The sequence below is a fragment of the Pyrgilauda ruficollis genome, unplaced genomic scaffold, assembly GCF_017590135.1.
Source record: "Pyrgilauda ruficollis isolate IOZ18807 unplaced genomic scaffold, ASM1759013v1 scaffold4, whole genome shotgun sequence".
Lineage (NCBI taxonomy): Eukaryota > Metazoa > Chordata > Aves > Passeriformes > Passeridae > Pyrgilauda > Pyrgilauda ruficollis.
In genome coordinates, this window is record NW_024525489.1 from 281,323 (window position 1) to 353,411 (window position 72,089).

The following is a 72,089-nucleotide window of genomic DNA, read 5'->3' on the forward strand; positions in this document are numbered from 1 at the left end:
TTATTCTTGGGTCAAATAGCTCATATAACACTATACAATAACAAACCCAAAAATACTTTTATGATTTTGCATATTTTTCTTAATTTTTGATTATATTTGTGTGACAAATAAGATGAAAAACTGGAGCCAAGGAAGAAATTTCATCAAAGTAATTGTGTTTTGGAAATACATTAGGTGCTCTCCAGAATATCTTTCTGTCTCTGTCTGATAATGATCCACTATTTATATTTCATTGAGCAGAAAAAAACTTTTTAGAGGAAAGGAAAGAAAAATACAAGAGAGAAATGAAAATATGCTTCTAAAACCCTCAGCTTTTAAGGCACCTCAATGACAATCTTGGTACTGAAGCCTGACTGAGCAGCCTTTAAAGTATGGGTGATTTTTCACTTATGGAATTGTTTTTATGAGGTGCTTATACTTGAAGTTCTTGAAACAATATTTGCTGACTTTGCTGAAATGTTCCTGGTTAACTTTCATTACCACAATTTTTTATATGCAGCATAGTAATAAATATAAATTAAGCTTTAAAACCTTATGATGAAGCAGGAAATTATCCAGTGACAACTTTGCTAACTTGTCCATTGAAGACAGTTGGGATAGAGACAAAGAGCATTTTCACAGAGAAAAACAATTTGTATAGAGAAAGAGTGTTTGAATTAATTAACCTCCCATCTTCCTAAAACACTGAGATATTTCCTGAAGGTCCAGGTGAAGCAACTTGACTATTATTTCTGGGGTGATGCTCAGGGAGACTCTCAGCCTTGCAGGACTCCAGAAGGGTGTCTAATGTAGATGAAAGAGGCCTCTATGAGCACTGTGAGGCAGGAGCAGCAGCCTTTTATCAACATCAGGAGCATCCAGCCTCTTGACTCCATCTGCTACTGTATTTGAGGATCATGGAATCTCCTGTATCTGGCTGAATAAGGGTTGCAACACATTCAGGATGTTAACAATCAGCATTTCACCTCTTGTTACAAATTTTCACTTGCTCTTTATAATGCAGCATTTCATCAAGCTGTTCTGTGTTTTAAGAAGCTCAAGCCTTATGAGAAGCTCACATCTGTTGCTGCTTTTACTCATCCAAAAAGTTCAGGGCTTTTTGCTTGAGTGTTGCTGGAATAGTAACACAGAGCCTGTTTTGAGCCAAAAGGATTAGTGTAGAGGCAAAATTTTCAGCATGTATTTTGACACTGAAATCAAACATGAATGATGTATGACCCACAATACTATTTAAATAAACTCAGGTAACATTTTTGTTTTCGTCGCTCAATTTTATTTAGTGACAGAGGAACTATAAGCTGGTTTACACTACAGGTCTAGCTTGTTCTATTTCCTTTTGTTAGCCTTCATTTCACTGGGGGAAGAACTTGTAAGGTAAAGTGAGACAAAATTGTAGAATGTCTGAAAACATTCAGAATTTCTAGTTATTTTTAATGCCAGCTATCTGATAAAAATCTTTCTATTTTGCACATTATCTGCTAATTAGAATTCTACAATATGTTATGCAATTTCCCTAATGAAATAACATTCTATGAGCAATCAGAAGAAGGCACAAAAGTTGTCTTGCACAAGTCCACAGAACACTTTTCTAATCCTTTCATGTAGTGTTGGTGTAGACAGTGGAAGATGTAAAATTTAATTGGTTTCTTCTATTTTTTGTTAGCCATATCAAATTGAGCTGGGCTTGGACATTCTTTATCCTAGCTTTTGAGCAGTATAAAAAAAAATGTTTTATGAAAATGAAAGTTTTAGGGCCATCTAAAATAAAAAGAGAGGAAACTGACAGCCTTTGGGCAAAAGAAGGTTATTTTTACTGACTGTTCTGCTGTCAGTACGCTCAATATGGGGTATTGTTAATGATATTTCAAATTAATTTCATATTTCAAACTCAATCCATATAGTATAGGCTGCTACATGCAGAAGAGAGAAACTCAAGATAACAATGTGAGGAAGATTTTCTTGTAGTAGTTTCTTTCATAGTTTTCAGAACTCATAGAAATATAGGGTTAATGAAAATATACATGAATACATAAATGATATATATGTGTGTATGTATATACTCGATCAACAAATATTCATTTCAAACTGAAGAAGTAGGCATATGAGTTTCTTTTGAACAGGGATGAAAAAGGAAAACTCTTTCTGTAAGGGATTTTAAGCTGCTCTTTCCAGCAATATATCTAGGGACATTCTGAAGATAATTTTTATGTATGATCTTTTGAAAAAGGAAAAATCTGTGTCATTTATCTGTGCAACACAACAAGAAAGGACAACTTTGTGTAATTCCATGCCAAAAAATGATTGGAGGATGCGGTCAGCGCAGTTTTACGGCTTTCAGGCTGTAGTGCTTCTTTCAGTTCATGTTGTTCCAACAACTCAACACAAGGGCTGTCCATGCCCTGAATGGCTTTATTAAATTAAAGTTGCTTCCCAAGGTCTTGGGTCCCTGTGGTGGAATCATACAGCGCAGACATGTGCATCCACTGAACTCAAGCTGTGCTCACTGCCAGCTCAGCAGCTTAAGGTCACTTGAGTACTTTCTAAGAGGAAGAAATCACTCCAAAGAATTATCTGGTGGTCTGGCTCCTCCAGCCAGGAAAACTGCTAACTTTCTCAACCCCCACACTTCTGCCAGTGCTTTTGTACATGTTCCTTTATCTCATGTTTACAAGTTCTTTCCCGCCGGGTGCAAGTTGCAATTTCTATCTGCACTTCTCCAGCAGACCCTAAGATGGCAAAGCTGGTGGTCTGAGTGTCTCAGCTCCTCCAGGGGAGCACCTGGGGAGCAATAAAGCTGTGAAGTGATAAGTTCTTCTCACAATGAAAGGCAACAAACAAAAACACCCTTCCTCCTACTGAACATTTGGTGCCCTGAATAAATGTAGTTCTGGTTTCCTACAGAACACCAAAGCACATGAGCTAAGGTAAAGATTGGGCCAGCTTAAACAAAAGAATGAGGAAGATCTGTTGGCAAAATTGATGTAGTTATCTTCTATTAGAGAAAAAATAATCACACTTTGCTCTAATTTGATTACATCTTGGCCTAAAGCAACTTACTTCAATGTTAAATTAAATCATCCATTCAAGAATTTAACGTAACTTGGAAGCACACCATAACTTGAAACATCACACCACTTGAGAGTTTTTATTCTCCTGAGTGGTTCTATCTAGACAGCAATAGAAAGAGACACTGTAGTATTGAGTGGTTCCTAAATAACAAATTTTGCCACATGAAAATTCAGAGTAGAGCTAGTTAAGAACAATTTCATGGCCTTAGGACTTACTAAAACAATGAAAACCAAAGTGACCTCCTGTCTGGGTGACCAACTGCAAGATGCTCAAGCTCTGAATCTTACAGACTTGGTGATAGAAAAGAGAATTTTCACTGGATCATCAAAAACCATTTTTGACCTAGGGTCAAATTTTAACTCTTTTCCACTTACTGCTGAGATGCTGAGCTGTTCAAAGCTAAAAATGTTGCCAAAAAAAAAAAAAAAAAAAAAAAAGGAGCAAATTTATACTCCTGCTTTTGTGTCAACATTCTCAGAAATGGCTTAACTGTTTGTGGTAAAACTTAGCATAAACTGTTGTCTTAAGCAAAAGCCAGGTGGAAGAAATTGAATTTTAAAAAGCTGAAAAAACTGAGTGACGGGGAAAAAACCAAACAACCAAGCCTTTGAAATGGAAATGCTCAGATAGTGTGACTTCTTACCCTAGACAGACTGCCTAAATACATATTTTTATCTACTGCCCCAGGTAACAACGGTAGTGTTGTCTGCTCTCCCCAGGGAGGGAGAGAGCTGGGACTGTGCAGAGAGCTGAGGAGGCTGGCAGACCCAAGTCTGGATGAAACAAAGATTAAAAGTCAGAGTTCAGCATCACCCAGCAATGGCTAACCCAAATACCAGCCATGAGCAAAGATTTGCCTGCAGATTCGTGTCCAAATTGTTGCATGAACAGGAGAGATCTTTGAGTTCTGGTCAGCTAAAATACGCTGTTTTGCCTCTGTGATGTGGCAGGATGACTCTACTTTTCCAGCCTGTGATGTTTTAGCCTTTCTATTTAAGGTGAAAACCTCAGAAAGTGTATGTTTTCTTTAACATCTCTCAGTGTCTTCAGTCTGAGAGGATGCAGTTATTATTTATACACACAGCCCTTTGTTCTTGTTTAGGCTGCTGTAGCTTGTCTGAAATTACTCACTGGGTTCACATCCCTGAAACTGGAGTAAGCTTTGTGGCATGATCCATGCTACAGCATATCGCAGCTGGAATTCACCCCGGCGGAGTTTCCGAAAACTTGAGGCTTCCTGAGGGAAAGAAGCTGTGTGATAGGAAAGATGCCGTAATTTTGATTATCCCTATTGTGACCCAGATTCCAGATGGCCACCTCAAGGTATTGAAGTCTACTTTTCCCCTGAGATCCACAGGGATGTGACTCAAAGAAATGAGTGATATTTATCTTACACAATGTGAACTCACTTGAATAAAACAAAGTAAAGCTACACAACTTTGTAGCACATGCTGAGCACATGCTGAGCCCTCTAAGAATTAATGCCTTACAAATAAAATTCCATATTTTAAAATGGTGGTGGTGATTAAACTGTAGTTTTCTGTGTGAAATGGAGAAATGATTTCTCCATATCTTTATATTTTTTGGGTCAACATCACTGAATGGGTCTGTTTCTACTACAATTCTGCAGACAATGCAGAAGTGTTGTCACTTCCAAAATTTTAAATGGTTTGGGAAGAAGAGTGAATGTCTAGATAAAAATCTCTGTTGACAATATGGTTGTTGGAGTAACTGTTCCTGAGGCAGTCAGACTGAGAAGTTTAAATGTAAGATTTTTTCAAGTAACATTCATGGAACTCACTACAGATCTGAGCAAAATTCCCTGCCTTGCTTTATACAGAATGCAGACTGAATGACCTAACAGGACTGATTTGCTTTAAAATTGAATTAGTCATATTGCTTGTGTGAGTAAAATAAGCAGCAGTAGACACACCCGTGGGTATCTGCATAATTTACTTTAAATCACTTTAGACAGACGAAGAACATGAGATTCAGTAGCATTTAAGTTTTGGGGGATAATTTTCCTTGGATTGTGAATAGGAAAAAGGACATCCACCTATCATCACTGCAGAGCACCTGGGTGAGCTGTCTAGAAATGCAGTATTCTTAATTATCTTCAGAGTTTACTTGAAACCAGTTGTATTTAAAACCACTACTGCTTAAAACTACTACTAAAATAATAGCATTTTAATGTTTACAATGGGCTTAGTGGTAGCATACAACTTTCTCATTGAGAGTGTGATAGATGACAGAAATGTCTCTTTTTACTTTCTATTGATATTTTGTGAATATTGTATATGAGTGAATATTGTAAGAATGGAAAACCTCACTCCTGACATTTAATTTTGGCATAATTTTAAGGGATGTCCTGCTTTTATAGTCAGCAATAATATGGTGTAAAATATAATGCTGCCAAGTCTTCAGAGTCACAAAATATTAAATCATGATGTCTCTTGAAATGATAGATTTGAGGCAATTGTAGAGCACAGAAATCTTGGAATTTTTTTAAATGCAAAGATAGAGTGTATATTTTAACCAGCATCTAATTACATCCTCTAGGTTGGGATGTCAGCATTAGGATAAAACCTCTTCCAAAAAGGGCAAACCATAGAGAGCAAGGACATCAGGAATATACAACAGCAAACCAAACTAGAAAAAAACCCTAAATGTCAGAAAGTAACTCTTCTTCTGGGGTCTTTACTAGCAGTCTTTCATTCTACTAAAAATGATATATGTAAAGAATCATCTTATGCTCTAAACATAAGATTTTTGTACATTTCCTTGCATGACATCAAGAGTTACTGGTAATGACTCATGAAGTTATTCAGCCCTTCCTTAAAGACCAACCTTTCTTTGACTTCATGACCTCCCTTACAAGCAAATACCACAAGATATTTTCAGTATATGCCCATGAAGTAGTTGTGTCAGAATTTATTGCCTTGTAGTTCAGTAATAAACTCCTTGTTCTTCTAGAGAGCAAAAAAACCACAATAGAGATAAGGAAGGTGGGCCAGTTTTTGCTTTCTTTTATTCAATAGATTTTATTTAAAGCCAAGAGGCAGACCTTTTTTTATGTGGATATAATCTCATGGATAACAAAATGGTTAAAATTCAGCTTCGTTTGCTACCTTAAAATTTTTCCTGCTCTGAATATGAATTTTGTTCAAAAACATGAACCAACAGCTTTCCACACCATCTATTTTTGTCTTTTGATCTTTCTTTTATACCTTCATGAATGGGGTGTGATTTTGCAGAGCCTTTCAGGGTGCAGCAGCACGTACAGGGTTATAAGCAATAGGTTGAAGCATATCAATTGCCTGGCTCCAAGATCAAGCATGAGTTAGAGGGGAGGGCACTCACTTGAAAGGCAGGAGGCAAGGCTCTGTCTTCAGCTCTTCCATGGACTTGTCTAACTGCTGCCAAGTCCTTCCATCTCTGGGTCTTTGTTTCTCCTCTCTCTGTTTTGTATTTTTGGTTAGACTTCCAATTATTTTCAGATGGGGGATTATCTCTCACTGTGTTTGTGGAACGTCTAGCACAAGAGAGCTTCAATGCTGACTGCAAGTTTCCGGGCACACCTTAACCTAAATATGGGGGAGTGAGAGAGTTTCATTCTTTCCAGGATACTCCTTTTGCTCTAGGCAGAGCAAACAGAATGCAAAATCACAGCCTTCGCTTTGTTTATGACCCATCTCTTCCTCAATGCCTTCACGTAGTTACTGCCATGACAGGTTTTTTCTGTGAACTGGTTTTTTGATTCTGTCAGTTTTCCAGATCCTACTGAGAAGATTGGAGTAAGGTGGTCAGGTATTTAAGGCAAAGCTCTGGTATGAGTAGATGTGCAGTGTAGGGCATGTTAAGACTGTGTCATGCATTGTGGTGTTGAGATCTATATGACAAAGTCCTGAGCCATGAGGGGATGGTGAAGTAATAACCTCTACAGCACTAACTCTGCAGTCTTTGCAGATTGTGGTGTACACACACCTTTATTTTTCCTGGAATAATGCTTCTGCTCCAAGGATGCTAAAATCCCTGTACTTTCCTGGTGGAGAAACTGTACCATTTACTTAGTTTTGCCCAGATCTGCTTTATGCCATGTGGCTGCTTTTTAAATCCTGCAGTGTCTACTTAGTTTTGCAAAGTCTTTGCGGTTTTGCTTTCAGTTCTCAACTAAACCAATAGAAAATCTCTGGGGTTTTTCTGTTAATTGTTAGTTATCCTGGCACAAATGAAATTTTGGTTGGCTATTTTATTTTTTCTCAGCTGGAGACAGACTTGGGCCTTCTGCTGTATTAGAAATTAGATTTTGTGATAAAAATGTGGGTAGTACATACTAATTTACAGGTATGAATGTCATTAGGTTGTACTGGAAAACTCCCCTCCATACACAAGAATTAGGTTTTTCTGGTCTGCTCTGCAAGGTGCAATGTTGTATGGAGCAGCCAAAGCAGTTGATACTGCTGTCCCATGGTCATTTCTCCACTGCCATCATTGTGTGTCCCAGTGTTTCACTGCCTTCTGTCTTGCTAGTACTGTGAGACTGATTCTGAGATAATTTTTTTTTATGGCCTTTCACTGGACACAAAAGGTTTGCGGTGTTCACCTTTTTTAGATGAATTACATTTACCATAAACCTATTCTGTTTCTCAGAACCAATATCTTTCTCCAGAATCCAACCAAATAAACAGACTTCGTCAAAAGGACAAAAACCTGGAGGGTCCTGCAGGAAGCAGATCCTGTGGCACAACTCAGTAACAAAACCCAGGGAACAGTCATCCTTTGCCTTTCTTTAGTTTATTTATCCTTTATTTAGTTACCAGAGTTTAACAAGGGAGTGATTTTGGCTGGAATATGAAAGCAGCTAAGCTCCACTGTACTAATTGTTCTGGCTTTGAGGTCGGTGGAAGATTTGGTCCACCCTAAATAGAAGCCTTCCCCAATTTATACTGTCCTGCTTACTCCACAGGAATAAACTGAAGAGTCGTGCTCTGTTTATCCTGTGCTCTTTGAAATGTGAATCACTCCAGGACAGCCTCTCCCAGGCTAGACTGGGAAAGCTTATTATCACTGATTTACAAGCCTTTAGAGATCAAAATGGGCCAAACCAACATTTCATCCCTTCTCCTTTGAAACCACAACAGAGCATCTGTCTAGTTTTGAAAGTAAGAATTCTTTCCATAGTGATTTTATTATTTTTCACTTCTACTGACAAATAATTTACTAATTTCTCCCTATTGTTTCAAAACAATTGGCAGTTAATTTGAGAGTTTTTTAGTTTGGGAAGATTTTTTGTTTTTAAAACACTAATTTCACTCTTTCTTTAGAATATGCTCTTTTATCAGGTTAGGTGTTCATCCATGGAAAATAGTCTGCTATTTCATAGCTTAGTTATTAATAGAAAGTTTGGGAATGTGCACATAAGCAGAGTGCTAGGCTGATAGTATTGCTGGGTTGTAGTACTTGTAGAATAGATTCTATCTCTCAGTTGCTAATGGAAATGTGCTTTGCTGCAGCACTGGCATCTCACTCAAGGGTTTTTAGGGACATGCAGTGTGACAGATGTCAGCACTGGCCAATGGCACAGCAGATGTGGGACCTGGTGTTTGCTACTTGATTGTCACGGTGCAGAACCCTACACCTCTGAACCCGGGATGCCTCAGCAGCTCTTGCTGTTTGTGAAACTCCTTGGCCTAAAGATCCTGCACTCAAAACACAAGCACTACTGATGACACAATCCCAGTGTAAGAAGGGTAAGTCAGCCAAATACTGACTCTCTAAACTCTAGGGGTCACAGTAAAAATATTCTGTAGAAGCATAGAAATCAAGAAGACAAAATGAGGGAGCTCTTTTTTGGATTAGGGAAGGAATCCTTCTCTGTTTTGGTGGCAACCCAGATAAAAATTTTTGTCTCCCGTTTCTTTAGCTTGTTGGAATTGTCAAAAAACTGCCAGATGAGGTATTACACTTTCTTGGACAGCAGTAGCACTCCTTCACTATGCGAAGGAATCAAGTTGGGATTCATGTTACCATTATATGACCAGTGACAGGAGTTGAGGAAATGGCCCCTCTATCAGGGTATGTTTAGGCTGATATTAGAAGAAGGTTCTTCACCCAGAGGGGGGTTGGGCACTGGAACAGGCTCCCCAGGGAAATTTCTGACAGAGGTGAAGATGTGCTTGGCAATACTCTCAGGCACATAGTGTGATTCTTTCAGATGGTGCTGTGCAGGGCCACGAGTTGGACTCAGTGGTCCCTGAGGGTCCTTTCCCACTCAGCATATTCTGTGATTTGGTGGTTACTCTGTCTGTGTTAGGGTAGAAAATAATTTCACACAGTCAGAGCTTCTCTTGGGAGCCAGTTCAGGGAACAGCCCTGATTATTAACTGAGCTAAACGACTGTCTTGGTTTGGAAAGACAGGTGCCTGCTAAGGAAGGCAGGAGCCTCCCCTGAAATGGAGAATGTAAGCCCTCCCACTCTGAATTGCTATAAGTTTTAAATTAAGGGGCTCCCAGGCAAAAAAAAAATGGGAGCAGGAAATAACAGTTCTTTAATAGGGAAGAAAATAAAAGGATAAAATAAACAATGCAGTAAACTAAAACAACACTGACAGAGTCAGAACACAACCTGACACCCTGTTGGTCAGGGTGTTGGTAGCAGTCCAATTGGAATTGTGGCTGCAGTCCCTCTGGAGTGTCAGGTGTGGTTCTGTTGGAGCAGGGATCCTGTAGAAGGGTGTACTCTTCCTCTGATGATCCAGTGGAAGGGGCAGCTGTTCCTCTGGGAAATCCAGTGGAAAAGCCATGCTGGTGTTCCAGAATCTCCAGATTATGTCTTTGGTATCAATGCATAGCTCTTCCCTCTTCGAGGAGAATCTCACAATGGGATGCTATAGCTCTTATCAGTCATGCAGAGACATTCAAAAGCCGATTATCAGGAGACAGCAGATGTTTCCGGGGGGAGGCGGGGGGGGGGGAGGATTGGTTGTGGAAGAGATAAGGAAAACTGCCCACTTAACAGAAGCAACTGCCATATAGATGGCAAATAGAATACAATTGTCTTGACAATCCAGGACAACTACACACTTACTCTCAGTAGTGTATGCAAGGGTTGCAGATAGTATAGCACAAGACACATAGTTTGAATAGACTTGTAAATACAACCAAGGACTCAGGACTGTCAGAAATTGTATGACAATGTGATCAAATGAAAGGGGTCATTCTTTGTAGCCTCGTGTAATGCAACCCTAAAGACAGGCACACATGTACATTTGTGTCCCAAGGGGGAGGCGAAGCACAGAGCCATTGTCAGCTGTGTTGCTTGGTTAGCTAGTAATGATGAGGAGAAGGACCTGCAGGTAACAGAGATCAGTATCTCTATCAGAAGGCTAGCATTTGGGCTTCAGGCTGGGGAGGGTGGTTGAACTTAAGTATTTAGTTTATAATGTAACCTGGATCATAAAAGCACATCCATGGTTCAGTTATTAACCTGTGTATGAGTACTCTGTTCTAAGCCACATATCCACAGTGTGTGTATGGACAAACTACCTTCTGGCTTGTTGTCCAGTTTCTCTGCAGAATCAAAGAGTTCATTTTGGCACCCTCAACCAAATTTTCTCCCTCCTAACCACATCAAGAGCATTCCTAACATTTTTCCTAGGAGGTTACAGTCATTTTACTCATAACTTGAGTAAAAGAATGTTGGCATTTGTTAACACATTTATAAAATCTTCACCTGGAATCTCTTTTTTCTTGCTAATGAAAAACACCTAACTGCAGAAAAGCATTAATTGACGTAAAAGTGCTGAGAATGCAGCATGCAAACATCAGATTTGATCTTGAGAACTGTGCCCATACCATGGCTTCACTACTTTGGCTTTTGTTCATTAAATAGCTGAACAGACAGTGGTCTACATGAGGTTGCCCCTTCTGCTGGAGAGCTGTAAGGAGACAAGGCCTGGAGGTGGGCTGTCAACATCCTCTCTCCCTACATGGGAATAAAGGAGAAGGGGCAGTGAATGAAAATGGAAATGAAAGGGAAAAGAGAAGATGAAGAATGTGTGCAAGTTGCCCCAACATGAAATGGAGGATAATGGTATTTTTTTGGAGAGTGCCACTCCATAACTGCAAAGAGCAGCAAGCTTCTATTGCCCTGTTCCAGGAAATACAAACACATTGAATCAGACATTAATAATGGTGATGTCAGGGTATATAATTTTATTACCCAATTCTGTCATCCTAAAAGCAATGGCTGAAAGTTGTCATAGTGGTTTTTGGAAACAGAGCCACCTTTGGAGAGACATTTGTACATTTCCCATGCTAAATGTCATACATATATATATATTGCCCTACTTCATATCAATGCATCACATCTCAGAGAAATCTGAATTAAGCCCTTTTGCTAATTGTCAGTTGCTAATACATTGGCTGTGACCCCTTTTTTCTAAAGAAACAGAATGGGAATCCTTGTCGCCTTTTTATTGTAGTAACGTTCTGAGGAGATGCTAATGGAGCAGCGCAGAGATGTTTCCTCAACTCAGAGTAACAGCTGCTGCAGAAAGGTTTCATTAACTTTCTTCAACCAAACAGACATTTTCAGGTTGAGAGTGCTAAAGCCAGTAACAAGATTTAGCCCTATCACCTATGCTAACAGCTGGACACCTTCAGATACAGTCACTTTCTAATGCACTGGTGAGATAGAATAAGGCAGGAGGGAACTCAGGAGGCATTATCTGCTGTTACCTAATCCAAATCAACAGGAAAAAAATCCAGGCAGCAGCAGATGTTATTTGGGACAATAGCTGTTTCCTGAGCCATGTGCCGTGCAGAGCCCCTGCCATGGTGACCTGACCTGCTCCTCCTGAACAGTTAAGTACTTGAGAAAGGCTGCAGAAGTGAGGTTGTATTTCAAAAGGATTTGTGGTAACAAGCAAAAGTTCATCTGCCCACTTAATCCCACCCAAAAGGGAACTGCACTTCAGAGGTAGCATGCAGGCTGTGGAAAGTGTCAGTGTCCAATACTCATGGCTGCAGAGGGAAATGTGAAACAGGCTCTGAATACAGCATTGGATCTGTTAGAAAGGTTTGCAATGTCATTGGGCCATGAGCTTTGCAGTGCAGAACATGCCTAGCCCAGCCATTTTCCCTCACCTTCCTTCCTGCATGGCTGCTTTCCCCAGAAAAACCAACCGCAACATCAATCAGTTCACCTGTAGCTGGCATCACATAACCCAAATGTCTGCATGCCAGACACAGCTGGATGTTTACTACAATTTACACAGGGCAGACTGCATAGGGATTGTTTGATCGAGGTGGTTTGGGAGAAGGGAGTGTTGGAGAATAATTTGCAGTAAAATTAAGAAGATGTGTTTCCCCCGGCTTCCTTCATCTTCCTCGTCTCTTCAAAATTCTTCTTACTTTTTAACAATGCTTGCTTTGGGCATGTGTTTGTGTTGAACCTGAGGAATTTTTTGGTAAAAGAAGGGTACGTGTGCCTGCCAGCTAGATTTTCCTCTGCTAACATAAAATCAGATGCATAGTACAGTCTCTCCTGGACAAAGAAGAGTCTTTGGAAGTGTAGTGTGATTGAGAATCACAGGAATATATTCCCCCATGGCTAAGCAAGTTATGCAAACTGACATCTGAGAAAAGCAACAGAACAATGATGGTGTGCAAAGGAGATGAGAGTGTAGATGAAAGAGTAGCTGAATGCAGGAAAAGGCAGAATAGGATGTGAATCAGTGAAATGGGATGTGACTCTCAATGTACTAAAGATATGGATGAAAAGAGTGACAGGCCACAGTTGTGAGGCTTCTGAAAGAATGAAAATGTCAGTCACAGCAAGAGGGATTAGTACATGGAGATGTGTAAAGTAAAAGCTATAATGACATGGCATGAAAAGATTATGCTGAAGAAATGCTTGGACTAAACAACTTTATGCAGCCCCTTCTGACCCAAATGGTTCTGTGAAAGCAATCAACTCTACTAGCAATGGATACATTAGAGGATCATTAGCATCATGTTTGTATTTTTGTAACATTTGCAAACTTCATGACATTGAACACCATCACTGCAGATGCAGCATAAGCAGATAGGATTATGTCCTATGCAGAATATCCACCCATGTAACTCGCCTTACCTTTTGTTTTATACTTCATTTTTTTCTCACTAAATCTTAAGGTCTTTAATATCTTTTCCTGTTTGTCATACTGTCCTAAAGAAAACAGAAAATCACAAAAACAGTAGTAGGTGTTTTCCTAAAGCAGTAAGCAATGTAATCAACTTTCCCTTGACTAAGAAACGCAGCACAGTTTTTCCAAAGTGTAAGAGTGTCCCCATCAGGAAAAAAAAGCTGAAGTTTAGCAAAGTGTCACCCAAGTAAATTAGACAGATATTTAAATGTGCAGCTATCTGGACATTTCATTTAACTAATTAAACAAGAAACCTTGCTTCCTCACAGTTCCTGAGTATTGGCTCATCTGAAAATATAGTCCCTTGAAAAAAAATTAATCAGTGATCAGATCTGGTCAGTACGAAGAACCCCACAACCCCTGAAACAAACCAACTTTTTGGGGGTTCTATTTCTTCTACAATAGAAAAAAGTGCAGTAAAGTCTTAATTTCCCCTTAGTTCAGTCTTACTGAGAGAGTGCTGCTGTTGGACAGGACAAAATCATTGGCATTTATTTTTTACGATCAGACCTGCACACATATTTCTGGCATGTGAAAATCTGGCATGTGAACCTTTTGCTTATGGTAAACCCAGGCTTTTGATCCTGTTTTTCCATCTCATCCCTATAGTTTCCCTACATTGTAGTGGGGTGGCTGCTGAAACAGAGTGAAGAGTCACAGTTCCATTCAGGGCCTTGAACATAAACTGGCTGCTTTCTGTGCATGGATGCTCTTCCTCACAGCTGAACATTAGCAATTAGCTGGACATCAGCTACTGTTTCAGGGGTGACAAAACCCCTCTCCCCAAGTAATTCAGCTCACTGTGGAACTGCACTGTAGCATTATGTCTGCTTTTCTAGTCTGTTTTGAGTGGTGTCTATAACTACTCTTTCCTAGAAACAAAAGTCACTGAGCTACTATGGAGAAATGCTCAGACTTGAAATGCATTTGGGAGCTTTGACATGCTTAAGACTTCAGCATTCCCAAAGATTAACGGCTATTTCTGTGGTTTTCAGCATACTTCCAAAGGAACAGGAATTGAATCATCTAGAAAGTGACCAGCCAAAAAATCTAGAGTATAGTGGAAAGGTCCCTAAAATATCTGCTGTTGAGAATAGTTTAGCTTTTCTGGCAATATTTAAATAAGGTGTTTCTCATTATGGTTTCCCTCTACTCTGATACTAGGTGGCAGTTTTTCACAGGGGCTCTTTGCAAACTCACCTCATTCTGAAACCCAAGATACTTAGTGATTTGTTTAGATCCACCATTGCAGTATTAGAGTATATGATAATCTTGAATTTCATGCAACTTGTTTTAAGGATAGTTTCTAAATTCCATTTGTGTGAAAGAAAAACTTCAGAATATGATGCAGGTATCCCTGAGAGGCTCAGAAACTAAGGGGTAAAGGAAAAGAATCACAGGCTTTTGCCTGTAGACACATAATTTCCAAGATAAACACATAAAGTTCCCCTCTTTGTCTTTCCTCTTGCTCTTGCTTGCTCTCTGCAGAATATTTCAAGTTCAGTTGAAGTGTTATTTATTCACTTTCCAGCACAAATCATTCACAAGTGGCCTGCAGGTTCCCGTTAGAGAAATGAGAACTCCCAAACATGTTATTGCACTTGCTTGTCACCTGACAGGACAACCAAAAATTGTTCTGTGGTCATTTTGATGTTATGCAATGGGGGTTGAATGTGTCTTTGTTCCAGTCACCAAAAGCACCCAAATACTACTTTTTGAGAGCTGGACAAAATACTGCCCTTGGAAATACATATCTGTCTCAGTCTTGAAGTCTTTCTCATTTCATCCAGTTCTGCATGAATATTTTTAGGTATTGAATTTAGCTCTTCAGAATGTCTTGTGGTTTCTTCCAGGATGGGCTCAATAAATTACTCTCTTCACAAACAACCAAAAAGTGGTTCAGTGGTTCGGGTCTCCTGCAGGGTTCAGAAGTTCAGAGCACAAAAGCCTGTCTCAGTGTCCATCTTCCCAGGCAAAATCAGCATCAGTTTGCAGAGATGGGGTCTACACCATGGCTGCTTGTAAGTGTCCATGCTAGTTCTGCTCTCTGCATCAGCTTTAGAGCAGAGGAGCTGATTCTTACATCCCTCCTGTCTGTGACACCTCTGCTAGGATTTGGTCAGAAACCACTTCCAAAGGAAGCATGTGTGCTTCACATGCACACCAACCTGCCCCCCTATGCACACACATCAGGGCATCCAAGTTTGTGAATGTTTTACTCTGCTGCCTTAATTAAATCAATATTTTTTGTTACTTGGGTCTGCGTTCTTTCTTTCAACACCTCTGTTTTTAGGTTAAAATTCCTTTATATCTTCATTGTTTTTAGTAATTGGACAAAGTGTTTCCCAGCTTAACTTTTTAGCAAATGGCAGGAATCCCAGCAGCCATGTCATGGGACCAGGGTTTCAGTATTTCCAGAGACATGCATTTGTCTAGGATATTTATGTCATATTTAGCTTTGGTTACTAAAAGCAAAATTCTAAGGCTGGAAAAAAAGAAAGTCGTGGGGTTTATTTTGGTTTGTTTTTTTTTTAATATATCACCCAACAGGACCCCTGCTGGCAACGGCAGCTTTAAGTTTTTGGTTTTTTTCCCAGTGTAAATTTACTTCTTATAAGTGTGAGATTAAATACCTCAGTAGTGACAGGTTTGACTGCACAGCAAGGGGTTTAGGCCAAGACTCTGGCAGCTGAACCTCAGCTACAGCCAGTGGGTCTGGATGGGGGCTTTCACACAGGGTGGTAGCAGCAAAGTGTGAAATCCCTCTCCTCAAAATCTCTGGTGTAGGAATGAGGCCTCACCAAACCATGAAACAGCTGGAAAAAGCCTCCCAGACCTTTTCTCACACGTGCCCAGGCTGAGCTGAGATCTGTAATCAGAATCTATGTTTCAGCCACCTCTACAGTGTCTGGATAGAAAAAAAGAGATTTACATGGGTCCTCCTTTATTTTTTCACCCAAGGAACAAACAAATCAAACTCAGGTTATAATTTCCAGCTGTATCATTACAGATTTCTAGGGCTTGAAGGGGAGAGGTTCCAGCTGACTGGATGCTGGTGAACACTGTCCCAGTTTTCAAGAAGGGCAAAATGGAGAACCCCAGAAAGTACAGGCCTACCAGACTCACTTCAGTGCCTGGTAAAATCTTGGGAAAGATTATTCTAGGAAGTATTGAAAAACAGTTGGAGGACAATGCAGTCATTGGTCACAGCCAGCATGGCTTCATGAGGGGGAAGTCCTGCTTGTGGAAACTGAACTCCTTCTGTGACAGGGTAACCCACCTGGTTAATCTAGGAAAGCCAATTGATGTAATCCTTTTGAATTTCAGTAAAGCTTTTGATACTGTCTCACACAGGATCTTTCTGGACAAAATATCCATCCCAAAGTTGGATAAACACATCATGCTACGGGTGAGTAACTGGCCCATGGCTCAGGCACAAAGAGTTATAGTGTCTGGGGTGACACCAGACTGGTGACCTGTCACTAGTGGGGTTCCACAGGGCTCCATTCTTGTCTCAGTTCTCTTCAACATTCTCATTAACAGCTTTGATGCAGGACTGGAAAGGATGGTGAAAGAGTTGGTCAGTGTCATTTTGTTGTTGGAGGAGATGCTGACTGCCTTGAGGGCAAAGAGGTCTTGCAGAGAGATATTGGTGAATTAATTAGAGAGATGTGCAATCATCAACTGTATGACATTTAACAGGAGCATATGCTGGATTCTGCACCTGGCTTGGGCAAGCCTGATTGTGCATTTAAAATGGGGAAAAAGAGGCTGCAGAGCAGCACTGTGGAAGGAGACCTGTGTGGCTCCTGGTGGATGGCAGGTTGAATATGAGTCAACAGTGCCTGGGGTGCCTGAGGCACAGCATCAGCAGGTGGGCAAGGGAAGGGATTGTCCTGCTTTGCTCTGCACTGAGACGACCTCACCTTGGAAATTGTGTGTATTTTCAGATACCTGGCATGGACGCTAACACGTGAGTTCTTCAAGTTTCTGACAACCTTTGCTGCTAACTAAAGCTACAGGATTTTCTATCTGCTTCATAGGATCAGGCCCAAAAAGTTTCCAATAGAGCAGCCTCTCTAAGGATATATGCAGTACAGTATGCCCCCAAATCCTTGCTGTCCCTCTGTTGTTTTTTGTCAAAATTAATCCTTTGTACAAAACCAGATGTGTTGTGCTGATGTTTCTTATAAACCACTATAATCCCTGTACAGTTGGATGGTTCTCAGTGGAACTGTGACTGCTATTTTACTTACATAAAATTTTTCATTATTGACTTCTATACCTGTTAGAATCACCTACTATGACAATTAAAAATGCTTCTGCCTTGCCAAGAGGGAGCTCTGGGTGCCTTGACAGTGAACATGTGGAACACAGTCTGAATGAAATGGGATTTTTGTATGTGGAGTTCTTGTAGGATCCGCCTTTAGGTGGATGTCCAACTTTGCATATACAGTATTCTCTACAGTAAATGTACTTGCAAATTTCCTCATACTCTTCTTATCAAGAATAAATATTGCTGAAGGGGACATGTTCCTGATATCAAAATAATTATTTACTTGCAAGAAGATGAAGGTTTCACTCATAAAATAAAATCACAAAGGGGAAAAGAATGTTCAAATTAAGACCAAGGCGTAATCTGGAGAACTGATGGACTTGAGAGGGCTTTGTTACTTCAAGGCTGGGTGTGTAGCCAGGTGCCACACTGGCTTTGTGTTGCAATAAAGCAGTGTTGAGGAGTTGGGGTAACCTCTGGTCAGAGACCCAGGCTGAAAAATTTGGGACCAAGGACTATGCACTATTTGTTCTTTGGAGGAAAAGTGTATGGAAAGGGCCACACAGAGTTCAGTCCCTGCTCAATCTAATTATGAAGTATGAGACTTGACAACATCTGGATGGCTGAATCCTCCTGACACTTAGATATGGTGCTATCTGACTTTTGGGATTTCCATTTCTTCTAGCAGCTTGAGGCACTTCTCTGCTTGAGTTCACCGTTTCTCCAGACTCAAGAGGATGGTGCAGCTTTACACCATGTTTATATCTGCCCCTGAACTCCTTAGAATAGACACTTCACCGCTCTGGGAAGATTATGTTGCTCACAAAGTGCTAATGGAAACTACCACTTTTAATGCAACAACAGGGAAACTGTCTTCGCATGCTTTCATGTTTGCTTTCTTATTTCATTTTTTTCCATGTTGTGATGGGGTAACACTCATGCAAAAAGTTCAGTTTTAGTTCTTTCAGTCTTCCCCAGCACACTGCTTGTGAGGGTATCTTACTGAACAAGCCAAGATGGACACTATTCCTTCATCTTGTCCTGAAGCTGTGTAAATATGACAAAATTTCACTAGACTGGTCTGACAGCACAGTTCTGTGACTTGAGGCGATCAGAAAGAAGGCTGGAGCCATGAATTTTTGTCAAACAAGTGCTTTACATGAAACAAGTATTAGATAAAAAGCTGAAATCATCCAGGGGGACTGATGACTCATTCTAGGTAGCTGTTAAATCAGTGTGTTAACACTGAACAGATCACTACCTGAAGCACTTTAGTTTCTGATCCCATTTTGCTTAGCTTGCTCTGTGTTGAAAGCTGCTAGGTATGGCCTATACCTTGGAAATTTTGTTGTGGAGGCCATAAACCCTTGAATCTTCTAGGTTTGAAATACTCACCTATGAGATGGGAAAGAAAAGGGAAGCAGACAAGGTGGATCTGGGTCTATCCTATCTAATGAGATTATCATCCTGGCTATAAAATGTAAGTCTTGGTCCAAATATAGCAAAAGGACAATTCCAGACTTGATTCTGGCATGTTTCTTCCATCTTTGTCTGGAGTGTGTTGATCTTTACCATGGTCAGAGAGAAACACTACATTAGACAAATCAAGTGTCATACTGGAAAGTATGAACAGATGTATAGACTACCAGACAAGTGAAATAATGTTTTCTCACTACTCAATACTGGTAACCCTATGCCCCACTTCAGGACAGACTAACCAGAAAAAAAATGGAAAGAAAGTCAAGTGGAATACTAGAGGTCTGTGAACTATGGATTAAGAGGAAACTTTGGAAGAGTGGTGTTGGATAGCCTTTGTTCAGCACATCTGCTTCCCAGACAGTCCCCAGCCTGTAGCATTTCAAGAGGCTTCTCTTTCTATGGTGTTGGATTCTGCATACGTCCCCTTTCAATATAGTAAAGTTCCTGCTGGCCCATTTCTCCAGCCCATTTCTGCCCTTTAAATTGGCAGTCTTGTCCCGAAGCCTGTCAGCTGTTCCCCCCAGTTTTGTGTCATCTGCAGACATGATGAAGGTGCGCTCCATCACTCACTCCAGGTCTTTGGCAAAGATGTAAAACAGAATAAATCTTCCAAAAAATATATTTTCCCATTAGGACCACCTTGCCATCAGTGCATTTATTTCCAGCAATAGGTGCCAGTTAAAAAGTGTCTATTGTACTCCAGACAGGTGGCAGCTATGAAAAAATAAGAATCTTTTACTACTTAACCCATTATATTAAAGTCTATGGAAAAAAGGCTGACCAAAGTAATCATCCTCTGTGGTGGCCTAGTAAACAGAACACACACAGTCTGAATTGCTTCTACACTATAAATTATACTTTCTTATCATATTACTTACTTACCATTGCCGATTAGGAGCCAGTTTTTTTATATTACATCACTAAAGAGTGCACTGCTTGGTCAGCTATCCCTGGGTGAACTGAAATACAATAGCTGACAGCCCGCATTTTTATGTTGTGATATTTATTTAATTTTGTGTGCATGAGTCTGTAGGCACATTGTGGTGGAAAGCCTTTAATGAGAAGAGTTTTTTGATCTTCTGAATTCTGCATGTACTTGCTTGCTTTTATTAAGCAGGCACTCTGGTCTTTGGAAACAATCGAAACTACCTGCATTTCCTTTGAACCAGAGCCTTGCTTTCAACTGAGCATCCTCGTGTTGTAATACCTCATCATACGCACAGTAGGAAAAAGTACTTACACATTTCACTCCCTCTGTGTGTATCCAGTGAAAATTTGCCAGGCTCGTAGTCATGCATGTGTCATTACAAGATAGCAAACTCATTTAGACAGTCTTTATTTATTTTTAAACAAGGTGCTCCAAATGCGAGGCAGGGCCTGGACAAGGGGCAAAGAGCAGTGGACATGGGAGTGACCCATGGAGTTCGGTGCTTGCTGGTGAGAGAATTCTCCTTGACATGGGCCAGCCCTGGTCAGAAATATACGGAAATCTGGAAGCCAGACAGCCACACTGAGCCAGTGCAGGACTCTTGCTGATAAAGGTCTAATCCCACCACCTGATAAAGGTCTAACCCCTGCACTTGATAAAGGTCTAATCCCACCACCATGTGTCACAGTGCCCTGAGAAGTCTGAGTTTCCAGTAACTAGTGTGAAGCCTCAAGGGGTTTCCAGGATCCTCGGAAACTCATTGGAAAACAAGCAATTGCCTATGGGAGCTCTAAGGTACCAGGAAAGAAAAGCATAGCATTTCAGCTGTGGACTCTGCCAGCTGAGTGGATCCTAAGGTCTTGGTGTCTTCCTTCTCCCTGCCCTAAAAGAAATGCATTGAAAAGCACATTTTCAATCTTGTTTCAAGGGCACAAAGAAAGCCTTTTAATTCTGGTCAGAATGTGTAATGTATGGGGACTAGACACAATAAATATTTGTATCCTTAGGAGTTATGAGCCATACTTAGTGGCACTGATGAGTTTTACAAGGCAATCTAAGTAAGTAACGGCAAAAGCAGAAGTGGATCAGAGAGTGTATAAAAAATTTGGGCCTGATTCTGATCTTACTGTCAGTTTACTCCAGCTTGTCATGACAGCCTGAAATAAAAGACCTCAATGTTTTATGGTGTTGTGGGATGCTCTTGCCCTTATTACTCATACAATCAATTGTGGATGTTCAAGGCAGCTGAAATACCATTTTATTTTTCTGCATATTCTGCTGATTTTTTTCAAAATCAATTTTCACCCTTTAACTGTCAGGCATCGACAGGATTCTGTATTGTGTTGCTTTCCTGCAACAAGGGAATAACTTAGTTTCCTGGAAAGATCTGTCTGTAGAGTTGGTCAGATAAGATTTTAAAAAATTAGATTCTTAAATACAATCCAAAACCAGTTCTGAACTATTGTGTACTTGATTGCATCTCAACTATTTAAATAATATATTTACATACAGTTTCTGGCAAAAATGATAATGACAGCAGATTTGGAGTCTCTGGTGGGTCTCAGCTGCTTGGTGCTGATACTTTTGTGTCCATGAAAGAACAGCTTCACCACTGTGCTGTACCTGTGCTTCACATGGCATAAAGGACTAGATGTGCTAGAAATTTCCACCTGTTCAAGCTTTTGGAGATTTCTGTTACGGCTGTGAGTTGTTGTCCCTTTCAACAAGTGTGACTACATGGTCCAGAGACAACATTCCCACAAGCAGGAATTTTGGTTTGGTCCAGTTCACTGGTGTAGTTGAGGGTGAAAAGAAGTAATGTGCTTTGTGTACTTTTAATTTGAGTAATATGGAGTTTTTCAGTTTTCCATTTCTCAGCCTCACTGCAGGGACAATTTATCAATTTCTTTATGGCTGGATTGACCTCTACTTAATCTTTGGCCCATGATCCCTAAAGTCTCTAATCTTTTTTGTCCTCAGTGCTTAGCTCTGTTATCATGAGGTCTTTTGAAATCCTGCCTCTGAATTCATCTGGGTTGCACTTGCAGCTCTGGGTGATGATGGTGGTAGTGGTGTCATTGATTAGCTGCAGGCTTCTCTATCTGAACTCAGCTAATAAGAATTTCTCAATTTCAGCAGATGTCTCTGCTCCATTGCCAAATGGGGAGTTTTTGGACTCGTGATGTGAAAGTCTAGAAACTTGCCATTTAGTTCACCACCTGGGGGGCTTCTCTGATGGTGTTAGAGCAGTTCAAGAGAATGTGAAATTTTTATGAAATGCTGCATGTTCTCTTTTTGCTCTATCAGTCTGAAAAATGTTTTTAAAGCCCAAATTAAAAAAAAAAAGGATAAACATACAAACATGGGCATTAAAAATATATTTTTATGTATGCTTATCTGCATATCTGCATCCCCACTAATGTAGAAGAAGTTCCATTACTATGGAGTGTCTAGATGAAGTACTGAGCCCTGTGCAGTCCAGATTCCTGATTCCCAGGTGCAGAATCTGTCATCTTCCCTTGTTGGACTTCCTATGGTTGGTGATTGCCCAAGCACGCTAATTTGTTGAGGTCTTTCTGCAAGGCTTCCTTATCTTCGAGGGAGTAACAGTTCCTCCAGTTTCATATTGCCTGGGAACTTGCTTAGTACCTCTTCCAGTCCTGTATCCAGGTCATTTATGGAGATGTTGAAGAGAACTGGGATGAGGATGGAGCCCTGTGGAACCCCACTAGTGACAGGTCACCAGTCTGGTGTCACCCCATTCACTATAATCCTTTGCACTTGACACATGAGCCAGTTGCTCACCTGTGGCATGATGTGTTTATCCAGCTGTGGAATGCATCTTTTGTCCAGAAGGATCCTGTGAGAGAGAGTATCGAAAGCTTTACTGAAATTCGAAAGGATTACATCAATTGGCTTGCCTTGGTCAGCTAGGTGGGTTACATTGTCATAAAAGGAAATCAGGTTTTACCAGCAGGACTTTCCTCTCATGAAACCATACTGGCTGTGACCAGTGGCTGTGTTGTACTTGAGGTGTTTTTAACACCGCTCACAATAATCTTCTCCATAACTTTACCAGGAAATGAAGTGAGACTAATAAGCCTGTAATTTACAAGGTCCTCCTTTTGTCCTTGAAAATTGGGACAATCCCATCTTGCAATCAGCTGGGACCTCTCTGGAATCCCAGTGTCAAATGCAGAGAATAAAAGAGATGCTACCATTGCCATGAGGCAAATAAAGCTGCAGGAGAATCGTGGTACTGCCACAAATACAGAGATCAGGCACAGAGGGGAGGTCGGGATTTAGGTATTGCTGAGCATTTTCTGTGGTTGAGATAGCTTAACCTTTATGCTCCCAGATCTCCAGCTGAATTCTTTGAGCCCTGTCTTGTCTTCTTTTTCAGAAAGAGAAATCCAGCCTAGAGGTTTCCTATGTGCTGTATCAAATTTAGTTCAAAGGATGAGACAAAATGAATGCAAAACTTTGAGGGCCACAGGGAAAATTAAAATATGCACCATGCAGAAATCTTAAGTCAAGGGACATTTATCCTGCCTTGTGATTCAAGATATGATTTTGCTTTCTGAAATGGTTTTAAGATTGGGCATAGGGATTCCTAGATCAACACAACCAAATAGGAAAAGGGCATGTGGTACAAACATCAAGGTGCAATACAGGGGACATTTACTTCAGTTTTAAATACTCTTCTAGGCAATAGCAGCCAATGTGCTAAAAATATGGCCTGACATAAGGATCCTTTCATTTTATAAGCCCACTTAAAGTTTCCATCTTTATAGTGTACTTTAAAAGAAGCAGTAAGTTTAATCCCTCAATCTTGACCTCAAATTACATTTTAGTGTTTTCTCCATAGTGAAAGAGATGTGAGGCAGATGGCATTACCTCATGTAAATCCTTATGGCACATTAGGTTCCATTGCTACATGCACACTAACTCTGGAAAATGCACAATACCTCTTTTAGTGAAAATCTCTCTTCTTGAAAAAAAATTTGAAATCTGAGATAGGAAACCAGATAGGCCAAGAACCCCTATATTTTATGGAAATCTCACAGTGGGTATGCATTGGGCCAGATCTTTAGACAATGTAAGACTGGTGAAACTGAGATATAGCCTTCTTTTCTTTTGTGGTTAGCAGTGCTGGATTATTACACAGGAAATGAAGGCTGAACTGGGAATTCTGCAGCAAGCATGATGCAGCTGTGGGCAGTCCAGGACTGCCTTGGCTTCTGTGTACAAAATGTAGCCAGCTTACTTCCCTGGCTTACCTTACACACCTGGGTGTGCTGCTGCGGCAGTAGGATCAGTATGGCTGTTCACAAAGATCACACACATATCTAGTTAAGGGTTAGTATTTTTATTTTCTGACGTATTTAAGACCAGCTTTGTAGGTTTCACTTTGGTTTAGGAGTGCCTTAGTACAAAATCCTATGAACTCCTGGTTATCTGGAGGGAAACAAACCTGTTGAAAATTAACCTTTTTTTTTTTTTTTTTTTTGAGGTAGAGAGTGCTAATGATGGAAAACACCAAGCCTTGGTCAAATAAGAAAAATAACCCCTTTGAGGCAAGCCTCTTTCCCATAAATTGAAACCTCTGAATGAAGTGCCTGCCAAAGAATGCTCTCTTCCTGGAACACAGGGAGCAGAAAGCCAGCAACATGCTTTGAATCTGTTGAACCAAATTTTAACAGTTATATCTAATTCTAGGCTGATCCTGAGCCTGGCTTTTTTCTTTTCCTCACAAATACTACTACTGCTTCTTCCAATTCATTGGTATATTCCTTAAGGATTGCACATAAACTTGCAGATTTCTGGAAGAAAATATCTTGAATATCAAGCTGATCATAAAGCTACCAAAACCCTAATAATACTCCCTGCCCATTCTTGTGGTATAAAAATATAACTAATGTTAGTCCAGTGAACAGCAAGTGAGACCCTGGAGGGCTCTCTGGAAGTCTGTTTTGGCTATAGTATTACTTTTCCCTGTTTAACTTTGTAAACCTGTAATTGGCAATAAAGAAGACCACACTTTTGATTTTTTAAATAATATTTATTTAAACCTTACCATAAAAGGTGCACATAGTGGTTTCTTTTGTTTCTAGCAGCATAAAATTCATAAGCAGAGACCAATTTATCATTCAAAAAATTATTTTGTATTTTTAACCTAAAATATCCAGCTTCACAATGTGTTTTTAAGAGACTTAGCCAGCTTCACAACGTGTTTTTAAGGGACCTGGCCAGCTTTTTTTCACAGCCTTTCAGTGCTCTCTTGTATATGGGGGCTACTGTGTGGGATCTCATACTGGAAATAAAGACCCCTTTGGACAGAGATTTGTTCTCAAGACTTATATCTGTGATGGAGTCAGCCAGGCAAACCTGCCTGGTCTTGTTTGTGCTTCTATGAATCTGAAGTTACTTAATATGATTATTTTAACAAATATAGACTGAGCAGAGCATAGTGTTTGGAGCAATGTTTCCATATATCCTGATCATGCATGATTTCACAGTGGCTGTTTTCTCTTTGTGGCTAACAGGGAATTTGCCTTTTTTTTTAGAGAAGCAGCAAGAAGATAGCTCTTCTAGGGTAAAATAAATAGGAAAAGAGACACAGAACTAAAAAGACAAAGGATAAACATTTTTTGTAGAGATACACACAACATTGGTAGTGAAGGAGTAATATTTACAGTGAAAGTGAAAGCTTTTAACATTTCAAGTAATCTGTTTTTTGTTAGAGAACAATCTTGTCTTCTGGTTCCAGTTTTAATTTTGATAAATCATATTTTTTGGTAAAATGTTCATATACATGGAATTTAGGTTTGCATGTGTTTCAATGTTTGTGGTAAATAATTTTCACTTAATCCACTCATCCAAGATGCATATTCTTTTAATTATACTGAATCTTGCCCAGCATGCAGTGATAATGCTCTACAAAAAGGACAATCATTTTAAGTTGAAAACACACCAGAATCCAGGAGGATAAAGTAGGCAAAGAACCCTGGTGTACTTGCCATGTTTTATACACTTTCTAAAAAACCCTAAACTATACTCTTTTGAAGTTGGGACATTAGACTAGATGCATCTTTAACTTGACCTTGTTACAAGAGTTCTTATGTTTCATGTTACAAAGAGAAGAACATCTGGAAATAAAAGCTTTGTCTGAGGCTGGGCTGAGATTCTTGGTTGCCTTTTAAGAAAGATATCATGTTGATTGCTTTCATCATATAAATATGAACAACAGGAAAAATCTGTCAGCATTTGGTGAGATGTTGTGCCGTAGCAGATAAAGTTTTTCTCAGCTCTGATTTCGGACTTTAATAGTGAAACCATCTGTTGAGGAGCTCGTTTGTTTTGGTTTATTTGTCACAGCGGATTATCTCTTCAAATAATATTTCACAAGATCCAAGGGAAAAGCAGTGATAGATTTGGCTGCCTAATTCATCAGCTAAAACTAAGAACATGCTCCTTTGCTGTCTTACAAGTGTCATTTAGGAGACTTGGATCATCGTTGTAGCAGAAACCCAAGGGAGCATAATGAGTGCCTCCTTAGCTGGCACTAGTGCTCAGAGACACGACTAAAGACTTCCAGAGGCAAAATATGAGGTTAGGCTGTGATAAAGGGCCAAAGCGGCCTGGCTGAGCAGTCTCTCACGAGCCATGGGTAGCACACAGTAGAAGCCATTGCATTACATAATGGGAAGTGCTCTGGTTTACACACAGAATATTGCTGCACTCTGTAATCATCCCCTTCTTGTCTGAGTTCAGTGGCAGCTTTGAACTTGCTGATTTCTTTGGCAGGAGTAAACAGGAGAGAAAAGAAGGGATTACAGAGCAACTCCACCAGTATGGTGGTAAGCATCTTTCCCAGTTGTGGGAGGCTGACATTCCCCTAACATCTGGAGATCATCCCTCACATCTGGTGACTGCTGACTCTTCTCCACTGTAGCAGTATTTGCTCAGCTCCTTGGCACAGCAGGTGCTCCCAGCAGGAGTCTGCCTCTCTCCTAGCTGTATCCCACTGTCTGTCTGGCTGCTGACCCCAGTGCAGCACAGCAGGGACAGGGTAGACAGAAGGGGTCTGCTGACACAAATTCTGTGGCTGTGAGGCCTGGGGCAGGGACCATGCAAGGGTTGATGGTGCTCAGATCATGTTGTCTCAAAGGTCTGTCCCCCAAGATGCCAGTGCATCCTCCCTGCCACCAAGAGACAGCATGGGAGTGATCCCTTGGGTCTGTGGAGTGTACTCAGGAGGCAATTTTCTGTCACCCTTGAAGTAGAAAAATTTATTTAGCGTCTATTTGGTAGCTCATGATGCAAGCAAAGTGATACAGGCAGGCTGGAGTCATGTAAGAAACTCTTACTCAATTACAGGTGTCATTAACAAAATATTTGCATGAACTAGAGCAACAAGGTGAGGACCTACATGCCTAGAAATGCTGACATGGGCAGGACTCCCCAGTAATGACAGGCAAGGGTGTCCCACTGCTCTCCTGGAGAAGGAGCAGATGCAAGTCCCGAAGTAACCCAGAAAGAGAACATCTCCCACTATCTTAGCCACTGCAGTCCTTGCCCTTGCCCAAGTGGATGAAGTCTTAGTGGGCAACAGCAGCAGGTTGGCAAGTTCTTCTGTCAGGCAAAAAAAAAGGATTGGGAGACTCCAGAGAGGCACAACCTTTTGCCTCCTGGAAGCAGGTGATTTTAGAGGACCTCCTGCCCTGGAAGGCTCTCTCTGCTGAAATTTTCACCAATTTAATGAAGTGCAGGACCAGGTTTCCAAGAGGTAGCTGCCTGCTGAAACACATTTTTGTGTTCCCCAGCATTTTTGTGTCTCAGCTATGATTCTCTCAATCTTCTGATTTAAATGTTCAAGTGTAGCTTCTCTTTCTCTTGGGCTTGCCCAACATGAAATTTTTAATTGACATCTGCCTCTTGACATAGTCTTTGTTCCAAGTGCTTAAGTGATATCTTAGGGAATTTCAATGTTTCAGACAAAAACATTTTCATACTGTTTATCTGCATTTTCTATTTTTTTTTCATTGCGTGCCATTCTCTTCTATTTATTTTAGCTATCATCAGGCACCACAATTTTGGTATAACTGATATTCAGTAGTGTTCTGATCCAAGGCTTTAAGTAATATATTACTCCATGGGATTAGCCCTGCATGAAACCGCATAGTCCTGGATTAGACATTAAGAATATGTATCATGTTTTAAAAATTCATTTATGCAACTATTGGGTAAAATTAGACTCAGACAAGCTGTTCTTGTCACAAACCCATGAAAGTTCTCAAGACCTTCCCCCCTTAACCAAAGTTATTTGCCTGCAGGCATGAAGTTTCCACAACAGTACAATGGGAAAAACTCTTTTGTGATCAGTTAGTAAGGTGTAGTTTTGTGGGCAGATTATGAGGTTGGTTTTCACCACTTTATATTATTAGCAGTGTTTCAGAAATACTCAAGTAAGTTGAAGTAACTTTTATTGGTGTCATACTTCTGCATTGACAATAAATTTCTGGGCTTGAGTGTCAGGTGTCTCCTGTCCCATGAGGACCCCAGACAGTAAGTCCCAGACATTTGGACAGCATCCTTGTGGAAGAGATAGTCTCTACGCGTGTGTAATGGAGCATGTGTAGGGCACGAAATGGGTTCCAGATTAAAGGATGAGAAATGCATGTCCCTGGGGAATGATACCACAGGGCTCAAGTGCAGAGACAGCAGTTAGAAAGAGACCATAATTTTACAGTCTGTGCTGTCAATTATAATTCACAGTGTGTTCTACAATGTCACACACATAAAGAGACTCAGAGGCTCCTGAGAGATTTCAGTTTCTTTCTGCTCAAAAGAATGCTTTCCTTCTCCTTATTCCTGGAATTATTTGCCTTTGGAAAGGCTATAAACATGCTAATATTTGCAGGTTTAAAAAATGCAGGGTTCTCTACCTGAATGAGTACAATTTCTTGCTATATTGTAATATATCTTGGAATTTAGGTCCAGATCCACAGATATATTTAAATCTCTAAACAGACATAACTCCTTCTGCAGCTCCATTGCAGAAATACTTACTGTGATGAGAGTTTCCTCAGACTAATGCATCAACAAGCAGTAGAGTGGCAGTGAAAAAGATTCAGCTACAAGAGAAATTGTGCAGTCAAATTGTCTAAGCTCAGATATGTGTCTGAAGTCCCTCTCCTAATGGCTTCTTCAGTCACAATTTATTGTGCACCAGGATCCTTAGCCCTGTCAGCTGCACAGGCTCTGCAATTGCTTCTTTCTTAGTGGGCTGCTCTAGAAAGGGCCTATTCAAGATTTAAAAAATAAAATTAAATCAAATGTACATGTTGAATTCAGTGGCTGTAAAACGTGTCTAAATCACAGTTCTGAAGACCAAAATCCTCTGCCTTTCCACAGTAGCGCTCCAGTTCCCCTACGCTGCCCTACAGAGGTGTAGTAGTCCAAACCAGAAAGGAAAAACATTGGAGGAGTTGAAGGATGCAGTGTGTATGTCTGTTTAATTATCATTTGCATCCCAAGTGAGACTGTCAGCGAAGCAGCACATAAATACCACAGTTGCTATCTTTGCTTATTGAATTTATGCAGCTATTCACTGTACAGGAAACAAGACCACTGAACTTATAGTTCAGTCATCAAAGGCCATTCAGTGATAGCCATTATCAGGACCATTTCAACACCTGATCTTGCAATATGACAAGAAGCAGTTATGGAAGGAAACACTGACTTTGTTTCTTCTAAAGTGCAATCTGTCCACATGGCTGCTGCTTTAACTGGGTGCCTCCTAAGGGTCTCCCCCTTCTAAACTGGTAGAGAAAATAAATTTCAAATTGTTTAGATTTTTAAGGCATTATTTAGAGGAAGAGGTCAAGGATACATGGATCTGATTTTCCTCTTGCACTGTAAAAATCAGTCTCAAACTCCCACCTTTTCTGCTCAGCTTTTGGTGTTCTGTGTCAGTACTGCTAGATAGAGAACTGCTGTGAAAAAAGACTGCTTCTGCTGAAGGAAAGAGAATGTTCAGCTGCAAAGCACTACTGTAGCTATCCTATTCTGCATCTTACGTTTTCTCATTTCATGATGGTGAATCACAATTCTTTACTCATAATGACAGTAATTTCTTGTTGTGGAAAGTAAAAGAATGGCTTCAATTCAGCATGCTATCTTAATTTTAAAGGAAAAAAAAGCTGCAAAGTACAAAGAAATAAGTAATACTTGTTAATAGGATAATGAGAAAATTCTGTAAGAAGAGCAGTGAGGAACAGTGAGGAAAGAGTGATGGAATTTAGCATTCACTCAGCAAAGTTTATTTCAGATAAAATTCTCTCATTAAGAGATTCAGCTTCAAAACAGGCAGTTTTTCTGCAATGCTATTATATTATAAAAAAATCTGTGTTTAACTGCTTACAATTTAATAACAAGTGTTGACATACTAATTAGTATTTTATAAATATTTGACTATTAGCTGTACATAACAACAATTTGTGGAATATGGCCTTGTAAGATAAATATTAAAATCTACAGACCTTCCCCTTTTCTTATTTGTATCACTGTAAGTAGTTTTTTTTCTGATTTTTATCACTGTCAGAGAAATGTAAAGCTATTATGAAACAAGCCTATCTCCATAGAAATCAAAGGGAATCTTCCCATGGATTTCAATGGAAACTGTACTGGTCTTGCAGTGACAAGGGAACAGATGCATTTCATTGTGTTAGAAAGAGGTTTTAATGATATTTTGCTGGCAGAATAATCTTAGCATCATAGCATAGTTTGGGTTGGAAGAGATCCTTTAAAGTCCTATCATTGGATCAGTGAATCAAAGGCAGGTATTCAGTGGGAGACTTTGAATGAAAGAAGGGTAGAAGCTTAGATAGTATTTGTTGTATTTTATTGTACGTAGCCACTTGGAAGTCTCTTTAAACTCAGTATAGATAAACAATGCTAAAATCCATATATTTTACTAAGATTTCTGTGGACTTGTTTGATTTGGTACATACATACGTTAGAAATTTATTTTCCTCAATGTAGTTGAAAAACATCCAGAGGAATTAAACTTAGCAGCAGTGTCTGTTCCTGCTCCATATGTTCATAGGAATAAAAAATGACTGTTTATGTCTATACCAATGAACTATAATTGGGGGTTTATGACTTACCTTTTTTTTTTTTTCCCTCTCCTAAAATTTCTTTCCCAAACCTTTTTATCACAGGCCACAGTCAAATTTTGCAAATTTCAACCTGTTTTTCTCTTCACTGAATCCTTTTAGGTTGAAATAAAAACCTTAGATTTTTCAACTTCTCCAGATGTTTCACTACCCCAGTCAGGGCAGATGCTCTATCCTCTGTGCAAGACCACAATCCTTTCTTCTATTGAGTTCAGTTCCTTGTATCACCACCATTCACTCCTTGCCATACCAAGATGACTGGGCAATCTCAGCTGAAATTATTTGAAATAGACAAAATATCTCCTTAGTAAACAGTTTTTAATTTAATTCACTCCAACTTGTAAAAACCTAAATTACAATCACATAAATGGAGACAAAAAATTAAATTTTACTTGTTCATATAAAACTTTACATTTACATCTGTTTGGTATTTTTGAACAGCACATGAATAAGTTTGAACACTTGGAGATGCTGATTTCTGAAAGGGATCAGAAGCTATAACCACGTATGGTCTCCCTTTGTTCGTGTCAAAAGATCAGAAGTCTGACAACACCTCAGACTCCATATGAAAGCAATGGAAGTTCCAGAAGAATACAGGAGTTGAGAGCTTGCCAGGGAAGGGAACAGGTTTGGGTTTTCATTTGCTTTTATATTTAGTAACATTCATAACTTGGTTAAAAAAAAAAAAAACCCAAAAAAAAAAAAACAACCCACCAAAAAAAAACCAAACCAGCAATCAGCAATTTAAGGGGAATTTGAAGTTCCGCAAGAGTGCCTTGCTAGTCACCAGGACTTTGCATCAATGAATGCAGAAGGCTTCTGTAGACCACACTGCTCCAAGGGCTGCTGAGGGTCTGGGAGCAGTCTCTGTCTAGATGAACTGGAGAACACAGTGGGAACAAAAAGACCAATCCAACCTTTCAATACTTTAGTTCCTCAGAGCAGTTCATAAACAGTGTATGCAACTCATGCTTCTGTGAATATATACAGATGAATGAAAAATTCAATGACCTGCCCCATTTCTCAGCTTTTTGCATACTGGAGGGAGGAGTTTCTTCCTTTCCTGGCTCCTGGGATGGATTTGCCATTATACACTTGAAAGTGAGTTTGTAACTTTGCAGCATTGACATCACTGTTCCCTTTTTCCCCTTCACTACTGGGTAAATTATTTTTGTGCCACTCTCATTAGAATAGGAACTGTGTTTGTACGTCAGAATAAATGTTACAAGTGATATAAACAGTGTCATTCTTGTACCAAAGTGTATGTTTAAGATTAAGCTTTTTAATTACATCGGTGAATGGCTTTTCAGTTATGAGGCAGTGCTACAGGAAGCAGTTTTATAAACCTCATTTTACCATTCTTGCATTTTTCTACTTTAAGACTATGTAAACAGATGAGTGTACAAAGTGTCTACAGAAACTTCATATAGAAATTTGTATCACCTTGTGTCTACTGCAATGAAACATTTACAGATAGACTGGCTAGTGGAGAGACAAACGCATATGAGTGTACGTGAACTGTCTTGAATCCCAAGAATTCACCAGCAGATGATTTGGAGATTGCTATCTTAAACTTAGTGTTGCCTGTTGGAGAACTCTGTGCTGGCATGGAGAGTGTTTTAGGAGCTGTCTTGCCTGCCCTTGGCTGCTTTATCCATTACTGTTTATTAATACCCCAGGAGAGGCAGAGCTAGGAGGGAGCAATTTTCTCCAGGCACACGTTGGCATGTGATCTGTGAGGTGAGAAGGGAGCCAGGCAGATTAGTCCTCATCACCTTGCCTTGTTAGCAGAGATGAAGCACCCTGTTGGCCTGTGTGAAGGTGTTTGGTGCTTTGTGCCCATCCCACACTGCGGATTTCTGCAGCTCCCTAACAGCATCTAGCAGTAGGGGGAGGTCTAAGCCAAGCAGCCCTGGTTGGGAGCCTGGCAAAGAAGCTGAGACAAGCGGCCACACAATGTGAGAGAAACGTGGCCGGAAAAACTTAAGCAAGTTTCTTGAAAAAAAAAAAAAAAAAAAAAAAAAAAAAGGAAAGTAAGTAGATGCAAGGATACAGGGTGGGTAGCCAAAAACCAAAAGCAGCCAGAAAGCTAAATACATGCAGCTGATGAAGAACTTAAAAAATTCTGGAGAAAGACATGAGAGGTGGCCAGAGCAGCATTAACAAAACAGACTCTCCCTTTTCCTTCCCTGATCATCTTTCATTCCACTACATCCTTCTCTTCAGCTCTTGGCTCCTCATCCTTTCCTCCTCTCTCCTCCTAAACATTGTGGGGAATAGCAGTTTCAAAAAACTATCATCTCAGCTTTGCACAGCAATAAGAGAAGACCAGACTGATGAGTGAATTTAGGAAAACCGTTAATACAATAACCCAAGAATTAAGATATTTCTAAAAAAATTGAGGAATTTTGCCATTCAATACATAGATATTTTTATCCTAAGAAAAGGGCAATTACAAGTGGTTGTGACACTGTTTTGATTATCTTGGCTTGTGAATGAGGTGTTGTGTGTCCTGCTCTCGAGCAGTGCCTAGGACAACCTTTCTGAACAAAGTCAGTTGAAATGTAGTGCCTTGTAATCAGGCAGTGAGGAATGTGCCCTGATAGTCTCTCTGGTTGTGTGATGGCAAAAAAGGCAAAGAAAGCATATTTGTTCATCTCCAACATTTAGAATTTAGTTTGTTTAGTTTTTTTTTTCTTTTTTGTTTGTTCTCACACGTCCAGTTCAAAAGAGCAAGAGTTTTGGTGTTGTAGCAAATAGATGAACACCAAAATGACATTTTCACAGTGAATTCCATTCTAAAGAAATCCTTTCCAAATTCAGTAGAACAGCTTCTGGCAGGTAAGAGGAATTTCTGGCAGTGGATAGATGTTTCTGGAGGCATTTCTAGTGAAGACATTGGCATGCTTGAAAATACATAATCTTAGTCCTTTGTTTCTTTCACAGTAGCGTGGAACAGGCTCTGTTGTGCCCTGCACTTTACAGGCGCAGGGGATGCTTATTTTGTTCCTGGAGATCACAGTCCAGATGGAGGATTTTTATAAAAAGTGGGGAAAGTACTACAGGGTAGTAAATGCAGAAATTTTACTCCTTGACTTCAGAATGAATGTGGGATTGGGTTGCCCAAACACTGAATACTAGTGGCAGTGTTGAGAAATGAGTGCAGACCTCCAATATGAGGAGCCAGGTTTCTTGTATTAACCAAAAGTTTTATTCTTGCTGGGTTTTTCTTAGGTAATAGAGACTGAAATTGTCAAGAGCTTTCTAGGAATATAATAGAGATTAAACCCTGTGGATGTGACAGAGAGCGAGAAAACCAGATAATTTTTGTCCAGAATCAGCTTGTGAGATTTTAAGAAGTTGAAGATAAACAATGACAGCTTGTGATTATAAATAACCTGCAGGTGTTGTTTTCCAACTCTCTGTTTTCCTGTTTTTCACAAAGATTGTTTATAAGAAAGGAGTTTTGTTAATTAGCCAATCAGGTGAAATGTATTGATTAATTGACCAATCTGGTCTATCTGTATCGGAACAGTGTATAAAAGAGAGAATTTCGAAGTAAAGTGAGATGCTGTGCAAACAAGCCTTCTGGTGAGTCTGTATTGTTTCTTACTCAATAGTGAAAAAACCCAAATATTGCATTTTGTTTTATTCTTAAGATCCTCAGGAAGCTGAGAAACTCTCTGTGCTGGTGAACAGGTGTGTGTGCGGCACTTGGCAGCATCAGAGCTTTGAATGTTTTGGGACTATGCAGGTCCAATATCTGCATTTTGGGTATGTGCAAGTCTGACTTGTGTCCTTTTTTCTGGAGTGATTAGGACTCAAGTTTATATCTATATTTTAGAGCCACTAGGAGTGTCAGTCTGGATTGCCTGATTTCCAGGGGAACTTTGCTCACCACAGTCCAGCTCTGCTGGCATGGGTTCATTGAAGTTCTTTTGGGGATCCTAATGAATGAGGCTGCAGGTTCACCTCTTCTGAACAGGCTCAGGCGCTTCCCAGCATTCCTAGATTTTGTCATATGCTTTGTGTCATCTGGGAAGTCTTCCACACTTTCTTCTTTGTTTTAATTTGGAAACAACATATCTTGCATGTATCAAATTCAGAAGCAGTAGCTTCGAAGATAATTGTTATACACAGTTTTGTGTCTATCCCCTCAAAGCTAAACTAATTTGAAGTGCTCAAAATTTGCCATTCCAAGAAAATATGGATGTTGTTCTGTCTTCCTTTCATAGATGTTCATTACTCCCAGACGTAGAGCAGAGTATGGGTTAATTCACCTTCATTTTTTCTCCACAGTTCTGCAAGGCTTGCTTTTCTGACTCAGCTCTGTATGAAGAGGACTATTGCCACCATGTAAAAGCTGATATCAGATCTTCTCTCCTCTCTCATTCCATATAAAATCCTTCTATAAGAGTCCATGCATCGTCTTGTGACTGGTTGGACTTTCTGAAGATATCAGGGGTGGCAAGTGATGGGACTGGTGGGTAAGACTGCAGATAAGCAAAGCAACAACACAGCCTTGGAGTTAGAAGAAACAGCCAGAACAGGAAAGTGTGTTACTACAGTTCTTGTGGCAGAGCAACGCTGTGCAAGGTAAACGCCTCTACTGGGATGCAGATGCTATTGTCTCCTGAATGAGACGTAAAACCAGATACACCCCATTTGTGGTTGTAGGGGTCACATGGGACCTTTTGCAAGAGCAAGGATTAAGATCTCAGAATGCCAGCCAAGTCCACCTCTGGTAGTTGAATTTTGCCTATCTAAATTTTACAACAGTTTAATTTGGAAGACTTTGCTTCCCCTTCTGCAAATACAGCTGTGTAGAGTTGCTAATGCAAAATGTGTGTTGTTTTCCACCTGAGAGTGTGTTTCAGCACTGGCTGTGCTGAAACATACAGCCAGTGAGCATACAGTCAGTGAAGCACTTGAGTGTACTCATGGTGACACTTGCTATAAATGCATTATGGGCATTGTGTTTGCATATGTATACACAGGTATGTGCACAGACATAGTCTTCTACATATACTTCTTTTGGCTCATCTATACATGTTATTAATGCATGGCCACATGGAAGATATCTTAATTGGGCCAAAATATGTTTTTAGCCAGAAAAGTTTATTTATTTTTTTTAAGTATGTAAAAGTATTTACCTTAAGAATTCATTGCATAGTAACACAAAACTAGCAGTGAGTGCTCCAGCTATGTTTTTAATCCTTTCTCACTTTCATCTAATAGCTGGTATTGCCAGGAATAGCAGGGTATTAGTCAGTGTTAAATCATGATAATAGGCAATATCACCACAGGTATTGAGCATTAAATGCATGAGGTACTAACCAGTCCCCAAGCACTGCAGAGTGAACTGAGAACAGGATTATAAATTGTAAGTCAATTGGTTAGTTTTTTGCAGTGTTAACTGTGATCTGGACAGAACACACTGGAAGCGGCTCACATATGTTAATGATAATTAACTTCAGTGTAGCAGTTTTCATTGCAAAGGCTCCCACAGTGCTTTACTTCTCACAGTGCAGCATTGCTGACACAAATCCATCCCCACAGCAGATGACAGAAAATGAACAGCTTAAAACCCAGAAAGGGATGAATGGGAAACTTTGGCCCATGACACTGGAGCAGTCTTGTGGGCTCATGGAAAGCAACCAGGAAGTTTTAATTTTCACATGAGTTCTGGGTTCTAAGGGCAGATTTTAAAGCCCCCTGTTCAATAAACTGCCTACTAGTAAAACAGAGCTACCACAGAAGGATGAAGAACTTGCTCTGCTCTGCCAATATTTAAACCTTATGGTTCCAGGATGTCCCTTCAGACATCAGGTTTAGATCACTAAAATTATTCTCTCTGGCAACAACTGCACCATACTGTAACAGGCAGCTCAAGGGCTGAATAAAGCAGTGACATCATGACCTTACTTTGTATCATCCTAGAAAAATCTCAGCTCAAGTACAACTTAGTTTTTGCAGCAAGCATTTTTGTTCCAGTGGCTCATCATACTACAAGAAATGGGTATAAGAGAGAGACACTCTAGAAAATCAGAGCTCAAAGAACTTTTGGGAATGAATTAAGCTTCATTTTGACAGTGCACCCCTAGGTGAAATTAATTCATTCCTATATCCACCCAAAAATATTTAAAGATGGCTCCTTAAGATAAGGTTGATTTATTGTTTTTTAAAGTACTGTATAGGACAAACCTATATTTTTTTTAAATTATATATAAAATCAAGCAACAACTCCTTGAATTCCAGTTATTGCTTAACATGTGTTTGTTTCATGCAGATAATGCTCTTTCTTATGCTTTTTATATTGTGCCTTTTTCTTTTTCCTCAGTCATTCAATATTCTACCATAACATGTATTTTTCAGCTCCTCTTATAACTCTCCCTTTCAACTTTCTACCTACTGATACCTGGTTTTATGACATACTCTTTTAGAATACATTTTAAAGAAGATACTTTAAGTTTTGCTGATGGCAGCAACCTTCCCTCATCCATGTGCCTTCAAAATTACTTTACTTACTTGAGGGAAACATTCTAAAATAATTTTCAGTGGTTATGCTGAAAAGTGCCTGAAATGACTTTATCTGACTTTATTATAAAAGGCTGTGCAGCTTTTATCTGCATTTGTGGTATCATGTAAAATACATTCATAATGACAATCAGAAAATATTAACAATAACAAATAGAAATGTGATAATATATGAGGATCAAGAGCTTAGGGAGGAATAAATCACATCTTAACAGCTATTTAATAGCAGGTGAATTTGTTAGTTTCTGTCTCAGATATTATACTGAAGTTTAGCACAACAAATGCTATATTGCAAATATATATATTCTGTGATAAAGCATAGAAATTTTCATATTTTTGTTTGTATGACAGTATTTCATAATCTATGCTTTCAGGAAGTCCTTTCTTCTTTTACTTTGGAAGTGAATACCTCCATCTGCTACTAATATCATGGTACTTCTTAAAAGGAACACAGAAAAATACAGTAAATGCACCTCTCCCTGAATTAAGTTTTGTTTTGTACTCTTCCTGGGAACTGACTTCCTATTTTGTATGAACTTCCCCATATACTGTTAGCATGTTGCCTAAACCAATATGGGACTTCCCTCTATGGGGTAGAGTGACTTTTACCTCTTACAGTTTAAAAAGGTGTTTTAGAAGCCATGATGGCATTACTTTCTGCTACTATAGAAATTCATCCTTTTCAGATGCACTTCTAAGTTCTTACCTGGATTGCATAACATTTTTAGGCCCTTATACATTTTTGGTTTTTATGTCTTGAAACAGCTTGAAGAAATTAGTCAATGCATAAATTATTCTCATTTGATTAGCTTCTTGGTGTCTGTTAGTGATGGGAAGGTCCACAATATTTTTTTCTGCAAATACTTCAAAGCTTACTATACATTCATGAAAACCCCTATTTGAAATTTTGCAGCATTTTGGAATTTTGATGAACTTTGAACAGAGGAGTCTTTAACATGCCATTTGCTATACCACAAGGTAAAAAGTCATCCAGTCAATAATACTTCAGGACATGTGACACAGCACACATCACATGTACAGTTCGGAATCTGCTTCAAAATGTGTTTGAAAAATTATAAAGCATAAATCCACTTGCAAAAAACTGGGACAGTTTGGCTTTCAACTCTTCCCAAAATGACCAAAATACATAAGGTTTTCAGTTTCACAGAGACAATTTGAACACTTGTACTTGGTTGTGAAGCTGATGTCTATTTTCAGCTCCCCAGTAGACAATAAATGTACAGTGCTGCTTTTTTGCAGTGCTTTATTCTCTAATAAATGCTAATGACCAAAGATTCATGCTTGGCATGAGCAAAAGGAAATCTATGTGTATTTAATTGTCAGAACTGGCTGAGAAAAGAGCTGGTGATGACATTGGCTCAGAAGGCAAATTCTCAGAGCCTGAGCCCTTTGGCCAAATGAGTGGGGACTTTTTTGTTGTTGCAAACACTGACAAGACCAGCAGATATGCATGGCTATGAATCAAAATCACAACACCCATATTGCTCTATTTCCAAGTATCTGGACATCACTCTGAAATTCCCGCATAATCTTTAAGCATTAAAAATGGCTTTGCCCTGACACTTGATGGCTCTTAATGAATGACAGTGCACACCTGGCACCTGCTAAGTGCAAATGCATTTCATGTAAAATTGTCTAGACTTCCTACCCCAATGTCTGCTGCTTTTTATCTCTTTCACGTTGTTTGTTCTGATTTTTTGTTCCTTGCCTAAGACTTTGCCTATCATTGCCTCCAAGTCCACATTCTAAAAGCACTGGTGACTTCATCTCTCCTCATATCTACTTTCCCTCATTTACAGTCTCTTTTGCAATCTACATTTTTTCATAGCCAATCCCATTTATCCCATTGCAGCCCTCTCTGGGACTGAACCTGTGCAGTGGTTTTTATTGTTCTCTGCCCTCAGAACCATAGAAATCTGAGATGGAAAAGGCTGATGAGGTCATCTTGTCCATTCCCCTTGCCAATGCTGAATTGTTTCCTACAGTCTAATTTTAAAATTACTCATTCAGCTGGGGTTCCACCTCTTCTCTTAGAAGATAATTCCACAGTATTAGGCTGTGTATCACACCATAAGGAAGTTTGTCCTGATGGTTATATTCAATTTTCCTTCCTGTGCTTTCGTTCCATAGTCCATAGCTGTGTCCCATTGGGCCACTCCAAATGTTTCACTCTTTTAGAACAGGCAACCTTCAAAGCCCACCTATCAATCCATTAAAAAAGATTCTATTAAATACGATCAGATACTATCTATTACTATCTTCCCCACCCATAACACTGTATAGTGATGTATCTGATTGTCTCTTTTTGCTTTTGCTCTGCAAGGAAAGGAAGAGAAGGATCAGAAAGCTGGAAAGCTGTTCTAGCTCATACCATGACAGGTGCCACGTGAGGACAAGAAGACCACATGTGAACAAGACTTTCTATTCTAGCCCTCCTTCATTAAAATTCATGCTGCCTTTAAAATTTTGACAATGTCAATTAATTCTACCTCCACCATTCACACATCCAGGTGAAATGCTGATGTCCTCCACTAAAATTAACTTAAGAGAAAATCCTGAATACAGGCATACATACTGCTATGAATCACAGACACTTTGAATTATGTTAGTGATCACCTCTGAACATGTGTTGGAAAGATTTGAGCCTCTTTCACCTTTTCATACCCAATTGTTAAGTGTTTGAAACAAGAACATTTTAGCAGTGATTTTTCACAAGGACCTTGCATCTCTTCGGATATTTAAATGACTGACTGGCCACATAGTCAAATTACCTCAGTTGCTTAGGTTGGTGTAGCCTAAAAGTACAGCCCATTATTTAGAGACCTAGAAAATGTTTAGAATATCTGGCTTCTGCAGTGGAAACAGAGTTATTGGAAATTTGGTCTTGGGCAACTTTGACAATTTGTTCCCCTACTGTGTGTGCTGAATACTTCTGGACATGAATTAACCGGTTCATGACTTCTAAAGACATCTGGAGTTCATCTTTGGGTCTGCTTATCATCTTTTGTCAGCCTGATATGGACTGGCATAAGCATGGCCTCAGAGAGGCTAACATGCCTGGTGCCTACAGCTGTGTAGAAAGCTGTCATAAGAATCCAGGCTGCATATTGGAAAAAACAATCACCTGCTTTTCACAGGAATTTGAGAATCTCTGGGATCCTTTTAACCAAATATGCTTGTGAAGAGCTTTTCACAACCAGTTCTAAATCTGACAATTATCTTGGTAGGTTTGGCTCCACAAAGTCCTGTGAAGCATCAACAATCTGGTCAGGATAGAAATAGACTGGGCATGAATACTTTCTGTAGGAGGTAAATGAGAGGGGTGATTTAGATGAGCTCACCACTTAAGAAACATATGGGCAGGCTGGGAACTACATATGCTGCATGGGCATGGTTCACTGGGATGCCTGTACAGCAGGATATAAGATGTGGCAAGTGGAAGTATAGTTATACCAGAACTAAGAGGTGCTGGGGTCTTTCCCCCTCCACAAAAAGCTCTGCAGTTTGAAGTCCACACTCAGTGCCCTGTTCAGGACTAGAGCCCTGACTGTTTTCCCAATCACTTCTGCAGCTTAGGGAGGGTTATTTTTGGCAGTCACTCTCTTGCCTTTTTCCCTGCACTCTTGTTCTCACTGCAGCTGTAATTGTTCCTGCTCTACCAAAGTACCTGGGGAGAGTATGGAGGAACCAGCCCTCTGAACTATGCACCCAGGTTGCTTGCAATTGCTCTTTTTTCAAGTGCAATTACCCAGGTTCTGGTTTTTCACTTCACTTTGCTCTCTGGGCAGTCAGGAATCATGTCTTTATCCTATTGGGAGCAAGGTGCCCCTCTGAGGCTCAGATGGAAGGCTTTCCTCCTTCCACCTCTAGCTGCAGAATTGCTGTTGTCTGTCTTCATGTTGTCTCTAATTTATACCAAGCTGCTGTACTGGGGAAACTCACCCTTTAAAAGGACTGTTGTACTGTATGCTGCTCACTGCTATCTGTCCATGGATTTCATTATTAGAGAACAATGAAACATTCCCTGTGGGTGTAGAGGGACCATTTTTAGCTAGAATGCTACTTATGCAAAAATGAAATATGTTTCAGATCCAAGTGTCTTCAGCTAACTTGTACCATAAAAAATTAATGAAGGATCATCTCTTAGAAACATAGTATTTTTGTCTTTCCCTAAAGAAAAGAAATAACTTTCAAACAAGGCTGATGAGAGCATTCTTTCTCAAAAAAAATTCAATTATTTTTTTTTCCTTCCTGCACAGTATTTTTGGACACTTCCCTTAGATGGCTTAATGTGGAGTGATAAGCATTGTAGGAGATTCTACAAATATTTACAAAATTCACTCATGCTGTTGGTTGGTGGCACTCGTTTTGGTTCCCATACTGTCTCAGCTGGCTCTTTTCAGCAAAACCACCTTTTCTGCTAATTATAGCATCTCCTCTGTAGATACAGCAATTATATTTAGTTAGTGTTTCTTAAATCTGTAGTTTCTTTATTTTTATTTATTCTTCCTTTTTGCCTTGACCACATCCAGAATAAAACTGTCCTACCTTTGTTTTCCCCCATCCCATTTCAGAATTACTGTCCCACACTATCAAGAATGTGTTCCTGATAGAAGAGGAGAAATGCATTTAAAAATATGCTCTCTCTCTCTCTCTCATATTTTTATGCACTTTTTTCCCTAGCTTGACTGAAGTAACTTTTGGCTCATGAAAAGGTATCTTAGAAAGTGAAGTAAATTAATGGAAAAAAGGTAAGGGGTGAGGACACACTTCAGATGTTAAGGCTGGTCCTACTCAGGCACTTTCCTTCCCATCCAGAGTATTCCACAAGTGACCAGTCCCTGCCAGTCTTTGTGATTTTTGCATGACTGAGGAGAAACACCTGAAAAGGGCTGGGTTTTTGGAAAGGGCTGAACATCTGCACTCAGGCTCAACAACTGTCCAGTCTGTGAAGGTGGATAAAATGCATAAAATCCTTTCAATTCCTGAGGAAAAGCCATGCTGATGGGGTTGGGTTGATGCTGCATGGCTGCATGTTCTTCAGAAGCAAAACTAGGGGAGGGTGTATCCCATTTGATCTGGGCATTCCAGCAGCATCTTCTAAATGTCCCTGGCCAGGACACCCAGATTCATCATCTCGTCCATATCTTGATGCTCCCAGGAGTCTCACTGCATGCTTCAGACACAGAGCACAGGGGTTCTTCAGCTCTGGTTATTGCTTCTGCAGACACAAGCACTTTTCTGTTTGAAATATTTATTTATTGATTTATTGCCTGATGCCCACCTACTGAATTCCCAGGCTTTGCTTTCCAGGTTTCCTCCCTCTGTCAGGGAATCCATTAGTAATTTACACAGCAGGCCCATGGGCTGGATCACAAGCTGGGCTGTCTGTGCCAATGCAGTTGCAACATTTTTTTCAGAGTTAAATATTTAACAGGTCCGAATGTAGATGTGAACCCTTGTGGAGTGCTACTCTGGAATGCATTTCCTATATTTTCATTCACATTAGTAGTTTCTCATGTTTCTTTTGCATGTCTAACATTATAGGGTGATTAATGGAAGACACTAAGATTAATGGAAGATACTAGAATGAAGATTAAATGCCAGTTTTAAAGACACATGAGCAATCTGGCTTGGGGCCAGTCACAAAGATAATGAAGTTACAACTTCTGAGAAAGCCAGTGGTTTAGGAAGGAACTGAGGACATGAGAGCACATGTGTAGAGTGTGAATTTTAGGAATATGGTGGGAACTATAGGGAGTGTGGGAATTTGAGTGGTTGTTTTTGGGGCCTGCAAGGGCAGCCATAGAGGATATGAGACTGGAGCTAAGGTTATCACAGCAGGGGATACAAGACAAAAACCCACAGGAAACAAGGTTTCATTAGTTCTGTTCCTTGCAGAACAACTTGTTTTAATTAATCTTCCCTTCCATTTCTAAAGGGAAAATTCAGGAAGAATAAAAAAAGGAAAGGGAAAACCCTGAAAAAATAAAATAAAAACCATGAAACAACATTTTAAAATGTTTTGAGTTCTTTTCTCATTCTTTTTGTGGTTGGGGTTTTTTTTTTGGTCAACTACTGCACCACTCCCTTTCACCCTAAGAACATCGTTAATTACAAATATATTCTTTTTCTACTAAAGCATTTTCAAAAAGTCATCTCTGTGACCTGCTTGTTGCTCCCTCTTTTCATAGCAAGGCATTTTTTATATGAAGGTGTTTGCAGTAGAAACTCATGGTCATGTTTGATAAGGAAGATGTGCAAAGGTAAAACCTTTTGCCTTTTGAACTCTGAAGATTTTCCTGTCTACCTCTGAGGTCAGGATTTCAGTCTACAATTGTAATAACTTAGCTCTTTTCGGGCATCTTTCTTAAAAAAAAAAAAGTCTCATTCCTTGCTGATGGAACTCTTCCACTCTGCATTATTATTTTGTCTTTGGATGTGAGAGATTGTGCTTCTGAGAGGTGGACAAGTATTCAGTCCTGTCTGGGTCAGTGAAATGAATGAAGATCTGGTTTGCAGTGAAATGCTGTGTTTAAACCACTGGTAGTGTCTGCCGATGTCAGGGGTAGTCATCTGAAAGTGGCAGTGACAGCACCTGGCCAGTCTACACCCAAGCTGGCCAGGCCTCTTGGAAGTCAGGAGGTGACAACCACCAGCCCAGGGACACAATACCTTGGATCTGCTGAACTTCTACCCTGCCTTGCAGGGTTTGATTGCATTGCAATAGCATTGACATACAAAGAAAAGGATTTTTTTGGCTTGTAGGACTTCAGCTGCTCTGCTGGTACTTGCCTTGTCCCAAGGCATCATAAAATGTTTTATTGGCCCTACAGCTGGGCTGAGATGGATGGAGCTCTGACACTGCAAGAGCTTTAGGAAAGGCAGTAATTTCCCTGGTTTTTAAAGACAAGGTTAATATAGTCATACCTGTACATGACTGGAAGCCACTTGGTTCAGGAGCATAGCTAAGAGAAAAGTGAACAACAGAAAGTTATGAAGTCTTTTCTTGTTTATCAAGTAACATTTGCCTGGTTCAAGATAAGCAGAAGTAGAAGCAAGAAAAAAACCAAGAAAACACAAATAAGAAAAAGCAGGGAAAGAAAAAAGTAAGCAAAGAAGTAAGGAAGAAAGAAAGAAGGCAAGAGAAAGAAGGGGGAAAAAAAAAAGGTTTGGTACAATAAGAAGCAACAAAACCATAAAATATATAGTAAACTCCCATGGAAAAAGAATATAGTTGATTTCCTGCATCTCTCTGAGTTATGTTTCAGTAAATGTATAGCACACGTACTGTGTTTAAAGCAGATTTGACAACATATAAAACATTAAAAATATTATGACATTAGCCAATATTTATGATGTATATTTCCACACATAAAATACATTGTGTCATGTCATGGATTTTAAAAAACATGGAAGTTGGCCATGTCATAATATTTTAGAGCTTTTTAATACATTGTCAGATCTATTTTAAATATACGTGCTCAGCATTTTATGAAACTTCCAGCACATGGACATACGGAAAATATCTACTGAGTTCACAGGAGACCAGCATTTCAAATGTAAATTTTAGCTATTATACACTTTCTAGCACAAAACCCCCTTTTTTGGAGTATATTTCTTGAACTTCAACATATTCTTGTCACAATTTGTATGGATTTATTCTAGTGTTGCTCAGCGTTTAGCAAATGAGAACTGCATTTGGCCTGGTGATTTGGGTTTAAGTACATGAAGTTCCCACTGAAGTTTTGCAAAATGGGACCATCAGGCAACTCACAGCTACAGAATGCATCACAACAATATCAATGTTCAGCTGACAAAGCCCCTTCAGTTTTACAAATTATTTGCACTTCCAACTAGAATATTTCAGTGCTAGCCCTCAAAGAACACTACTAGCATGGCTCAGGGACATTCAGAAATCCCTTCTGGAAGAGATTGAGGATAGTCAGGGTTAAAATGAATTAGGTATTTTATCTGTGTGAAAGCTGGAATGTTAAGAGAGCTGGAAGGTTAAAGCACTTTATGAGGATCAGAGGGAAATTTAGGCATTTTCTGGAAGCAGGCTTGTTTCCCAGTCCTGTGATTTAGCAGCAAGACCACCCTTGATTTTTGAAATATCTTGGGAGATGATGGCAATGGTTCTGACAGTAGATATTAGGAGCAAATTCTTCCCTGTGAGGGTGGTGAGGCACTGGCAAAGGTTTCCCAGAGAAGCTGTGGATGCCCCCATTTGTGGAAGTGTTCAAGGACAGGTTTGAGGAACCTGGTCTAGTGGAAAGTGTCCCTGCCCATGCCAGGGGGCTGAAAATAGATGACCTTGAAGGTTCCTTCCAACCCAGATAATTCTATGAGTTTCTGATTTATTCACACATATGTTGTTCAAATCTGTATTTTTAAATAATACTGGATATGAATAAAAGTACTTAAAAAAAATCTTTTAAATTCTTCCTTTTATTTTTCCCCTGACTGCAAACTCTTTTGCTGTAGCCTTTGCATGATATGCCATACAAATTCCACATGGCATCATGGAGTATTAACTTGTTTTAAAGAGCACGTTTGGTTTTCTTGCACTTGCCAGCATCTGTGTAGGGTTATCACACACATGGTACTGGGGATACATATATATATATATATATATATATATATATATATATATATTTTAATTTCTTACTTTATATATCACCAGAAAGTGACTGGACCCAAGTAAATGCTGCCAAGGACACTACATAACTTAGTTCAAGGTCTTTAGAGGAAACTGAGAGGCAGTAGATATGCCACTTGAAGGGCTAATTCACCAAACACTGTAGGATAATTATTATTACAGGGGTCACTGTGAATAAGAGTAGGTGGAGCTGGGGCAGAAGCCTGTGCTTGCTTCAGCAACAATACAGACCTGCTTATGATGCTGTGGGGCTGTGTGACACTGCTCTAATTAGATACTTAAATGTTCTAGTTTTGGCTCCTGAGTGTTGGTATGGCAATTCCTCCAGCTAAATTTGTGCCAGATTGAAGAACAACAGTGCATTAAAAACAAATATTAGTTTGGAGAGTATTTAAAAAATCCCAGCTATGTTGTGTAAATAAAGTTGCCACACTGCCCCAACTGGATTTGATGGGTTTTGATGGGTTCTTGGTTTTTTTTGTTTTTTTTTTTTTTTTTTTTTTTTTTTTGTTTTTGTTTTTAATCTTTTGCTGGCTGGTAGGAAATGTTGTTTCAGCACTTCCAGGAGCACTGGGCTTTTCTGGGCATTGTCCAACTGGTTTAATTTAGATTTACATTATTTGTTTGACTGATTTATCTGATTTAAAGGGTAGCATAAAGACATCGATTCACCAGAGCAAGTTATTGCTTTCACATATGCTTCATGTTGATCTCTGGGGTTTAGCAGGGGATTTGCTGTTGAGGGGGCTGGAGAAGGTGAGGGAAAGTTTGGGCAGCATATGCACCATGGTCTTTTCTTGCTGGGTTTGTTTGTCATTTACTCAGTGTCTTTTCTAAGGGATTACCCTTGAAATACAGTATCATTATATAGGAAAAGAGCAGCTTCTGCACAGTCCTGGGTATTCAAGACAAACACAGGAACAAAAATAATTCATTTCTTAGGAGCTAAGAGGACCATATTTGCCCAGTGCTGAGAAAAGTAGAAGCAAGAAAATGACCTAAACATTGAAACTTATTGCCAAGTAAGGGAAACAATTTGAAAGCATGGTATGCAATTGCAATTAAAAACAAAGACTCCAATTTTTTCCTTCTGTGGACAAATCTTGGTTAGAGACAGAAATGAAGATCAAGTTTTTCCTTATTTCTTGGGAAAACAGGCCAAACATAGTGACTAAAGAAAAGTGGAAGTTTTATATGTCTTGATGTCCAGAAGATGTCAGTCTCATGCCCCATTTGTTATAGTAGTAACATTAAGAGTAAATTTTAAACAAAGGTCACTACAGTCAAAGTTAAAGCAAGAAAGAAAAAAGTTGTATTATCAGGGAACATTAAGCACATTGTAGAGAGAGAGGTTATTAAGTGAACTGTGTCCAGCTGTTTAGGGGAAGCAACAAGACCATCAAAACATGTTTTGAAATGAATATAGCGAGAACATGTTTGCTATGGGTCCAGGAATTGTCCTGTTCAACTCCTCCATGGGAGAGAACTGCATTTACCTTTACCCTGCAGACTGACTGTGATGTGCTTTCCCCACATTAAACAGAACCCAAGAGAGATTATGGTAGGGGAACAACAGAGACCTGAGGATCTCAAATACAAAATGAAATCTAAGAGTTACTCTGGCTGCAGTCAGGTGGTCTGTCAGCAGGTCAATGCCCAGTTTGTTGCTTTATAAAGCATTTTTTTTTCCTTAGACCTTCAAAGATTATGCTGAGCCTAAGATCTGAATACCTCCATGGAAACTTTGGTAGTGTTCCTCACTGTCCATATGACCCCCTGTAAGAAAGAAAAAGGCTGCTGAGGATGTGTGTGTTGCGCAGCAGGATCTCACCTTCCATTCCTCCTCAACTAGAATTTTAGTTCTTCAGCAGTGAGCAGAGGGGAGAGCCCGTTCTGCACAGATCCTGTGTTGCAGCACCCCTGCTCAGCCCACATCACTAACACCTTCTTGAATGCTATTTCTTACCTGGAAGAATCAGCAAGTTTAGGTCTGAGAGGATCTGGCCATTACCAGGAATGTTCAGCAACACCGTGAAAGGACATGAAACACCTGGCATGGTCCCAGATACACACAGCCTGGAACATTAAATGGCACTCAAGGGATCAAACAATCAAATGGTAAACCTCTCTTCCCCCACCCTCCTTCTTTTTTTATTTTTCATAAACGCATTTTTGAACATGCAGTGCATAGATGCTTTCTTTCTACCTTCTTTTGTCTCTGTGTTTCTTACTTGTTTCTTGACTCCTTGGGGGCCAATGAAAAAAAAAAAAATGTTCTGCACCATTTAGTAAGGTTTTTGGCAGGATTTTTCTAGGAAAGAGTGAGGAATGTGCTGTTTCTACATCAACTCACCCACAGGTCACTCCTTGTGCACTGCACACACTTCAGAGATTAAAAATGCCAGGATTCCCCATTTGTTTGCTCTGAGAAGACTATATGCACATTTTATGTCTCTGTGTCACTTGTTTATACACACACATGACCATGCATACATACCCAAACTCCTTAGTGAGAATGTCTGGTGTCATGCCTGCAATGACAATGCACTATCAATGACATCATGCTAAGTTTAGATTGGTAGTAAACAAGTTCCTGATGTCAAAGGCAAACAGGGATTTTGCTATTTCTGCAAGAACAAGGGAGAAGCCCAGCTGGTAAAATAACCTGAAGAAACTACAGGGTACGAATGTTAACGACTGAATAACTGTTTACATATTTCATATATATATAACCAGTTTTTGTCCCCATGTCTGTCTGGGCCTGGTTAACATTATAAAATATGTAAGTTGTTAGCAAGGTAATGAAGAAGAATAGCAAAACATGAAGGCTGTTGTTGCTTATTGTAAATATGTCAGGACTCACCTGTATTTCTGTCTGATGGTGCTAAGAAATTGTTTCTGATGGAGCAGAATGTAGGAATTAATGTGATTTAGTTAATCTAACAGTTTATGTGCTTGCCGTTTTTTGGGTTAACTTTAAAATATGCCATAAAATATATATTTTATAGTGGTAGTCCCAGTAACACTTCTGTATATTGTCCTTTGCATTTTTGTTGGCTTGCTGACATCAGCGTTTTAATACTTAATATCCTGTGAACATTTCTGGGTTTTATAGTTCTGTATGTACTGGAATAAAGAGGGAGGAGAGGACAGAGGCTCTCTAATAAGGAAACAAGCCTTATTCTTTACTGATATGTTTTTGTTCCCTGCTAATAATTTTTTTCCTTTTCACATAACCCTGAGGAAGAGCTGCTGTCAGAGAAGGGCAGATGGTAACGTGTATGTGAAGTGTGGTTGTAATTATAATATTACCTAGGCTTTGAATATATCTTGTTTATGTGAAAGGAGGAGATTAATTCCTTTGGGTTAGTAGTGAATAGTCCCAGGCCTGTAACTGATTTCTCTGGAGAGCTACTGAATTCTTCAGCTCTATCCCTTTGTCAGGCTGTGCCTTCTATATGCTATCTCTAAATAAAATAAAATAAAATTAAAAAGTCCTGCAAAGAAGTTCTATGTCAAAGATGAGGACCCATTTCCCTGTTAAATTTTGACAAGAGTAAAGGGGATGTTTGAGTGGGAGGTCTAAAACTGAGGAACCCAGGAACCCAGGAGATCTAGAACCCAGGCTGCTTGAAGGCAGCCTGGCAGAGCAGCATTGCTCTCCAACAAACCCCACAGTGGCTGAGCAACTCCTTCCCAGCAGCCTGTGGCCTTTGTGTGCAATTACTCACTCTGGGAATGTGGTTTAATCTGTTTTGGAGGTGGTGGAGGCAGTAAGAAAAGGACTGGTGTATCTTCTTCTAAGAATTCTGGTTACCATCAGCCCACCTTAAAAAGAACAAAGAAAACCTGAAAAACAGGGAATAGCTGTAACTTATTTGTAACATGGCATTAAACATTGTCTTTGAAACATTCAAAGTTGAAAGCATAGAATTATATGCATGAAATGGGGAACGAACTTCTTGAAAGATTCAGTAAGTTTTGAAAGACAGCAGTCCTCTTGTTTTAATTTCAGCTGTAACAGAGTAGGTTATAAAGGTGTGACCTTTCAAACTTAAAGATTCAGAGCAATATACTCCATGCTTTTCTTCAGGTTGAGATGGTTCAGGGAAGAAATGGAGGAAACAACTGACAGACATGTTTTAAACCTTATCTGTGACTCAGGATGGCCGGCAAGTCTGATACTGCAAAAATGGGATCACAGACAGTCAATCCCAAGGGACAGACCCAATTTCTCCCAAGTCACTGCCTGCTGGAGCATCTTCCCTGACTTACGTCTATTCAGATGGCTTGATCAGAGCTTACTGCACTTGCTGGAAAAGCTACTGGAAGGCTCCAGCGGGCTCTGGATCACTTGCATGGGAGACAGTCACAAGGAAACAGAGGTATGTCCACCAACGTGGCCCTCTGTGTCAGGGTCCTCCCAGTCCACATGAAGCTGAAGCAGCGCTGAGCCTTCACCCTGACACTTGCATAGGAAATCCAGGAAAGAAATCCCCTTTAAGAACAAAACAAAACAAAACACAGCCCTTGCTAGGCACTGTTTATAATGTGAACAATTTGGAAAGAGCTTGTTCCACATTTACAGTGTTTTTAGAAATACATCATATATGGCTTAAATATGATACTGTTCCCCACTTCAGGGAAAGCAAAACCTTTCCTCTGGGGTATAAAATATTTCCAAAATGGATGACTGTTAAAATTCAGAAAAAAACCCAAAAAACCCAAACAGTTTATAAAAAGCATGCTGACATTGTAAAAAATTAATAGTATGCTTGGAACCCTTTGAGTTTCAAAATGGTCAGTTCAATAGAAAATAGGGCACTTTCTTATTATAAATTTGAGTTGCCTGTCTTGGGTTTTCCTAATGAAAGAATTTTTGAAGTAAATAAAGCTCACATTGAGTGTTCACAGCCCATCTCCCCCTCAGTGTATAATTTAACCACCCAACCCTGTGGCCTGGAACACTTTCGATTACAACTTTAATAGTTATTTTGGAAAAAGTTGGTAGCCAAATATTCAACCTTAAGAATAGTATGTATGAGAGTTTTCTTCTTTTACATGTCATAGGAAATTATGATGACCACGTGTGTGTGAGCGTGTGTGTGTCTAAGCAAAATAAATGTACTATTTCATGCTACTGGATTCCATTACTTGAAACTTTAACAACTGTAGCTTTGGGAGGGGCAAGAAAGTTGAGCCAAATTCTCAGTCACTCTAAAGTGGGTCATATTAATGCTGCTTCAAAGATCATCTCTATGAATAGCCCAGAAAACCAGGTGTTGGGTAGCACTGGGCTTACCCTGGCCTGGGTTCCATTACTCCAAGTAAAGGAGACATATTTATGTACTGAGGTTGCTTTTAAGGATCTGTTAAAAACCCCCAAAAAACCAGCTAGTGGTATTATACAGAAGTAATTTAATTCTCGTATGCTCACCCTTAGGCTGAACAGAAATCACTGGTAAAATAAGAGCTCTGTATTATTAGCTTCCAAGAGCTGAGCTTGCTTACCACTCTTTGATGTTCCATTATTTTATTGAATCAGGAACAAATATTTTTCAGCTGTAAAACACATGACATTCCTGATTAATTGGTCCTCAAATGAAGTGAGCTGGAGTTCACCATCAGATAAAGAGGTGATGGGTTTGAAAAAAAGTTTAGTACTTATTTCCTCTTTCTTTAAAGAAAAAGTTGGGACCTCTTAATAGTGGCTTTTTATTTCCACAGCTTGTGTATCTATCCTTGCCATATTTAAATGTGCCTATCTTCCCCCAATTCCTAGGTAAAATGAAATTTTCATTTTAATGTTTTAAGTGCATTTTGATGGTAGTAAAAGAAATCAGATAATAATCATCAGACGCAAATGTCTTCTGTAAGCAATTGATTGGAACTTGGGCAAGCATCTTGCTGGGTTTAACTGCTAATAAATGGAAAATAAAATAATGTTTTGTGATAATGTAGGTATTTTATGTTGCTGTCTCTTAGGCTGGATTATGTTCCACAGATCTTGTCATTTAGAGTACTGTAGGAGAACTGAAGCATTAATTAATGACAGCTGTACTAGGCTGTGAAATGTCATAGCTCAGGAGCAAAATCCCTGAAGAATAGAGGTAAAACATATGTTTGTTGAAATTTGAAAAGAGGAAATGCCTTCCTAATTTTTCGGGTTTGAGTCTAAACTGCCCAAAAAGAAAAAAAAAAATCTTATAAAATCTTCTATCTCCTCTCTTTCTTTTAATTACCTGTGCAGTTCAGTGAAATGTGAACATCCCAGCTCTACAGACAAGTCTATTTTGATGAATATGGTATAAATGGTGGAAAAACAAAGGTAATCAATCAAAGTTGTCCAATTATCTTTATTTGGAAGTTCTTCAGCTTCTCCTGCTCCCATTACCCTATTTGTAATGTGAAGTTCCTGGGTGTCCCCACTGCAAAGAACACTTTGCTGTGTAGATGAACTGCAGAATGTAACTACTGGGTGTAGTTCCTATTACTATTGGACATTCATATTTTGGAGCATCCAGTGTTATGAATAGAAAAGTTGTACATTTTTTTTAAGTTGCAGAGTTAACAAGTTAAACCAATTGCTGCTAAGTTGGAGTTTTAACTATTTGTTGTTAACAACTTCATGTTGTAATCACCTATTGTTAATAGTTTTTCTTTAATTACCTGTTATATGTTGCTAATCCCTCTCCCTTCGGGTGTCCCCCTGCTCCTTCCTGGAGGATGACACCTGAGACTGCAGAAGGGGAGGTAACGTCAGAGCTGGTATGCAGATGAGGAAGCACCTCACCAAATGTAGCAATAAAAAACCCTAAAATAACGCGCCACCATGGAATTAAGAGATATGAGTGATGTCTAAAGGTGAGGAACTGAACCCAGTATCTGCTAAGATCCTTTTTACCTTTCACCCTAACCTAAGGATGTCGGCTAGAAAGAGGACCTCGAATGTCAAACTGAAAAATTGGAATTTTCTGGTGCTCTTGTGAGGACAGGAGCCCTAGCTCTGCCTGCATACCAGCGGACACAGCTGCACTCATTCTCCTCCTCCCTGCCACTCCTGGAGAGCAGTGACAGCATGTGTGTGACCTGTCAGTTCTCCCCACCTGAGCTGATTTTTAATAAAGGCATTAAAAAAGGAGAAAAATCTCGTGCCCTATTTATTTCATCCAGTATGTCACCAAAGATCAATATTTATAGTTATGGGCTACAATATCATAGCCAAATATTTGCAGCTATAAAATGTCCTTGAAAGGTCCAGCTAGAATAAGCAAGTTAACCAGTTTCTCTCCTCCTCATTTCTGAAGAGAAAGTCTCAGCATGCTGGAGGATAATAAATTCCACTAGGTCCCTGCAGAAGGAATAATATGCATTAAAGAATAAGATTTTTGAAGGCAATTCATGTTCATTTTCTGAACTAGCCAGCACACTATCTTTCCTACAAGACCATGGGCAATACTGCTTCTTGCTGCTAACAAATCCATCTTTCATTGTAGATTTTATATAGCACTGAATTTTACATAAAGAAAGAAAGAAGAAAAAGAAGTTCTATCTGGCTCTAGCAGCCTAACCAAAGCCCCCAGCCTTTTTCCCAATGCTTAATTATTTTAGCCTATCCCTCATTTGTGTGGAAAACCAGCTGGTGTTTGCCTGACCCTGTGTTATGGATGCATTTAAATTAAATAGAAGGAAGACAAGTAATGTAGCCCTGTGTGCATATATTACAGAAACTACTGTCCCAAATATCACTCTCATACTCCACTTATTTTCTGTTTTTGTTTCTGGAACTGATCTTCTTATAGCACTCTAAGTGAAAATTTTTTACAAGGTAGTAAGGGGCCTTCTGTACTCAGTAGGTTTATCAAATAGTTTATCAAGTCTTGTTCATTTTCTGTGTTGATCTAACTTTCCAAAAGAGTGTGTTAATACCATCTCTAGGCAGAATGGCAACTTGTATAACCTCTTCCAGGTGATCCTAAATAGCTTCTTTTTCTAGCTGGGCAAACCTTATAATACCAGAATGCTAGCAGAATATCACATTTCCTCATTTTTATCATAATTGCTAACAGAGTCTCCTTCCAAGATTTTAATAGAATTTCAAGTTATTTGCTATGATTAGTAAGGTGTTGCCTATAAGCTTTAAATTTTTGTCATTCTTTTTGTTTGCCTCTGATGTTGCCCCTATAAAGAGGTGATATGATATTGTATTGTCCCAGGGTCACTGTTCAGCAAATGACTGATGTGGTTATAGAATATGCAGAGGGTACATGTAGCCTCTACTTCCACCTTTTCCAGGGTCTTTGTGAAACAATGTTTGCAGCACATGAGTCTTATTTCATGGGAAAATAATCTTTGCTATTTAGAAGCAGAGATTTATTTTAAGAAGAGATATTAAATCTTGGAAATTTTCCTTTTTTGTCTTTGTAGGATCAGATCATACCAGAAAACCAATGTTGGAGCAAGCTCAGTTGGAATGAAGAGGCCCCTTTTACAAACCTCTGAAGTTTTTTGAGGTTTTACTGATCATTACAATTTATATACCCATATTATCATCAAGTACAAATAGTAGGATTTTAGCTCACTTATTATGAAAAAATATAGATAATATAATTTTACATGAGTCAATACTATTACTCAAGCAAAATGAGTTTTCTACAGTATTTATGAACATTTTTGTACTGCAGCAGATCTGAAAGCTGATATTTAGTAACTTTCTGGTGAAGAATATGATTATCATTATTTAGAGTTTTAGTGAGAAAATAAAAAAGAATTGTAAACATAATACAGGCCTACATGAAAAAAGATTCCTAACAGACCTAATTATTGTTAACAGTTAGCATTGATAGTAGAGGATTCAAAAGAAATACTATGAGAGATTTAGTATATTTATAACAACTTTCAGTAATTCTTGAAACACATTATATCTTCCTCTACTTTTTGAGTGAAAAAGTTTAAAATCTCTATTGTTAATATCTCTGACCCTGAAAAAGAAACAGTAAGAACTGGTGTGAACTGCTTGCTTAGGAATGTATAGGGCTCTTTCAGGAAAGGAGGAGACTTGAAAATACAAGTTATGAGCAACATTTCTGGACTTTCACCATCCAGACCCCTAAAGGAAAGTGACCTTTGTGTATCAATAATAGAGGTCCTGGGCCAATGGGACCCACAGGAAGTAAAAGAAACTCTCTCAAGAACCTGTCAGGTTGCAGAACTGGAGAGGATTAACAAATAGCAGAGACATTTTTTGGAGGTCTAATTTGGTTTCAAATATGCAGATTCTTCTTCTGGTTGTCTTGACTAAGTCAGATCAGCTCTGTTCAGAAATGAAAGTAGCTACTAACAGCCCTCAAAGCCAATGTGCTCTCATCTTACATTTTATGGACATGACTAACAGAAGAATTAAATGTGCAGACTCATATAGAGAAAAGGCCAAAAACCAAACCTGTCATCTAACTTATTTTACAATGAGAGAGACGAAAATCAAGGATATAATGAGTCCATGACTTATTTTTTTAGATAAGTTTTCCGTAGCTTTATTCCCATTTAAAAAGTACATTCAACTCAACACAAATGTTTTTGACTTCTCTTTTTGAAAGTTTAATGCCACGATGTCCAAGTTTACTGACTTTCAGAGGAGAACACAAATATTGCTGGGACAAAAATGCTGACAGCTAGAGTTCAAAAATAGTTTTGGATGAACTCAGATTAGGAGTAGTTCATACGCACTTTCCAAAAATGGACATAACAGCTGGAGAATTTTTCCCCCCATCCAAGAGGTTACTGTGGTCTGTGGGTTTCTTTGTTTGGGGAGCTTGCATCTTCATACAGAGAAATATAAGAAAACAACCTGCAATAAGACACAAAAATAAACCAAAATGTAATATAAAAGTCTCTGAGGTCTTGGGAATTCTGGGTAAAGTTAGTCAATAACATTATGGAAAATGAAGCTATGAAGTGTTCCTGAGGAGGTTTTAGGCTCCAGAGAAGCAACCAATTAGAAGATGAGATATGCCAAACATACCAGAAACAGACCTTTACAGTGAGCTTAGCAAAGGTGAACTGTTCTTTGAGGAGTGAGGCTGAAATGCAAATCAGAGATTTTAAAGAAATCCTGCAGTTTAAAATGTACAGGGTGGCAGATTAAACAAACACAAGGAACAGTTTTTTGTTATAAAATATGAAGCCATGAACCTTTATTTCTTTTCTGTCCTCTCTTCAGCAATCACAGGAGATGCATCTTTGTTTATTTGATGTAAACTCCCGGGAGATGCTCCAGCAGTGTTGGCATCAGCAGGAGGATTTCTATTGCCCTTGGTGTACATCAGCTCAGGTGCTGACTCTTAGCAAAAGCCATCAGGGCAGGTACATGCAGCTTCCATGGAAAATACTGCTTCTAGGGACATAATGTGTGTACCAGCTGGGTCTGATACAACACAAGCTCACCTTTCCCAGTTGCACCTTCCACTCACCCAAAGGCAGGTGCTGCATCCTAAAAAGCTGCAGCAGTTCTAGCTGTCAGTAATTCTACTCCTCTGCCACTCCAGGGGTTCATTTTCTTCCAGTTTTGCTTTGGTGTAACAGACCTGATCCCCAGCTCTTACTTCATTCTTAGCAATGGGCAAATCATCCCATCAGCATATAGATTGCATTTCAGATGACCGAACATGCCAACGCCATAGTCAGTTTTTCAGTGGTGCACGTCACCTGAGAACACCAGAGGTGAAATTGAAGCTTGGTTCTACACATTCTCTCTGTGCAAGACATGGAAGACCAAGATGAGCCCCTTCCAAGTCCATCTTGAACTGATTAAGAATGGTGATCACTGTGTGCTAACTTGCACTTTTAGTCTCAAAACTGCAGTAGAAATTTATCATCCTGTCAACTCCGGTTCCCTGAAGTACTTTTCAGATAGAAATTCAAAAGGGGCCAAAATATCTTTTCCATTGGCAACTACTCTCCAGCATATTAACATTTTACTGTAGGTATCATTTTCGTCCAGTGCAATGCAACACCCCCCTGAAAATCATGGGAAATGATGGAGGAGCAGGAATGTTCCCTCTGCAGGTATCAAAGCACAAATATGCCTTTCCCCATTATTTCCGCCCCCCACCCAGTATTTTCTGCTGTAAGAATTTTCTTTAAAAAGGAAAACCAAAAGCCATAGTGATATTGACCATTCATTTTACAGGTAGCAAGACAAATGAGGGACACATATTTCCTGCTTTAGCACTTCACCTTTTACCCACTCTGAGAAGAGAGGAAGCATATGCAGCTGCTGCTGTTGGATTTTGGCTAGGAGCAGGAGATGCAGTAGCAATCCCAGAGCTGACCCAGAGCTGCAGGATGATGCTCTGTGCTGAAAATCACTCTGATTGGTGAGAACTGTTTGGCCCCAGCACTTTGGCTCTGGTTGTTCAGTCCGTTGTCCAGAATGCTCCATATCATCTTTCCCCACAATTACTTTGGGAAGTTTCTGGGAGAGACCTTGCATGCTGAATGACAAGCAAGAGGTCTGCAATTTCAGCACATAAATCCAAAAATAGGGAGGTGCAGGCAGAATCTCTGTGTTCTGGAGAGAAGCAGTGTGCAGGCACACATGAATCTGCCAGCATGAGCTAACAGGAGATAATGTTTTCTCTTTATAAAGCACATCTATGGGATGCTTGCTCAAATGACTATAGAGAGGCCTATGGAAAGATATAGCAGATTCTTTCGTTATCTTCACCAAAGTGACTGATGAAAGTATGCAAAAATTGAAAATAATGTACTATTTAGCTATTTCTTAACAAATAGAATAAGTATATTGTTGTATACATACAGATTGTATCCACACACTCTTGTGACTGATGAAGCAGATTATTTTTTAATTTATCTCGATTTAATGAGATCTACTTTTTCCAGACATCTAAAAAAACCTAACTGGTGTTTACATGGAGATAGGCGTTAAAAGGGTAGGTTGGTTTTGAAAATATGTTTTCTAGAGAATCCTTCTGTGTCTTCAGTTTTCATCTTTCACTGAATTATTTGACCTGATGACCACCAGCAGGCAGGATGTGTCAGACATGTAGGAAGGACATAATCTGTTTTTTCCCATTTTCAGAGCTACCATCCTCCCTGACTTTTATTTTTTATTCTTCCTTTTTGCTGGAAAAGCAGAAACCCTCCCCTTCTTTGAGTTTTCCTGCTTTTTTACCACCAAGAAACATACCAGAAATATTGGATCTGTGTTTTTCCACTTGACTGTTACACAAGTCAACACTCATGTGCTTCTCACATGTTGTCAAAATTAATCCTATTGTGGTCAGCAGTGAGAGGAAGTCAAATGGGAACATGGTCAACTATTCCTTGAGCTGCGCTGCCATGTATCTGGCCTTACAGCAGAGCTCACAAGCAGGACAAACAAACTGAGTTGCAAATTGTCTAAAACCATTCCCAAGAAGGCAGGATGCAAAGGGATGGTACTTGCACCCTAACCAGCTTCTGACCTATTCTCCTGCCTCTGGATGCAGGTAGGATCTTCCATCACTTAGTATTTACACCCTTGGTTCTTCTCAGGAATCAGTGACCAAGTAATTTGAATTCTTTAAATTGATTGTGATTTCAGCTGGTTGTTTTCTTCTTTTCTTTTTCTAAATCAGTTTGTTCCAATTTTCCCCAGTTCTTTACAGCCATAAAGCATCCAATGGGAGTTGACAGAGATGAGCTAATCCCACTGATGCCTGATGTGCATCAGTGCTCTCAAGATAGATAAAACAAATGTCAGGGGAGCCACTTCATTTTCTGGAGCAACAGGAACACTGATAGCTCTTGGTAGCTTTAGCAGAGTTTGCACCTTCTTGTTCAGGCTTTGTAATCAAAGCAGATTTCAGAACAATCCTCAGGGACTTCCCTCAAAAGCAAATATCCTTCTAATGACTCCAGAAGGGATGCCCAAGACAAAGGGATAATTTTCTGGCTTCTCTTAAAAAGTAGGGAATAAAATTTGCTCCAGGAAAAATCTGATTGCTCTTCATCCAGTACAGAAACAAGCGTAGAGGGGAAAGAAAGAACATGATTTTTCTCTGCTGTCCTCTTTTCATCAGAACAACATGAAAGGAATATTCTAAACCTCAGACCTTTCTCTGCTGGTTTCTCTCCTCCTTGCTCACAGTGATTATTTCAGAGGCATAAAGGTATTTCTTTTTCTGTTGGGTATGTATCAGAGCACGGTGCTTCTCAGTCTAACACTATGAGGCAACTGGAGATGCATGCCTGAGCTGCACATATGTCATGAGCACTAAAGAGCATTACGGCATTAGGAAGAGAGAAAAATCTGGTTTTGATTACTGATAATTATAGATAAGCTGTAGCTGACAGTCATTTTCTGACCGCAAACTCAAATCAATCAGTTAAAGACTGCATGCAGCAACACCCCTGTTTAATAATTTCCAGGCTCTTTAATATGATCCATTACTTTGATTGATAGCATGTCAGAGCTGCTGTGTACTGTTTGCTGCTGCTGCTATGGGTCAAGTACACAGCTGGTTTCAGGCTAATTTTCAGGACAAAATTCACTATTTAAAAAAAAATAAAAATCTATTTATAGATTAGCCATAACTATTAAATCACCCTCTTGGGTTAATTAAGTAAATATTGCAGCTGATGATATCTTTTTGATATCTGGACACATGGATAAGTGTAATTTTTAATAGAATGTATCACTGTTTCATTATGGTGGAAAAGATGATGAAATAATGTAAGTTCAACTGTATTCCTCCCTAGTTCCTATTCTTAAAGGTTTTTCACATGGAATTTCAAATGCAGGAGAGAAGTTTGCAATGGTACCTGGACAAAGAGTTACTGCCAGACTGTGAGATTCTTCACTGGAACCACTTTAAACAACTGAGTTGTCTTTTGCTGAAATATGTTGTGTTTCCAAGCTTTGAAAAGAGAAGAAATGTTCTGATGGTTTAGTAATGATCAGCTAGCATTTTCAGAATGTTATATTTCCTTTAGTTGCTTTGGGATATTTTTAAAATCAGATGTTTTAAAATATTGAGATATTTAATGTCACATTCACAAAAAAAAAGCTAAGTCAATCAAGTTATGATTTTATAAAATGAAATATTGTGAACGACATAAGATTCTTTTTCATAGGATTTTCCTTCAGGGAGAAATTTTCAAATTTTTAAATATATAATTTGTTTTTCTGTAAAAAAGCTGATTTAAATAAATTAATATTTGTAGTGTAAATAATTACATCATTAATTTTTCAGTCAAATTCCAAATAAAGGTGGATAATAGCTTATACTTTCCAGGCAGTGTCAGCCAGCATGGCACTAATTAGTGACTAGATTTATCAGAAAGGCTCAGACTCATCCATGGAGCAATAATGGTGATTTTCAAGTATATGCTCCAGTTACACACAGAAATTAAAATAAATTAAATCTCTGAGAAAAGAGCTCAGCATAATGCTGAGATGTAGGACTTTGGGTTTCTATCATCAGCTTTGTCATTCTGTGTTTCTGAAACTATATTCAGTTAACATATTTTTAATGTCTGGTAGAATCTGAGCTGCTTCATTTCATTTAAAAAATTAATTTCTAAGATAAATTGACTGAAACCAGATTAACCCACTTTGTAAAAAAGTGTAATTTTACTAAGCAAGGATATTTGTACCAGGATTCAACACATTTTAATAAATACATTTTAAAATAAGTATGGACTGTTCCTGATTTTCTTTGTATTCCAGTATTTCCAGACTAAAATGGATCTCCATGCCACTGTCTACATTACTCAAAAAAAAAATTACATGAGAAGGAAAAATTGAGCATCTCCAGCATTATAAAGTCAAAGCTGGTTTCTGTCAAACACTGCGAGTCTCAGCTTGGTTACCTTTTGACATTTCCAGCACAGTCCCCTTAATACAGATCCTAAAGGCACTGGAGACAAGTAGGGCCTTCCAGGACACAGCTCATCTCATCCCCAAGCACGAGACCCTCAAAGTGCTAAGATGTCACCACAGCCACCAAGAGGAGCAGAAGGTGGCCAGCTTGGCTGTAGACATGTGCATGTAGCCACATAAAGCTCCTGTGCAGAATCACAGCTCCCCAAAGAACTGGGATATCTGACTTGTTTTCTTCCTTCTCCAGAGGGGTCTAGGTAGGCTGGTATTAGGAATTCACTGCCATAATGGCAAGCAAATCCCACCCATGGTAGTTTGGAATGATTTTGTGCAGGGGTTGATGGGTGTGACTCTCCCCCTGTCTCAGGAGCAGAAAATGTCTTCTGTGCACAGGCTGTTCCATCACTGAAGCACCTTGTCCTGCTGGCATGTACAAGCATCTGGGTAGGCACACTTACCAGAGTCCCCCTTCCACTCCACAAAGAAAAAAAAAAGATATTTTAAATCAGTAGAGATGCTTTTAAAAGAGTCTTTCTTTTTGTTTGTTTGTGTGAACTTCCTGTTGATCTCCTTGAGTGTTTTGCCTGTCTAAGGAGTTCCAGTAGGACCCAATGCCAGGGTGCACAGCAGAAACTCTTTGTGCCTTCACTGGAATTTGATCAGTTGATCTGAATACACTCTTTTGAGATTGTTTATTTACAATATTCCTCTTGGAGCATTTACACTCCACTGATGACTTGAAATTTAAGCAGTTATTTATAATCATGTTAAATAGGACCACATTTTTATTCCACTCACAAGTGAAGTTAGTTATCAGATTACGTCTGTTTCATTCCTTTTATCTCTGATACAATGCCCTGCTCTCAACAATGGCATCAAATGAATTTACATGTCTGACTATAAATCATGCACATGTCGAAACAATAATGCTGAAAGGATTATCATCACCCTCTGTAATTATAATAATGGAAAACAGATACTGAAAGGACATTTTTCTAATCCTTGAAAATCCCTGAGAAGGTCAATTTACTTTTCCTTGGGGAATATTTAACACAAGTGAAATTATTGGTTTATACGTCTGTTGAAAGAACTGAGCTTTAATAAGTACAATGTCACAATATAAATTTAAAGTATATTTTATTGTACCATAGTGGTGGGGGTCTCCAGATGGTCCTGATATACATAGTTTTCTAGGGAAGTGCTTTTTTGACTGAGAACACTGATCACAGTCTGATGAAATCCTGTGTCATAGCTGAGATGCACTACTGTTTGTGGGAACCTGTTGCAACTAGCAGGAGAAAATATAATCTCCCAAGACATAACAGGCATTTTGTCTGGGAGCTGGGTTGTAATGGAGCTGGGTGTGGTGGTTTGCTAGAGATTTTGGAAGAGAAGAATTTCTTTATCTCTTTGACCAACTCCATTTAAGAATGGATCTATGTGGTATAATAAAAGAAAATAAGCACTAAAAAAAAAAAGAAACTGCTACATACCATCTTTTTTTTTTTTATTTTATTGTAACAAGAGTGCATCCACCTCTTAAGTCCTGAGTTTTAAGCTCTGAAGTCTAAATTGAGTCATATATTTTAGGACTTGAGTAACTCTTGGTGGATACGTAGGCTTTTCTTGTCTTCATGGTGGCTAATTCTGTACCACAGAATCAGATTTCTTAATCCAATATTTGAAGGCAAAAATTGACTACTGTAGCAGATAAATACCACATCTCTTGGTGTTTGCCTCTGCTGTTGTTTCTCTGCCATCCAGCAAATAATTTTTAGGCTAATGCTACTCTGACTCTGGAGCAATAACCTTCAACTTGGGTACTGTAGTGATGGGACAGGAGTTCAGATTTAAATGATCAGTCTTTGCCCATCCAGCACATGTTGACTTTTACAGGGTAAGAGGCACTCAGACGTGCAGTTTGTCAGCTGTGGGGGCAGCAATCTCCAGCAGGCAGAAGCAGCAACCTCTTCCACTTGTATGGTAAGAGATAGAAGTTCACAGCCTAAGCCACGAGGTCTTGGTTTCAGGAGTAGCCTACCTGCTGCTTAAAGAAGGCAGCCACAACAGAACAACACCAAAATGTTCAAATCAGATTTATTATCCACCTGCACGGCTGTTTGCCATTCAACCTTCTTCTCTGGTCACTCTTTCCAACAGGCTTCTCTAGCATGTTCTGGCAATTTTGTCCAGCTTCAGCAGCAGGGAGGGCACAGTTCTGGTCTCTGAATTTCCAGGTGGACACTGAGAGGAAGCAGCAATTAAAAGGAGTACATGGAAAAAAATAATAGCTTATGAAGAAGCACTGTTAAAACACCTTATTGGGCCATGTTTGGTCTAATTCCATACAGCATGGTTTGTGCTTATGCTCTTGGAATAACAGTTCACAGAGATAGTGAATATCCCCAAAACAAGTGCTTTATTGTAGAGTTGTTCAGCAGAGCTGTTTGTAAAATATTCCATCTGGATTTCTCCCTCAGCAAGACCATCTCACCCTTCAGCAGGTCCCTGCCACATGTTTGGGGAAGAAGCACTCCCCCTGCTCGTGGTTAGGAAAGGGTTCTCTCCATCTGAAGAGGGTTTGCTTTCTCTCCTGCCCACTTGTTTGTCTCCTGTGGAAGAGCTGTGGAAGCTCTTGCGAAATGTGTGGGTTGCCAGAAGAAAACATTGCTCTGCCTTGTTTACAGAATCCAAGCTCCCTTAAAACAAACCAATAATGATTAAAGAGAGTACCTTGTGTCCTTCTTCAAAGGATGGCCAGCACATGGATGGCTGACCCAGGGCACAGGCTGAATGCAGCTTTTGAGAAATATAATTTGGTCTTTTCTTCTCATTTGGTGATGGGAAGAGTAAATTGCCTTTTCATGAACGGGATCACCTCTTTTCAGATGTCTTGGAAGAGTCAGTCCTGCAAAGCCAAGGTAGTGAACATGAATTGTCCATGCACAATTGTCAGTATGAAAAGGAAATATGGGCTTGGTGAAACTACATTTACAAACCCAGGCCAAATCTGGAGTAAATCTGCTAGTAAAGTGTCTTGAATATGAGCTCGGAAGCTAACATCTGTAATCCATCCCTGAACACCGGTCCCGACTCCTTTCTCTTCTCTTCAGATGATCTACTAGGTCTTCTGGAGCTATCCATTTTCAAAATTTGAATACATCATCAGAGGCTAGGATTTGTCTTCTCTAGTTTTAGGCATATACAAAATAAACATATAAATCTAAGCTTGTTACTGAGACTCCTTTCACAGTCAATAGAGGTCTCTTCAAATAGACAATAGAGTCTGGGATCAGGTGGGTCCATACTTCCACTGATAAACTAATTGTGTCTCAGAGAACTCTAAGGTATGATTACCTGACTAGATCTGGTTTAGACACCTACAATGTAGCCCCCTAAAATTAGGAAAGATGGATCCCAGTGAAGGAAATGAGCATGAGCAGATCTTGTAAAAGTTTACTCACTCTGTAGGTACAGAGCATCCGATTTTTCAGTTTTTCCTTTCTTTACTGGACTAGTGCAAAGAATTTTACCCTAGATAAGAATTTCTCTCATGTAAGATTTTGCAGGGGTAACTCCCCCTTGTCAGTGTAGCCAAAGATGCTGTTGGAAAGCCAGAGGCACTCTTCTGAGAGCTGACAAGTATGGACAGATGGAACTGTCCATCATGCCCTCACCACCAGGAGAAAATCAGCATATAATCAGTCCTAGATCTAGGAGAATCATAAGTTACCTATGCAGCCTCTTCTCTGAGGGTGAACATGGATCACCTGGGAATGGTTGCGCAGGAGACCTTCACAAGGACTGGAAACTCGCCTTCAAGTCAATAACATTTTGCTTAAATCCTGTGAAGGCCTCTATAGACACAGCCACCTTGGGCACTTAGCCTGTACTTTCTCATGCCCCCACAGATACAAACAGGGCCTTAGCAAAGAGCTTTTTGCCAGCTCTCAGACCTTCCAGTCACCTCCCAGACCTCCACCCACTCATTTCCTGAATGGCACCTTTCAGAGTTCTTACCACACCACTGAAGGAGCAGGTGCTAATCCTAACTCTAAATAAATATTTCCTGTGTCCTTTATGGTCAAATCTGAACCATAGTAGCCTTCTTCAAATTTCCTGCCAGCTCATCCCAGGGAAAGAGTGAGAGTTCATGTTTTTTTTTGTACATTGTCACCACTAGATAAGATCACTGTTACTACAAGGTGCACCTACAACTCAGAGCAGAGCTGGTATTTGTGTTCAGGGTGCAGTGTCATGGACTCAGACTCCAGTTCAACAAAAAAAAGATAATAATAATACAATATATATAATGCCCATGAATCTTGCATTTGAAGAAAACTTTAAATCTGCTGCTGAGACAAAATTGAATATTGGCTGCTCTTCATCTCAGAACGTTATTACACTTGGTACAGTAGTCAGCTTGCAGCCATTCAAATGCCTGCAAATATATATAAACACAAATACCCCACATTTAATTTCTGCTGCATCAGACTCAACAGAAAAAGCCAATGTCCAGCATTTCTGATCCCTCCCCTTTTTCTCCAGCAATGCTCAGGTGGGATATAGTGAGAGGAACATCATGCAAAGCACACTGATATATCACTTTGACCCTAAGGCCTAAACCTTCAGACAATATTACTCAGTCAAATTATATTCAGCTCTGTACAAACATCTAAAATAGATGAGTCTGAAAGAAGAAATGCTGCCCCCAGACATTTCAAAGACATTTGCAAAAAGATACGACTCAGGATTTTAGAGTTCTTGTTTTCATTACTCTGCGCTCAAGTATTGGCCAAGTATCAAAACTCCCAAAAGCAACAAGACAACTGGGATATACAAAAAATGGGAAAAGAGCCCTCAAACTGTCCCTTGAAAGAAAGACTTCTCTGAAGTTTTAGTCTCTCCTGCAAGGTTTCATTTTTACTATATTTTTAAATCAATCTACAGTGATTCTTTAATTACACTGCTATCAATTCAGCAACAGTATATCCTAAAAGCATTACAAATTCATACTGAAATTAATGTGCCTAGACCCCAGGGTTCAGACTACCACGTGCAGTCTCAACATACAACACTCTTTTGTTTTGCCCTTCTAATTTAGCCTTTGGAAAGTCCTCTGTGACAGCCAAATCAAGTGGTTTCGGAGAGTGGCAATTCTTGCAGCAAATTTTCATCAATCATTTCCACTTTATTCTCTTTTAAAAAAAGTGTGTTCATTTCCCACTTTAATTAAGAAGCTGAAAACACTAGGTGAGGCATAAATAACAGAAAGACTATAGAAAATACATGTCACCAGCAGACTGACTATCTCCAGAAATGAAATGGGCCTTTCCAGGTGATTGAAACACTGCTTTTAATAGCATCAAATGTTAACTACTGTATATCTCAGTGATCTAAATTGAGTCATATAAAAGTTTATCCTTATCATCAGGAAAATAAATAAACACAATAGAAATGTGACACCCTCCTGTGAAGCTGTACCAGTCTGATATTTAGAGCTGTAGGAGACTGTAATTATTTTCTCCTCTCATATGAATTTTTCATAAAAAAGAAAAGTAGGATTTTACCAGAGAAGAAATTCTGTCCTCTGGGAAATTTTTCATAACTACCATTTTTCAGGACCTCATAATTTTGGTTATTTTTCTCTAGAATTTTGAAAGACAAGAAACATCCTTACTGAAATAAAAAAAAAAAAGAAGACATTAAAGGACCAGCAGTGGTGACAATGACTCAACTTTTTTTTTTTTTTTTTTTTTTTTTAAATTGAAATGAAATAGATATAATTAATTTCAGCTGCTATGGCCTACAGAATGCCTGAGGTCTAGTGTGTCAGAGCCAGAAGCTCTTTCTGAGCACTGTTTTCACTAGCTGCCTTATTTCTCTTTTGCTATATGCGTGCCTTCTACAAAGAGATCTGCTGAACAACATCTTTCCAGAATTTTTATTTATAAGTTAATGTATGGTGTGGTTGCCTGTGTCAGCAAGGCACTGGAGTTGATGATTCAGGAGGTCCAGTCCTGTGTGTTTGGTTTTACAGATTTATGGCACTGGCCAAGAAGAGGTACTTACCCGAGTCTCAGGTGTCCTTGCAACAGCTCAGGAAATAGTATGATCAAGCCCAGCAGGAAGTTTCTGTTCCCCATAGGTGGATTACTAGTTACAGCAAAACTGATATTACTTCTCTATCCACTCTCAGCCCCCAATTTTTTTTGCAATCAACATTTTCCCACAAGACTTCCTTGGCATTTACTCTTTTAGTGTGATCTAAGCTTGGACAGGTGTAACCTAGGACATGACGTACCTTTTTGGAATTCTGTGGAATAAGCTCTCTGCCTTCAATGGTTTAGGGACAAGGGTAGAGGAAGAGACTAAGTCAGTGGAGAAAAGGGAAAAATTTGGGCTGCTGCACTTAAAGGAAGGAGCAGAAGGTAGCCAACCTGCTGTGCCAGGAAAGCACCAGCATACACTAATGGTGGGATCAGAGGATGCAAATTATTTCACCAGGGAGTCTAGGAAGGCAATTACCTAAAGTCACTGGACAATGGAGGGTTAGAGGTGGAGTAGAACAACAGATGACTTGGCTCTGAATGGCAGAGCCTCTATTAGCCTTGTTGTGCTAATTCCCTCACCTATAACTCAGAAGCAATAATATGAATACTGATCTCCAGGGCTTTGTAGGCTTTTTACCATGAAATTTATAAATGCTATTTGTACAGCACTGACTTCAACTGTGGTACTTAATGTGAATAGGCACTTAGGAAGGAGGCACACAGTAAGTAATGCCTGAACCTTAACAGTGCAGACAGCAACTCTGCAAAGAAAAATGCAATGATTTCTTCAAGGTATTTTTCTCCTTCTTCATGCATGGACTGCAGATTTTCAACCAGGAGTCCCAAAGAATGAGGAAGGTGCTGCTGTGAGATCCATGCACACCCTGCTCTATGCCAGGTTTCCTCTCTGGCAATGCACCAGGGCCAGGTGGACTCCCTGGCCACAGAGACTCCTGACTGTGGATTTCCTGCTGGGGCTCAGGGAGACGCAAAAGCCCAAAGCGGCAGAAAACCACACCTATACATAAAAATTATTCTGGTTTTAATAACCAGAGTCAGGCAGAGAGAGGAGTGTGTATGTAAGCATATTTCTAGAAAGGAACACCCTTTGCCTAGTGAAAGAAGCAAAAGTTACTCAGGTTGTTAGGCTAAAGAATGGCAGTATATACTGGCAGCTGTGAGTGAATATCTGCTTTAGAGGTGTGACCCCTTGATCAAGCAACTAAAAACTTCCAAAATATTATGTTTGAGAGAATGAAGTTTTCTTTTATCTAATACAGTATGTTGTAGAAATAAAATATCACAGAATCTTTCTGAAGTTGGTAGGTGAGGCCAACCTGTTATTTCATCACCCTGAGTACTGATGAAACCTCAGTTATTAAAAAAAGTAACCACACATCTGAGCAGAAAAGACCAAAGTTCTGTTCCCAGAACTGAAAGATAAAGTACAAGCACTGTAGTTTTTCAGGACTCTTTTCCCAGTTCTCTTGATATTTTCAAAGGCGGAGTGAAATAGAAGTCAGAAACAAAATACAATTTAGTTCAGAAAGATATGGTCAAATTTTGTCAATCCCATCACCATCACATTTTACTGTGCCTGTTAAGAGCTCAGTTAAACCTGAGAAACCTTTACAAAGTGAGATTTTTTTATAGGTGCCTTGATTACACCCTGTTCCTGGTCTGAACCCTGTGCCCTCCCTCACCGCAGTACATGCTGTAAACAGCTGTCCTGAGGGGGGAGAATAGGAAGCGGGAGAATATTTCATCAGGTAATTATAACTATCAAATATATATCTATATATCCCTATATAGGTATGTACACATATTTAAATGCTACAAAAGCTTGGCAGGATACATGATGGATCTATGTCTGACACATAAACATAAAAGTTGGGCCTCATTCTTTACTGCAAAATATTTATATAGGGAAAATTGGTTAAAATTGTTCTGCATCCATGCAGACTAAGGATATTCCAAAGCACCACAAAACCAAGTGATTCTACAACATACAAGAGCTGTTCTTGTAAAAATGTAGTTTTTAATTCTATAATTATTCTGTAAGCTGGACTGGAATGTAGAAATGTTTTGTAAAGTCAAATTTTATCTATACACAGGCAAAACAAACTGGGAAATCTACTATTAGATTGTGCTACCGTAAGATATTTCAGAAGTAAGAAGGATGATTTCTGAGAAACGAGATCGCAAAGACTTTCCTACTTCATTATAGAGTGTAAAGCTGTGGACATTCAGGGCTTTAATTTCCACTCTGGTAAGTACTTGTCATCTTGAAAAGTTTCATTTTAATGGCAGTTTTGGAAGGCAAATGTCTATGGGCCCTCAGGATATGGTTTGCTTGCTTTTTCTGACAAACTATTATTGCATTTCCCAACATACTGGTTTTTTTTTTTTTTTTTTTTTCCCTGTTTACAGTCACAGGGATCAAGTTTTTATAATACTGTTACCTAAAGGGAAGGAAAAAGCCAAGCAACTCTTGGAGTCCTCCTGCGAAACCAAAACCCCTCCTGAAAGTTTTGCCAATGATCAGAAAAACTAAAGACAAAATAATAAAAGGAAAGTGCTCAAACCTCTGCTCTATAGTATTTAGCTGTCAATATAGGTCCTCTTATTTATATTAAAAAAAAATGAAACGACTCTAATTCCATTTGTCAGCTCACTTTAAAAACGTGTTTTGACTGATAAACATAAATCCTCTAGATTAAGTAATCAATGATGGTGTTCTCCTGCCAGGTACCAAGCAAAGAGCAGATCTTAGGTAGAAGGACCTGGGTGTGTTAGGGAGCCAAGAAATGGAGTTGTCTTGACATAGTGGCTCTTGGAAATTAAGTACCTTTCTTTTGACTGTACATCTCAAGGATCATTAGGGAGGTGGCCAGATTTTCAGTACCAGAGGAGGCTGAAGCATATGTGCAAAACCAGACTCAAAGGTGTTCTCTGAGTCGATGGCAAAAAAAGAATGAGCCCCTGTCACTGTGCTCCTGCCCTACTGTCTTCCCTGTACTTAGTGAAACCAATCAGGGCTTGCAGAACAGCACAGAGCACTGTGGAGTTTCTCTTTTCCATGAGAAGAGTTCCTATGCCAGTGTCTGGAAGCATCCCCTCTCAAAACTGTCTTAACTTCCAGAAGCAAAGATAGAGTCCTCAACATCTCCCAGACCACCACAGGTTAATTGGCACTCACAAAAATGACCACAGCTGTTTGCAAGATGTTGTTTGGTCTCCTCTGAGACTATCATTACCTGCCTAGCATCAGTGCAATGCTGATATGCAATTTATTCCTTTGGAAGGGCTCCATCATCATTTAACAAAATACCATAAATCTCCCCACGGATGTCATTGCCTTGGGATAAGCCAGCACTGAAAGGCTGGAGGGATTGCTGTACATCAACTGAGTTTGCTGTTGGTCTTGCTGTGAGATAATGATTCAATAAAGTGTTTTTCTGGCACCTTTGTTAGGACAGTGCCTCAGACACAGTAGATGGGAAACAAAACCAGTGATCACTAATAAAAGTTCACATGTGCAAGTGCTATTTAACTATAGAATTGAATAGACATTTTTGATTTTTTTCCCCCCTACTAGGTTAGGAGACAGTGCTAGGTGCTGCTTGTTGTCTGGATGACTGCATGGTCTTTCCCTGGACATGGATATTGTAAGATCAAGCCAAGAGGTGGCAGTACTCCTCCACCATTCCCAGCCCAGGAGGTGCTTTATCCCACTGCAAGGTTCATCTTTGCAGCATCAGTATCATCAGCTTCTTTTCTGGTTTATTTGTATTTGCAGCAGAGGAGAAATAAATATTCCATATTTCTCCTGTCCTGGGAGGGCTTTCCTTCAGCAGGGGAGCTACCTTGGGTTTTGGCATCCTGCAGCAACGGGGGGCACATCTGCCACCTCCACCATACAAGAGAGCCCATGGAGCTGCAACAGGTCCCCAACGGTGGACAAGGTTTTAATTTTGCTGAGGAGCATGGTTCTTAAAATGCCATAAACTGTGAACACACAGCTGGAGCAGCTTATGGACTGCGAAGAAACTCTGAGTATTTTATCCTGAGTATTAATTCAAAGGGCATGCTTTGTTATTTCCTGTTTCATTGTTGTTTGTAAAATGGTTTAATGGGTAGTGAGCAGTAAATTGTTTAAAATCTGCTGTGCACATTGAAGCAGTTTTATATTGCTAGAGAGGGAAGGATTTCACTGCTTGGGTGTGAGGAAGAGAGCAAGATTATCCTGATAATGAAAACCACAGCCAATGCATTTACTTTGGAACAATTGCTTCAATGACATTACTATGTAGATATTTTAATCAGAAATAAAAGTGCTAATTCCCAAATGCAGGCCTAACAACAATTGAAACAGCTGCATGCTTTCAAGGAAAAAAAATAAAATAGAGGAAGCTTAGCTATTAGTAATGAGGTTTACATGCAGCCAAGGAGATCTTTTTCTGTCAAAAAAAAGTGACCCTATTTAAAATATAAAAGGCAATGCTTATTAAGAACTGGTAATGACCTAATAACAGAATTAGTATGGATCACTACCTCACATTATCTAGGATGTTATACCTGTGAAATTTTCTCATGGATAATAAAAACATCCACCACATAGCAGAGGCAGTGAGAACAAGAGCAAAGGCACTGGCTTGCATCCATATGGCTAAACTCTCATTACCTCTCCTAAACGTCATGGACTCATCTATCCTGACTTCTGGAAGCATTCCCTGCCTTATGCTCTCCCTTGAAAAGTGCCCAGGAATGCTAGCTAGCTCAGGACACCCTAACTATATAGATATAGAGGGGA